Here is a 56,091-nt window from a genome sequence, read left to right as displayed (position 1 = left end):
ATGCCCGGGCTTGACCTTTTTCGCTGTAAACTCATCATCATGAGGGAAAAGGGTGGAAAAAATGTTCTTTTGGAATTGGGAAGAGATAGAGAGGGAAAGCGAAGAGAGGGAGGGGGGAGGGTAGGGCCAAGGGTGGAAAGATTACCTTTTGTTGACTTCTACTAGAAGGATTATGGGCTCCATAATAAGGAACAAAAAATATTACGAAGTAAGAAAAAGATACTTTCAGTGGTGGCTGCAAGTAAGGAATCGCACTTGCGATAGTGGCTGTCATACTATTTAAAAGATGTAGTGGTCAGTCTTTATCATTAGCACTCAATTAATCACACTCCACCTCCCATATCAAATAACATTTGGGTCCTTCAATTTTAGACCCCAAACTTAAGCCTACAATTCCTTCAAAATCAAAACTCAAATAATGCAGTTTACTGCATCACTTTGTTGGGGTTAGAAAACAACCTTCTCTTTTGATAAATCGGTATTTGTAAGATAAAAAAGAACAAAAAGAAAAGAAAAGGAAAAAAAAAACAGTCCCAGAAAAGATAAGGAATTCAAGTGGTTCACTAATACCGTTTACATCCACGGAGTGATTCGATATTCCACTAATAACAAGTGAAGAAAACAGTACATCTTCCCTTTTCTCACTTAGTCTCTCTCTCTCTCTCTCTTCTCTACACTTTATATTCTAAGATTCACTTTATCTCTCCTTAGAGAAAACCTACACACTTCTTCTAAAGTGTCTCTGAGAAGACTCCACCTTACTTAATGTTTTCAACCACCAGTCACTTCTATTTACTTGAAAGACCCGACTTTGTTGATGACTTCATTTTTTCATTTAAAGATTCTTCACCTCTCATTCAAATAGACAATCCAAATTAGACCATTGAACCAACCCATTAACCGGTCTTTATAAAAACCACCAAATCCAATGCACTCTAACCTGCCATGATCTACTATATTAATTAGGGTCAAAAAACACAACTTGGTCGCAACACACACACCACCGCTGCACCCTGACATATCTCCCCACAATGCTTATTGGAAGAATGAGATGGATGACATGATACCTAGGGGTGTAAATGAATAGCCGAAATCCGTTTCCGTATTCATGTCCGTATCCGTTTAGCACTATCCGAATCCGTCCAAAAGCTAAACGGATGCCGATACGGATAGACTATAGCTATCCGAAAAGCTATATTTACATGTAAACGGATAAAATATCCAATCGATCCGTTTAGCACTATCCGAATCCGTCGATAGCTAATGGATGCGGATGCGGATATAGCACTATCCTAGCCGAATCCGATCCGTTTACAGCCCTAATGATACCCAACGGGCCAATATATCTGTTCACTAGAACACACTTTACCACTGATCAAAGCATTTACAGCAAGATTGCTTGTAATGATACCCACATAAACCTGATTATATCTAAAAAACCAAACATCTCAAAAGAGTAACTTGGTTGCAGTTTCATCAAACCATGCCGGGTTTTCGGGTTGACCACAAGTTTGGGAGTCTGTTTGACTGATCTCCCCTAGTTTGAGACCTAGAGCTCTAGCCTCTGTGTGGGTTTTAATAAGAAATGTAGCCCATAGGAAATCATACAGACAAACCAAACTAGATTTGATTATTAGTAGTTTATAAGGATTAGAGAGTTTAAAAAAAGGTAAAAAAAAGAACACACCTTTTATTTGCTTTTCTTAGGTTCCTCAAAGCCCAAGAGAGTAATGAATGTAGACTATGGAGTAATTCATTCATTCACTCCATTTCTACCTTCACTCTCACGCATTCAACTACAGAAAGTCATTTATGCACTAAGCCCCAATAAAGACTAACGCAGAACCCACCAGCATCACATATATACTCATTTATTAATACAATGTTAATATATTATTAACCAGCACAGGGAGATGTGATGTGTAGCACAAGCAGTTACCTTTTAACAAGGAGAATGTTTTCTGGAGATTTAGAATTGAACCAACCAGTGAATCATTGGGTCTCCGACACTTCATGAACTTACTAGTCTTTAAGGTTAGAATCCATAACAGTTAAGTAAAAACTCTTCCTGAATTCATGGTGGAACACCAAGCACAAGGCTTCATTCTCTGCTTCATAATCTAAGCTGTCCCTCTTCTGTTTACTTGTATTTATACAACTAGAAGCTGATGAAAACATAGTAACAGAGGTGACAAAGCAAGTAAATATTGTACTGTTTCTGACTCTTGTCAATTCTACATTTGATTTTCCTGATCCAGCCTTTTTCTGTAGAAGAAGAGAAGTACAGAGAGAGAATGGAGAATGGTCGATATTTGAGTTGGATGAACACTTCAATGGGACTTCATGGGTTAGAGAATGTAAAGGAGGATGAAGAGCTGGACATAAATGTATCTTTATCGTCGATCCCTCCACCCCAGACACCCAAAGAGCCCATGGAGTTCTTGTCAAGATCATGGAGCCTCTCTGCTTCAGAAATCTCCAAAGCACTGGCTCACAAACAGGACTGTTTTCTTCCCGACAAGAATCCATATACAGTCTCAATCCCGGAGACCATTATGGAGCCGCATTACGTAAGATCCCCGAACTTTCTCTTCCTACTTGAGTAACATCAGCAACATGAAAAAGGCATTTAGCTTCTAAGTGTCCAAAATTTTCCTATAGAACTCGAATTAAGAGAACTAGCAGCTTAGTGAAGAAAAGCTTACCATCTCTCATTATCCCAGAGCAGGATAGCCTTAGTTAATTTGTTATAGTCCTGGATGATGGATCATTGCTGAATTGCATCCATCAGCACAGACCAACTGAAGTTTCATCTGATCATATATTGATTTGAATGAAGGGAGCACCAATTGGATTATTGGAGTAATGGGCAAGAAGAAGCATCTCTCTATTACTTTTCTCTAGCTATCACCTTCATATTCTTGTTTCCAAGATCTGTTGCATCAGCATCACTTGCAATAAAAGATGGATTTTAAAAATCCAACTGATCCCTTACTGTAATACTTATTTTCCTTTTCAACTAATTAACCATCACTCTTTGCAGATGTGGGGAATAGTTAATTCAGTTAATGCTTGGAGAATACCGCTGGTTGGAAAATGGTTCCATAGCATGGAGTCCAACAATAACAAGAAGAAAGAGAAAGCCCGTATAGAAAATGCTTGTGTCCATGCTGCCCTTTCTGTGGCAGGAGTTGCTGCAGCCTTAGCTGCTGTGGCTGCAACAGAAAACTCCAATGGCAAAAGATCAAACGTGAATGCAGCTCTGGCATCAGCTACAGAGCTTTTGGCATCACACTGCATCGAGATTGCTGAATTGACAGGAGCTGATCATGATCGAGTGGCGTCCGTTATCAGATCAGCAGTGGATGTTAGAACTCCGGGTGATCTGATGACCCTCACAGCTGCGGCTGCCACAGGTATCTACTATATTGTTTGGATTTTGACATTGATTATGCCGAAATTATGATAAATTTGGTCACCAAACTAAGCTGATGAAGGATCCATATAGTCTATCAGCCATTCTTCATTCCTTAAAGTACTTTGTTTTCTCTTGACTAAGCCTTGCGCGGAGCTGCTGCCTTGAAAGCAAGGGTTTCCAAGGAAGTGAAGAACCATGCAGCAATAACTCCTCATGACAGAGGTGCTAGTCCAACCTCTTCTTCTACTGCTTGTCAGAATGTAATGGAGATCCAGAATTCTCCCTGCAAAGGTGAACTCCTTCAACAAACAAGAAAAGGTAACCAATCTATCAAATTTGTGTAATGGATAAGATTTTTCTGCTTACTTTACAACTACTGTGAAAACTAAAATAGGAATTCAATGCAAATCCATCTAATTTTCTCTGCTGTTTTTGAATGTGAAGATCTGGTGCTTTGCCAAACTGAAAATTTTCCTCCCTGACAATTATTCAAGAAGAGAACCTACACCTTATGAACTTGCTGCCGGACTTTGCAGGTGTGTTGCGCTGGATGCAAGTCACCATCTACCTCAACAAGAATTCGCAGGTAAGAAAAAGCTCATTAAAAAAAGAAAAACTCAATTCTGATAATTGAATACCATCTTAAGAAATGTAACTAACATCCCTAATTCATTTCTTTATCAAATTCACAGGTCATGGTTAAACTCAAAAGCAAACATGTTGGAGGAGCCTTTTGTAAGAGGGATAAATGTAAGCTTTCAGTTCCAACTGTGAATAAAACCAAAATATATTCCATTAGAATTTGTGCTAGAATGCTTAATATTGAGAAGTTTGTGTGCTTTTTGGCTCCTAATCTTCCAGTAATGGAATTCGTCTAATAATGAGCCACACACCTGGAGAAAACTATGATCATTAAGGATCGGATTGTATGATGATTCATGCTGAATAAACATCCTTTTTAGATCATGTCACAATGTAGCTTGTACACCAATTGACCTTATCAATGAGTCAGGCCAAAGTTGAGGCCTACAGCCATTTCAGTAATACCTAGATGAACAAATTAACTGTTCAGAAAAAGAAAAGTTTGATGCCATTTTCAGGTTATGGCCATCCAAAATAACAATCACAGAGGATTATCTGTGGTGCTACAAAAGTGGTGATTAATGGGGAATGTCACATGTTCCTAACATTCTGCTGCATGCTTCGTGGTACCAGGTACTGTTTACAGTGTTTGTGATGAGATTTCAGCACGGCCTACAATGAAAGAAAAGGAGGGTGTGGAAGGAGACTGCTTTGGATTGAGAACTGCACAAGGTCTTCTAGAGTTCAGGTGCCAGAGCAAGGTCCACAAACAGAAATGGGTTGATGGCATTAAAAGTCTGCTACGCCAAGCTGGCTGCATTAAAGAAACAGAGAACTCCATGGAATTCTTAAATATTAACTGAAAATTTTCTTATGAGTTTCATAAAAGAGGAAATATATATATGTGAGAAAGTTGTGGGCTATGGATACTATCACTAAATAGCAAAATTTAAAGAAATTTTGCTACCATTTTCTGTTACCAGACCATAGATCTACTAAGAGTTAGTCCCAAGTCTCCCCACCATGCTATTCATTTGAACGCAATCCTGAGATTTTTTTTGGGGAGTGTTAAGGAACTTACAGCCCATCTTTCAGGTGGAGAACGCAAAGCTGGCCCCAATTATGACCCTGCAACATACATGGATGAGGAAAGACCAAGGCCCATTAGAACCATAGAATTTTGTGCAAGTGGCTTCAAGAAGTGAAGAAGACTCTTGGGAATTTCTTCACTGACATTGCTAATATACGATTTTGGCACAAGCGTCTCTCGTGTACACAATGAATGGTCATCAAAATTGCTGTCTATCCCATCATTAGGGGCCGAGAGCTATCTTGTAACTCTGTGAATCTATGATCATGTTTTAAAAACCTTGACTGGGCCATGGGCAGGTGGACCAGTTGTGCAATGATGGGGATCATAAACCGTAAATGGTTGGTTTGATACTCTGATCTACGGTGGGCATGGGTCCTGGTGCAGTCCACCTTTTGCCTGTGGTCTAACCTTGTTGAACTTTAGAAATACATAAGCATGAATATCAGGCCCAAGTCCACGCGCAGAACCAGTATGGGAATATGACCTTTGTACCCCAAGCAGGGCCCTGCCTGCGGCAACTGTGGTTCGAAGAATCGGAATCAGTTATTCCGTACGAATCAGATCAGAACCTGCTGGATCCAATTCGAATCGACCGATTTGTACTGAATTTCTAGGGTTCAGTCGGATTCCAATTACTTGAACCTCGGCTGCAACAGACCCTCAGACTGGATTTACCAGCTGAGCTGGCTGGTTCAAGCTGACGAATTGGCTAATCAATCTGTTGAACTACTTGACAGTTGCTAGAACTGGAATATACATATTTTCTAGGTTTCATGACACCATCAATTTAACCTAGTCATTGCGTTAAGCTTAACAGGTACAATTGATTGAACCCCCTTTAACTGGGTTGAGCTGTTTTCAAATTTTACAGGCTGCTCTGGATAGATTCTCTTCGAGATAGCTCAACTTTAGACTGCACCTTCATTTTGATAATAACTCTGAGTTAATTATAATACTTTCTAAGTCGCTCCTTTTCTTTATTTTTTCTTTTTCTTTTTCTATTGAATCTATGCTGAAAATCAAGCACTAATCCCCAAGTAGAAGCTTATCCCATTGCCTGAGCAAGTTGACTTGGCTGAGTCAACTGAACCAGACTGTGTTAAGACCAAATACCCTAATAATTCTCAATAGGTAAGTCAGATTCAAAGTATGCTTAATCAATGCTGATTCTTCTGAGCATTTTGATAGAAAGGAAGAAAAACTGATTACCAACATAGAAATTTTATTATTATATTCAGTCAGACTATCCAAGTTCTCAGTCCCTTTCTTTGAGATTCTTAATGATGATCTGTACAAAAAATTCAACTGAATCTTACAACCAATGGCAGACCAGAGAATTAGTAAATGGAAACTGAATATAAATGCTAATATTGGTGAGACAACAGAAACGAGATTTTATATAATAATTGGCAACAGATACATTGTACAATTCTTTCAACATTACATTTTGTCCATTCCATTTTCCCTTCAAAATACAACAGTCTTGTTTTCGTCATAGGGTAGCACTCGGAGCTCACAATATGATTTTATCGCCTTCTCCAAGCATTGTTTCTCCAGGTTCTCTGATTTCTGAACAAAACTCCGAAGGTTATCTCGGTGGGAGACTCTCTCTACCTATAAACACAACATTTATCATAGTGTTTTTTAAGGTTGCACCGACCTTGTAAACATTTCTGATAATCATACAGTCAGGATTAATTAAAACCCAAGAACATATCAAGCTGTACTGTTTCATGTGTAAGATGCTAGTAAAACATTAGATAATCCAAAATAACAATCACAAAGGATCAAAGTCAAAGAATAACAAAGAAGAATACACATATCTAATGTGCTATCATTTAGTAAAGTGGGGAGGTGGACTTACTGAACTTCAGAATTTGCACCGCATAGGGGAGGGGGGGGAGGGGGAGGCACAAAATCATATCATCAAAAAACTCAGTCAAATTATAGATCTCTTACCGCACTAGGATTACAAAAAAAGGGATAATTTCATTTGCTTGGCCCACTATTTTTAGCCACGTGGCAGGATGATGTGGTGACTCTGACCGTTGGATAGACAGGTCTAGGTATGGATTAGCTACTTTTCAGATTTCAGAACCCAATTCAATATAATACCCTCCCCTGTATTGGCATGCATCCAAGTATTTTTTTTCAGCCATCCGTCATCCGTGTATCCTCAGACACCCTCATGTAGTCCATAGATATATTTTGCCACTTGCTGAAGGCTGAAACTTGACAAGTAGGCAGGAGACCTTTGAATTCTACCATTCCACAAAATTTTACTTTTGCCCTTACAAAATAGCCAAAAGTTGCACACAATTCGGCTGGATTTAGTTTACAAAAATTCCTTCAATGGAAACAATCCTTCTCATTTTGAGGAGCACTTCTGCAAATATACAAAGACAGTAAATATGTGGAAACTGAGAATTTGAAGAAACCAACATCTGGATGAAATTGGACACCTCTTGCTTCTAAGCTAGGAGGAAGCAAATAAAATTTTGATAAGAAGCTGATGTAGACACTTCTCTATTCTCAAATAGTGTTTCCAGGAACTCAAACTTTTAGATTTCAAAACAAATCAAATACCAAACCAACCAAGTATCAACAGGTACTCTCCCCTGCTTCAAGCAAAGGGCATAGGTGACATAAAGAACCAACAGTACTCAACAGTATTCCTCCCCATACTTTAATGCCTCTGGAATTTATAAAAAAAGAATCATCTCAACAGTCTGTAGTAGAGATCAAAGTTCACAGGCCACCCTTCATGCCATTGACCTACAGTTGCAATGATGAATAGACAGAATAACCTTTACTTTTCTGATTTACTTGAGGAAATGCATCAAATGGAGTGAATCATATGAACCCCACAACTGATTTCAATGAACCACAAAATACTAATACTGGAAGAAAAAAAAAGCCTGATTTTATGCAATTTAACTGCTAGTCTTTTAAAGTTATTCATGCTACCTGAAATTTTTTAATTTTGAAATCCTCAGGCTGTCAGGCACTCTATGACTTTCCCTCACCAAACATTCAAAGTAGTGCAATCTGAAAATCCAGATTATGGATCTCAGATGCAAGTAGACCCAATGATAAAATCTGTGATCAGATCTACGATAAAGGAAGCAATTGCTCAGTGAAGAAATCAGATCGATGAAGTGGAGGGAAAAGAGATGCAATCGAACTGCTTGGGAGAAAGAAGAGAGACAATGTATGGAAGAAGAGAGGAAAGAACAAAGAGAAGAAATCAAGTTTGGGATACCACCAACTCTTAAAAATAACTCATATTCTTTACTCAAATCATCCCCAATTGATGGGGGTGTAGTACATATATAAAAACCTTCTAAAATTTCTAAATTGACTCATAAAAGGACTCCTAATCACTCTAACAAACCCAATAAAATAAAGAAACTCAAAACAAAACTCTAACTATTAAGTAAACCCAAATACTTAACTACAAATCCCGTGTACTAACTTTATCCTCACTGTATGGTATTATAAATTAGACCCTTACAATGAAACCCAGGGAAAAAAACAGGCCCAACCCATAGGATAACTACCCAAAGGTCAAATTCAGCCCATTTGATGTAGATCCCATGACTGGCCAAGCATTACCAAAGGAAGAAGAACCAAGCACCTGGCCCATCGAACCAGGTTCTAATGGGCCAGGACTGGACCAGCTCGAGCCAGCCTAGCAGGACCAGATCGAGTCAGTCAAGAAGGCCTTCTAGAAGACCCAAGATTGTGCCCCACGATTTGACAAGGCTGGTCTTTGACCAGTCAAATTCTAGTTGCTTAGTTTCTAATTTATTAGTTACTAATTTGATTATTTTTGCATGTTTAGAAGGCTGGATTATGAAGCCTTTAGTAGTTTCTAATATCCAGCTAGTTTCTGTTTTCAGTCAGTTCCTATTGTCATTAGTTGCTAAGTTCTAGTAGTTGCTAATTTTTACTTTCTATTTTTGTAAGCTAGCCTAAGTCATTAAATAGGCAGCCTTTGTAAGAACTTGACAATGAATTAATGAAAGAATTTTGGAGGCATTCCTTGCACTCGATTATGGGAGGGAAATCCCTGTTCAACAGCTGAGATAGCAGTGGGTGAGAGACCCTGGGCTGAGAAAGCCCAACCCCGACCCACCTCTATCTCAAGCTCTCTTCCTTCTCTGTTTTTTTGTTCTCTGCTGCTGCTGCTTGAAGAGCATTAGTCTATCAAGTTTGTCTGCCGCTAGTCCCTGTTGCTGTGCAAGAAGACTCCATATATGTGCTTCTGAAGATCTGCTCTCAAGCCTGATTGGACCATTCAAATCATTGGGCTGCCACCAGCACCTTATGGGCCTCCCAAGTTTGCTTATAGGCCTTCATATGGGATTAATGTCTGCATCACAAAGTGTGTATATGCATCATCTCTAAGGGCAAATTTAAGTAATCCTGTCCCATGCTGGATAGCATTGTTAACAGCACAGAACTAACAAACCAACAACCTCAGTCTCAAATGGGATCTATCAACTTTTCAAATGTACACAGTTCCCTCTTTTGCATCTAAAAATTGAAAGCTTACTGATTGCAATAGATTGTCGTAGAAAGTAGTTCATGCTCACCTTGAACCCCATTCAACAGAAGTCAGCCAGATCCTAAAATGTTCTGTGAAGAAAAGAATGGACTAGGCTTTTAAAAATAGTCAATGGTTTAGAGTTTGTTGCACTTTGTAGCCGGTGATGACACACTTATTGTCAAAGTATTAAACTAGTGCTAGGCAAAAAGCTCAGACTTATCCCAACTAAGTGGTGTCGGCTACATGGATCCTTGGCCTCCAATCAGCTCCATTCGTGGTCATACTTGATAAGCCTAAGCTATGCATGTCCTTCCTCACTACTTCTCCTACGGTAATTTTAGGTCTGCCTCTGCCTCTTTTAGTTCCTTTAATCTGAATCAACTCCTCCATACTGGGGCATCCAAAGGCCTCCGTTGAACATGGTGATGCCACATCAAACGACTTTCTCGTAGCTTATCATTTATCGGAGCTACTCCCAAATCAGCTCTAATATGATCATTCCTTACTTTATCCATCATCTCAACATCCTCATCTCCGCTACACTAAGTTTATCTATATGAAACTTCTTAACTGCCAACATTTCGCACCATATATCATAGCCGGTCATATGATTGTCCTATAAAATTTTTCTTTAAGTTTTAAAAGAATACACTGACCATACAACATTCCAGACACACCTCTCCACTTCATCCATCTTATTTTAATTCTCTGTGAAACATCATCCTCTACATCACTTTCTTTATTTATGATTGAGCCCAGATACCTAGAATAACCACTTTGCGGAATCTCCCTCTCATCAATTTTCACCACCTCATTATCCATCCTAGTGTAACCAAAGTTACACACCATAGAAACTAGCATTTCTGTATTCTCTTAAAAACTCTGGTTCCCCTTTTACAGGAGCAGATCACCTCCATGGCTTTAGCATTGGGCTTAATGTGATTTGCCTCTGGGCTGTATATCATTCTCCAATGTCTATTTTAAATATATAACTCGTCTTTGACACCAGGATAGGTTACTGCCAATGATTTTAGAAGCTCCCATTTGATTCCTTGATACACAAGACTCTGTATTTTATGTTCAAAGGTAAAAACATACACCCTTCATTATCATTTTCCAAAAACAAGAAGCACAACATGTTCTTCACTCAATATATGATGGCAATGTGCCATAGTTCTTTCCTACTAAAAGATAACTTCATCAAAAAGGGGAATGTGACTATGTCAATTTTACTGATATGTTGAATGTTCAGACTAACATTTAGCAGTGTGCAGAAGACCTAGCACAAAGCTTAACTATTGGAAATCCTGCTCTGGTTATCTAATTGTATATTGTTTGAATATTCGTAAGATGAATTTAAAATTTAAAATATCATAATATTTTCACGTTTTATTAGCATTCTTTTAATTGACTTTTCAAAAGTAAATGGCTAAGTAGTTCAAAGAAAAAGTAATTAGGTACAAAAATCACCATCTGCTCAATAATTGGCCCTGCATCCAATTCTTCAGTTACAAAGTGACTTGTTGCACCAATCAACTTTACACCAGAATCAAAGGCCTGTCAAAACTGTGATGCAAATTAAACAACTACGAAGACAAGAGAACACAGTATGATAAAATACACAAAGAAGAGTATAAGACTGAACCTGTTTAGCAGGATATCCACCCTTGAAGGATGGCAAAAGGCCATGGTGAATGTTAATTACATCCTTCCCATAAGTCTCCAAAAAATTTCCAGATAAAATCTGCAGATAGATACCGATGTCATGTGCCCACACGTAACAAAAGAAAATTAGATCAAATCAACACCTGCAAAAAAAGAATGGCAGCAAGAAAAGGAAAACAAAGATGAAGACACCAAGTTAAATGATTTATAATTGACTGGAACAGAAGGAAGACTGCCCTCCCTGCCGGTGTAATACCCAAAAATATATACAGGGGGCTTGAATGACCATCCAGAAGGTCTTTTGCACCAAAAAGATATTCTGTTATAGTGTCAAAGCCTTCCTAGGTGGACCATTCTCCCTTAAACCACCCAATCTGTACAAGGGAGAAGCACCTTTGTCTTAAGTGATATATCACACTATCGCAGTATCCTGCTTGGTTGAATAATGGACCAGCAAGTCTGACAGATCTGAATGATGCAAAGACTTGAGGATCAAAGTTACCTGCATATATCTAGCTAGCACTAGAAAATCCGTGTCATGAACCAAATCCAAAATTTCACTTTCTCTTTTATTCTTTGGAGTTGTGCGCAAACAATGGTATGGAATTTCATGCCTTTCAAGAAAGCGAATAACATGGGTATTTGGACCTCTGTCATGGTTACTGTAGGAAGGTATTGAGATCTGTAAGTCAATAATTTAGAAGCCAAAGATTCTATCAAGAAAGTGAATTTTCTGATATAACCTTATAACACAAGTTATATCAACAGGAAGTCTCCCATCCTGCCATGCATGTAACAAATCAACCAGACAGTGGTCCTGCAACAGAATAAGAATAGTTCCAATAAAATGATATTGCAAACACCCAATAAAGAAGACAGAGATTAGCATGAACGATAACTGTTGCTCAGCACTTCCCTCCCCCCCCCCCTCTTTTGTTTGGGGTGATGGAGGATAAAATTTACCTGTTTTGAAGCGAGAACTGCTATTTTATATTTGGGGTCAAACTTGGGAACCCGTACAACAGATTTCATTGCGTTAAACATCTGTGACAGCTTGAGGAAGTCCTCATTCATTTCAGCCCGTGGCCATCTGATGGGGTCGAAGACAAATTCGCTGCCAAGTTGTATTGGAATTCAGTACCTTTTATGATCTGCTCAATTCAAGCATCAAATTTACAATAATTTCAATCAAACTCGAACTGATAACTCTAAAGAACAAAGATGGGACCCCACAGTCTGCACCATGAACAGCGTCCTTGCTTGTGTGTGTGTGGGTGTGTTTCTGTTCTATGAAGGGGGAAGATCCCTGCCCTGAAGTACATGATACTGTAACTTCTGTCTCAAATGATACCAAACTCCATATTAAGTCCTTACACAAGCAATAGTAACAAAAGGTCACACACACACTACATGCAATAATGTAGAAAAATAAGCATTTTACTCATTCTGCACATGTTTGACACATTTTTGGACAAATTGGAAATTCCATGCAATTGCCTCCCAAACTATGAATTAAGAAATTCGGGACCTGAAAATGGTAATTTCTGAAGAATTATTATAACCGATGGGTCTCACTGAGCACGACTAAGAGCAAAATGGAGTGGAATTCAAACGAGCTAAGCATACGAATGGGTATTGTCACGAACATATACAAAACAGAAATAGTCATCAGTGTGGAAAAAGTCGACCTTCTAGAATAGAAAACCTGTTTGTTTTCGGGAACAAAGACGTCGACGTTGAAAATGCTTCCCCCTCTCACAGCAATGCACTCCGATAGCTTGGCGACAATCCCAACATCATCCTATAATACAGTAATACACAAACAAATTCAAATCCCATTACAGAATCCGAAATCAAACTCCCACCATCCAACCGATCTTAAGACTTAGGATTATTGATTGGGGAAAGGAAGTTGCAAGACATCTAACAATAAGCAGAGAGCAGTGATTTCCCGTCTTCTTTCTTTTCAAAGCACGACAAAATCTGAAATAAAGAGATAAGCTTGGAAGCAAAGATGATTGGAAATTGGGATGCAGAGAGACAGAGAGAGAACGTACAGGGCAGTGAAAGACGTGGACTCCGAGATTGGGAGTGGGCGTGGAAGGGTCTCTGGATAAACGCCATGAACTGAAAGCCCTTCTTGTGAATCCGACAACTTGTGGGAAACTGGAGGAGACCCTTCGAAGAAGAAGTTGGGTCATGGCTTCCCTCGCTCTCCTTGGACAGAGAGAGAGAGAGAGAGATATCTTCTCTCTGCAGTGCTGTCCACCCGCGCAGCCACGCAAACACCCAACCAACCTTACCAAAAACAGATAACTTTTACATTACAGGCCCATGACATGCCGTTAGGATCTTTCAGCTATATTTGAAAATTCACACGTGCTATGCGTGACACACCAATATCCCATCTCCTCCGTCTGTTTCAATAATAAAATCAGGCCATTGGATTTGTGGCCCCCACCACCTTGGTCTTTACGGGTCCCACTCCCACGGCAAACGTCAGCAAAAACTACCGAGTCAGAGTGCCAACTCCTGAGTCCCGGCCGGTTTCTTCCGCCACTGAGTAGTACTGAACCACTGCACTTATCACTAAATTGCCATTCGAGAAAGAGAAATCAGAAAACCCACTCTTCCTCTTCCTCTTTGAAGACCTCTGCCGGCATCTCTGATTCTCTTCTCTTCTACCGCAGGCGTTAATGATGCCTGTAATCTCTCTCTCTCTCTCTCTCTCTCTCTCTCTCTCTCTCTCTCTCTCTCTGTGATTTTGTTTCTATTAGTTCTTCTCGTTCCAGAAGAAATGAAGAAAATCTGAAGTGGTTATGGTGTTTATAGAGTCAAATTCAGTTAAGAATTAAAATGAGTTTTTGTTGATTTGTTTTGCAGCTGAGGAGGGTATTGGAGATAGAATCGCCAAGCCCACTTAGGTACTTAATGGGAGCGATGGTGATGATGATCGGAGTCGTTTTACCGGTTGGCTACATGATGTTCCGAAACAAACGTGTACCTTCGTCTTCCTCCTATTCTAAGCAGACGTAGGTGTGCCTTTCTTTTTGTAATTATGATTTCCGCGATTACCGGAATTTGGACTCTGTTTTTTTATCCCTTTAAGGAGTTTGGATCTTCCCAAGTGTAGTTCAGATCATGATTCGGAATTGCAGATTTTAAGATTTTTTTCGTTCCCTTTCTCTGCCATTAATCCTCCTCCTGATCTGATTTACACTTGAGATGTTTTTGGAATTGGGTCGATTTGTCTGAATTTTTAAAATTGGATTTGCAGGAGCAAAGGCTTGATCTAAAGACATCGGGGCAAGTTCTGAACTTCAGAATTGTTTTTATCTCGTGTTGATGGAAGTGCTATTGGGGCTACTTTAGAGATGAAGCATATGAAAGATAAAAGTACCTTCACTAATCTGTGCACTACTGATACAACTTTGTTGAACTGCAATTGTGATAAATGGGTTGTGAGGAATTTGAATGCAATGACTATCTTATAAGGAAAATACTTATGCTTTGATTCTATTCCTTTCTTCTCTTTTCCACATCGGAGAGTACCATTGCCATTTACCACGAATTTCCCACTTCCTGTTGTTCCTATTGTTTGAATAAAAATTTGACTATCTGCTTTATTCTGCTTTACTGTTGGTTCTCTGTGACGTCAGTTTGTGTATGATACCTTCAGAATATTTATCCGTCGGTTCCTAGGAGGCAATGATTAAGTTTGTGTTTGTTTGTATCGAAATTTCTTAAGTTCTTCCCCACTCCTCTGTTCAAAAAATTTTGTACTATAGTCAGCTTCTGGATCCCAATTAAACAGTCCTAGGACATGAGAGTTGTGCTGAAGGTTACAGAGATGAGATCACACTCCGTGCTTGATAGGTCAGAGAGTGGTCAAAAGGTTACTCATGGTTTGTATACATGAAGACATGAAAAATCTTATGACGGGAGACGCAGAGTAATTTTAACACATTATTATGGGTAAGGATGTGCTTTGCTGCAAAGTTTTGGATGTGTTTAGCTTCCTCATTTTATGATCAAATTTCAAGTTGGTTCTTCTGGGTTGTCATTGTCTATTGGATTTTGCCAGCCAAGTAGTATTAGTCAGAGTCAACAAAATTTAACATTACACTAGTAGCTCCTAAGACAACTTGAAGGTGAGAAAAGAAGCAATGGAAGCTTCAAAAGAGAGCCTGAGGAGGGTAGAAGCAAACCAACACCACCTCTTCAACAAACCCCACACTCCCCCCACACACACCCAAGCACGCCAAGTGACTTTAAAGTTGAAAATGTGACTCTAAACTCTAACAGTGCCACTTCTCTTGTGGGTATTCAAATGCAATAACTGACACTACTAGATATCTTATAAGCATGGACTTTATAGCATTTCAGATACCTCATCCCTTGCAAATCTATAATCATTGCCTTCTTTTCTTGTAATTGTTCTAACAGATAGTGGATCCTACTTGTCTTCTTCTTAGGCTGGATATGGAAATGCTTGTTATTGTGAGGATTGGAGTGGCTTTTGCTTTTTCTGTCATGATTACTTTTGAAGATGCATGACTGGAATGGATGGGGAACCAAACGGAAGATGTGGATTTTACTTTTTCTTCTGTTTTTATTCTGGGAATATAACCATGGCTCTTCTTGAAAGGGCAGTGATTGAGTAAAAACATCAAGGGACACAGCCGATTTAATTCATGAGCTTCTGGGATTTATAGCTGGGTCACATTCTATAAGGCTTGTTAACCTCTGGATCGAATTAGGAAATAACTGAGTGATGATTAGGAGTAGAGAGAACCCTGAACCCTAGAGGCTCCGACAGCGGGCATTTACTGTTTCTATTAGCTATGTTTCCTTTATTCACGAAGGTGTCTACTCATATTTTCGAGTGGAATATTGCTTGCTTGATGGATGATTCAAACTATGAGGCTATTGATCAGTGAACCTTACATTGATTTAAAGGGTTTGTTGAAAGCTTGAAGTGGTCGATAGAGTTTTAAGAAAGCAGATATACATGTTGTTACTTGTTTACAAGGGATCTGTCTCTGGACTGGCACATTAGAAACTAGAAAGTATGACTATGACTATGCTCTTTGCAGTCATCTAAATTCTGAAATGCTGTGTGGATGAAATGATTTCATTTCTATTTGATTTTTTACACTGCCAAAATGCAAGGAATGGTTGTTTGAGAATCAAGAGTGGCAAATAGGTTTCCGGATGACTTAAGCAGTGGCATGACCCCACCTTGTGTTCTTTCATCATCTGGTGCAACCTATCTGAAATCTTAAGTGGAAAAATTCATTTTGTTAGTTCAATTGAAACGCTCGAAATTGAGTTGTTTCAGTTCATTGGATTGTTCTGGTTTCAAGCTTTAGTTGTGTTGTTTATAATTTTTTGGGGAAAAAAAAGGTAAAACTGGAGTGGATTGACATTCCATTATGCCAAAATGTTCAGTTTTGAAACAGACAAAATGGAGCATCAAATGAATTTTATAACAGAAGTCTATAACAAAAGAATTCTAATAATCCTGCCGGCTTCTTCTGAGGCATGGTCTTCAAAGTTTTGGTGCGTACAAACAGATGGGGCCGATTGGCCATCACCTTTAAAGTGAAGATGTATTCTGCGGATGGTTCAGGCGTGTTCTTGAGGTTTTTTCCTTTGTTTTCTATTTGCCCAATTTATTCCTGAGTTGTTTTCTATTTGGTCCAATTTATTTTTTCTTTGTTCTCTATTTGCCCAATTTATTAACAAGCCTTAAGTTTTCTATTTGGTCCAAGTTATTAAACAGGTATGGCGTCTCCAATTCCTTTCAGGTAGGAAGGATCAAGGTTACTAACTTGGAATTGAGATCTCAGGCCCAGCTGATTCCGATTCAACCGGAATCAGCCTGAACCCTAGAAACACAGCATGGATCGTCTGATTCTTATCGGAATCATCTAATCCAATTCAGTCGCTCTTACCTGTTCTGACCTGTTACGTTATGATTATATCCCTAAGAGAGTGTCTTGGATTTGGAATAGCATAGTAAAAAAGTAAAAAAGTAAAGTGTGATGGAAAATAGGTAATGGGAGATCCACGGATGCCTGGAAAGACCCTTGGGTTCCACAACACCACAAGTCTTGTTGTATTTGTGTTTAGATTTCCCCATCCAAAATCGGCTTTTAAATCATGTCTTTGATCTTATTGTAGGGAGATTTTGGAACTATATACATTGATAAGTTCTTCATTTCCACCTTCAGTGGCTTCATGTATTACTAGAATTCCTCTAGTGAATGTGGAGCTTGACAATTTTCTTTACTGTCGAAAGAATGGTACTTTGATAACTACGGCACCTGCAAAATTTTTAACAATGCATCTTGAATTGGTTTGGTTCCTCCAATCTTGCTGGACAGGGGTCAAACAGAGGAGTTTGGACTCCCCTATTGAAATCCAAACTCCATCCAGAGTTCAAGATGTTCTTGTGGAAATTTTTGAATAATGGTCCTGCTACTGTTCACAGAATGTAATTTTTCTAAATATAAATGATAAATGAACATTTTGTAATGATGAAAAGGAGACTGTTTGGCATCTTTTTCTGTCTTGTGCTGTTTCTAAGATAATATAGGGACCAACATGTTTGGGGCCAAGGACTAGGTACCTTCAAAGCCAATTCCTTAGTCAGTTCGTATGTGATGTGGTTCATTTTCCATCTTCATCAAAAGAAGAAACACGTTCATTTTCTCAGTGTTCACTATGACCTTTTTTCTTTTCTTTTTTTTTTTTTTTAGAATTCTAGAAATCATTGTTGATTAGCTAATTAAGAGTACACCAAATCAGATGAGACGTTTTGTTCCATTTTTTTTTTTTAAATGAGAGTTTCTTACCGGTTCTCTTAATGAAATATTTTGTTATCTCCTAATAAGAGTAGGAGACTCAATCTTTATCTCATCAACAGTTGCTTTGATAAAAAAAAATGCAGCAGCAATTTCTATCCTTACCCAAATCAAGAAACTTTTCGAGATATGTACGAAAATAAAAACAAAATTATAAAACTAAAGAATAAGCATAAATAACACATGAGGGGTCACATACATCCTAAGGGGGAAAAAAGGATAATCTTGTTAACTATACAAATTCCACCAATGGAACGGAACTTAACTGAAGCCAGCCAAAATGTACCAAAATCAACTGACATATATTCTTTAGAGGATTGCTGCCATTTTTTCTACCATGGCAAGCAAAATGTTAGTCATAAACCAGGGTTTCAATGTTTACTTCTTCATATATCTAGGAAGGAGCCACAAAATTTTCATCTAGTGAGTCATTTCAAAATTTATCGACAGCAACATAAATTAATTGCTGTTTATGACTAAATCTATTATATGAATACAAAATGTTTTGCCTCAACATGTCTTCTTTTCTCTCTTTTTATTTCTTTTTGTTTTTGTTTTTGTTTTTTTTTTTCCGGGGGGAGGTGCAAACTCACTGAATTTTATAGTATACAAACTCAAAACGCACAAAAAATATAGAAGCATAAGCTTTTCTTGATAAAGGCTGGCTACTCTGCTCCCCTGCTGGCTTTGTAAGTGTTCACCAGCTGCATTTGTACGTCCTGAGAAACAGGTGAATGCTCTTTGTATTCCATTGTGAATTCACCTTTTCCCTGCACAACCAAGGATCCCAATTCATTGACACGTCATTAACACAAACACATCCTTATACAGGCATAATGCATACTTAGACAGTCATAGGGCATGGAACTGCATAGTTATCTGTTCTATAAGCGATGATTGATCAATAAGCAGTTATAGGCTTATTACAAAACCATCCATCAACAAGCACATAGGAATACATCTTTGGACTAGTGAATAAGTTAACATTCACGTCAAACATCTACGTGGAAAGGCAGTTCTATGTGAACAGTTACATGCAACTCTGCTGACATATATGCTTGTACAGAGTATATAGATCATGATTCTATAAAATTCAACTTGCTTCACCTGTGTCATTGATCGAAGGGACGTGGAATATCCAAACATATTGTTCAGGGGTACCTGAAAAACAAATAATGATCCATTAGAAATACATCATGACTGATACAGAAATTCCTCAACATGTGGTAACAACCAATTACAGTTTAACAAAAACAACATTCCAAGTTCAAGACATAAAGATCTGAAAAGATCAATCAAGAATATCTGCAGCATGTTTCAATAATTATACATTACTTTGTGGAGAAGAGAAGTGTTCAATTAACAGGAAATTTTAACCACCAAAAAAAATGTTATACGCACATTTGCAGTGATTACACAGTCATCCCCCTCCTGATCATTTCCAACGATCACACCTTTCCTCCTATAATATGACAAATATGAAGAAATTATTAGTTCCAAATGGGCAAGAAAACCCCAGTGAAGCAATTGCTGAAAAGTATGTGGGAGTACGTACTTGTTAATATCACCAGTAACAGTACCCTGGAATTCTGTTGGAGCTTTCAATTCAACCAACATCACTGGTTCCAATATCACAGGCTTTGCTGCAGCATAGCACTGTCATCATGTAATCAGATACAGTGTTAAAGTCCATGAATCCACTAGACTCCAACAAATACAAAGGTTGACAAGTTCCAAATGCCATCTAAGAAGGCACAGAGTATATTTTCCACAATAAAAATTTCAACCTGAAATTTAGAAGCAACAAATCACCTGTCTAAGTGCATATATTGATGCCAGTTTAAATGCTAGTTCACTGGAATCCACTGCATGGGATGCACCATCTGTCAAAACTACCCGCATATTTTCAATTGGATGCCCTATCAATGAACCCCTGTATAGGCAAATCCAAAATAAGATTCATCAGTAACTCAAGAAGTATTATTTAACACTGATGATTATATAAACAATAGCATTAATGAACATCATACATTTGCAATAAAACAACTAGAGAGAATTGCAAAACCAAGTGAGGAACTATACTACTCACGAGTTAGCTGCTTCTTTAAAACCCTTCTCAATTGCTGGAATAAAGTTTGATGGGATGGCTTGTCCTATAATCATGTTCTCAAACTCAAACTTGGTTGGTGAACCAGCTGGAAGTGGCTCAATGTACCTACTCCACAAGAATGTAAACAATAAATACTCGAAGAAAGAGTAGAGTTACAATCAAGTTACATAAATTTGGGTAATCCCACAAAACAATTACTATCGCTACGGACAGCACTGATAGAAAATGGTCAAGCATAAAGCAACCACATTCAGTAAGGAGTGAAAACGCTCCACCAGCCACGATAAATTCACAAACCCCATTTTGGTTTCAGCCCATTATTCACAATTACAGTCAAACACAAACCTAGAGATCAATAAGTCTGCTAAATCCACAAACCCCACTTTGGATTCAGTTCACTACCCACTTTTACAATCAAACACAAGCCTAGAGATTCATAAAGTCTGCCACCACCATAAAATTCTTTAACACCTTGAAAACAGTCCGAAAGCTACTTTGAAGAGGCTCCATACAGCATACCAAACCAAACCCCAGCTGATTAATCTTAAGCTTAATTTTTCTCTTTCTTCTTCTTCTTTTTTTTTATTTTTTATTTTTTATTTTTGTATTTAGTTTTAATTTTTTATTAACCCAAATATTTTCCAACACAACCCGAATATTCATAATTTGCACGACTCATGGTTCTGTCTTTTGTCTCAAGCCTTAATACCTCAAGAATTACTTTGGTTATGAGCAAAATATGGCTCGGTGGGGGTCCACATTCTACACAGGCATCTTAAATCACATTCCAGTTCCAGTATATTCACCATGATCCCCCACTAAACAAAGAATAAGGACTCCTAACAAAAAATATTCCAAAAGACAACACCAACCAAGAGAGTTCTATTAAATTTAAGCACTTAAGTGACCATATTATCGTTTGTCATGGGCTGCTATAGGGCCTATTTACGGGTTTGCAGTTCTATTACTCTTTCAGATTCAAGAGAATCACTGTCAACCAAAAAAGAAAGATAACACGTTGAAAAAACACCAGATGTTGGGAGTTCTATTAATTTCCGTCAAATGGCCATGGAAGAAATGGATGAGACATCTTAGTGTATTCTGAGAGCTCCAGGTTGACTTGTGAAAACCTATTGCATCTTTCTATTGTCTCTTTTTCTTATAACATCAATCAAATCCTGCCATGAACTGTCTTTGGGCCCTAATGGACATCAAATTCCCGTTAACCCACGAATCTCTAATTTCCTTGATTGATCCGGTTTTGATCACCAAATGGTTGTCCGGTTTTAAAAAGGTATCTATATACAATTTTCAATTTCAGGCATTTTAGTCAATAAAACAATAACAATAAACACATGTTACAGGAAAGAATTTCATCCCTGCATACCCGCATACTCTTCCATATTGACCCTGTCCTCCAGTTTGCTTCTTATGCAAATAATCAAATTCAGCACGCTGAGTAACAGTCTCTCTGAAGTTAACACGAGGCTTTCCAACAGTTGCATCAACCTTCATATCGGTAGAAGCAAGAAAATAAATGGGAAGAAATTCAATAAGCGGGCACCAAGTTTCATCAGAAAGAACAACATGAAGTTAGTGTACCATACAGAGCTAAGATTGGCACCTTATATTCCCTCCTCATGCGCTCAACGTAAATGTCCAAATGTAGCTCTCCCATTCCCGAAATTATTGTCTGTTAGTGATACATTTATGATGTTATTAAGGCACATTAAAAGTTTTCTGAAGGAATACGAAAACCAAAATCACACCTGCCCACTCTCAGCATCCAAACCAACACGAAAAGTTGGATCCTCTCTCTGAAAGCGATTCAGTGCCTTTGAAAACTGTCACAAATAAAATCAAATGAATACCATTTAATTTAAAATAAAAGGAAAAAGAATGAATACTACATCAGCAAAAAAAGTATATCATGGAGCTTACTTGTCCACCAGAATCTTTGGATACAGGTGAAACAGCCAATGACATTACTGGCTCAGGGACACTCATAGAAGTCATAGTGTATTTAACTGATCCATCAGTAAAGGTGTCTCCTGATGACAAAAGAACCAGAAGGAAGTTTGAGAAGGGCAGTGTAGGAAGAAAGCACGAAAAACAAAATTTGAAGGGGGCATACCTGATGCACAATCCACACCAAATACAGCAACTATTTGCCCAGCATGTGCCTCTTGAATGTCCTGCAATATTAAAAACCAAGAAATAGAAATAATATTATTGAGTAAGAACTGAGTGAGAAAACAAAAGGAAAAATGCAACTTAAATATTGACAAGTGAATAGACATCACAGTCGCAACTTGCAATATGATTAATTTAATAGTACAAATCTCATGGATACTTGAGTCCAGTAGAAATCATTTAATTCACCCCATGTTGAGATACAAAGCAATTTCAGTAGAGAAATGGTAAAAAAATGGGGAAAAAAAATTAAAAGAGATGAACAAACGGAGAAACTAACCTCCATCTCGTCAGAATGCATCCGAACCAAACGAGGAACCTGCAACCAAAAGATAAACGAAATTAAGTACATGTAGACAAATGCCCAGAACACACTAGTGATCTCAAAAGACAATGAGCTACTATTTACAGCATGAAGAAAGAGATACATGTAGACAAAAACTGTAGGTTGTCCCCCTCTTTCTCAAGTCAGAAGAAACGTATGATTAAGGTTTAAAGTATCGGTATCGAGTATCGTATCGGAAGGGTGATTTTAAGAGATGTATCATATTGGAGATATTAACGATACACATGGAAATACACTTTTGAAGCAAAAAACAACATATAACATGTATCATGCATAAACACTAAAATGGAGAACAACGTATAATGAGACAAGAGACTTTCATGGATTTGAGTCCAAATCCTTGGAAATGATCAAGTTTGATGAATCAACTAACTTAGTTTTACCTAATCTATCGATTTACAGCAAAAAATACGATTAAAAACCATGATTTAAACACAAAAATCAAATTTGTCTGAAACCTACCTTTTTCTGTGAAATCTCCTTCAATCTATGATCTCAGCTTGTTGAATGATGCAAACTAGTAGTACCTCTTGAATCGAATTTTAGTGTATATTAGAACCACCAACTCCAATTTTTTGAAAACACTTGGTTAAAGGCAAGTTTTGAGAGTCTCGGTTGGGAGTTCCTTCCCTTTTTCCACCAAATGACTCTCTGTATCGAGTTTGAGTCACATGAGCCTTTCATGTCCATATCGACGTGTAGGTTGGTATCGACTGTATCGTTCTGTATCAAGTCGTATCGGCCGATATGTATCGATACTCTCACAGAACTCTTTAACGTAGGTATCGTAAGTATCGGTACACATCATATCATATCGGACTATACAATATGATACCAATCGAGACATACTATTTAAAAAAAAAAAATATGCATCGGTTGTATCATATCAGTACCGACCGATACTGATACATATTGACCGATACTTTTACGCCATGCACACATATAATAGGATGGGAAAAGCACGCATTTTCTTGTCCAATGGGCCATATAGGGACCCCTTGACCAAAAATAGTTATTTCAGATAGATTCCCAGGAGATCAGACTAAATTTTTACACAATGGTTATTACTTGTGCCCTTTCAAAAACAAACAAGGAATGGGAAGAATTGATGATACTGAATTTTGGTTGAAAATCTTTGGAAAAGGTGCATTGATTGTATGGGACAAATTCATAAAAGAAAAATTCCTTTGCAATGACCCAAATATCAAGAGCATAATAGTATCTGGTAATTCCATATGTTGAAATTTCATCCCAAGTTTGTCCCTAGCATGGTCAAGAGTACGACTTCCCAGAAAGAAAAAAAATCGAATAAAATATTTATTCAATTATGAAATGTGAAAATACATTCACATGAGGGAAAGTACTAGCTCGCTCATCTACTAAGGCATTTACATTGGAATGAGACGATCCTAGCTTAAATAACGGATCTAATCTATCTAATCAGATGTGTAAGTATCAATTTCCACAAGGTGTTTAACTTTTTATTATATATATTATGAATGAAAGCCTCTCTTTGTTTACACCCATTCTCCTTTTTCTTGCTGGTACAACAAAAACTACAGTGGATTACTTCTAGATGACTTCAAGATTTATGTCAGAAGGTTGGGCAAAGGTTTTTTAAATGCCAGCTGACCTGAATCACCAAACTCCTTTACCCAGGCTTGTGACTCGCCCTGGATAGAGTTGAATGGTAAAACAGGATTAATGCAGCATCATTTGGTAGGGATATGGCTCAGTTTAATAGTTGAATGGTATGATTACTTGTTCATTTTATTATCAATTTATTTATTTTATCTCGATAGGCAACAACAATTACTCTTCAATAATTACACATTTGAAAAACGCAACATTACCTCAAAACTTGTATCTGTAATCATTTTAACAAAAAAAATCTAAAACCATAACATACTTTTTCTCATTCATCAAAACAACATACCTTAATTTTCTTGCCAGTGTTTACGTTGATTATAAAGTCACCCTTTCGGATTACACCTTCATAGATCCTACCATGAGAAAATTTCATTTAATAAAGTAAGACATTTATGCCTGGGCTCATCGCAACTCGCAAGACAACTCAAAAGAGAATATAGGTTAAGAAAAGGTTCTAAAAGAAAGAACATTCAAATGAAATGGAGATAAACATTAAGCATACCTTAAATAAGTCAACTGACCAAAACGCCCTTCTTCCAACTTGAAAGCTAATGCAACAAGAGGTCCAACTGGAGTTCCAGATAATATAACCTAACAGCAAGAAAATACTTCATCCTTCGACTCACATTCCAAATCTGAATAAAAGAATATGATAATCCAAATAGAACCTTCTCATCAAAGAAATCAATAATTCTCATACCTTCTCTTCGTTCTTGGTTTGGTCAAGAGCATAGTTACTAACTTCAATTGGACATGGCAAATAACTAATCACCCCATCAAGCAGAGGTTGTACTCCCTGTATTTAGAAGTGTGAGTAGATGCCACATAAGATCAATAGATATCTCACAGTTGCATAGAGAATACTACATAGATGATAAGATTTTATGTACGAGGATGGAAACACAATATGGACCGGGCAACAATAATATAGACTCAACATCAAGAATGAAAACTCCATCCAGTCCTGAGATATGGAGTAGCAAAGAAAATATCCAGGCCATAAACAACCCCGATGAAATTGCCCTTGATTCATGAAGATATCAGACGAAAGTTGAAATCTTTCTCCTGCAAAGATTTTTTCCTTTGCAAGAAGCCCAGAACTATACGACCACAAATAACTTAAATAAACATTTAACATGAATCATCATTATCTCTCCAACTCATTATACATCGACCCTGGGATATCAAAAAAACAAATAGACTCATGAGAATCAATTCACAAATTGAAGAAGCAATAGACACAGGACAATTCGGAATAAGCATTTGGCAACACTGGATACGATTTCAAACTCCACCTGCTAATGAGATATTTTAGGCAACAAACCAACAGAGTAAGAAACATATTAACATGATATATTTCCTTCTACAAAATGACCTAACACCCTCTAACATCAACTCTGCTATTTGTTTTTCAGTTTGTTGAATATTATTTGATAATCATTTATAATTATCAAAGCATTGCCAACCTTGACTACAAAGCAAAGTTTCCTGAATAACATGATAGCAACAGAACTACCATCCAAAAGAGAAGGGAACATGGGTAACAAATATGTCTGCATTACCTTGTTTTTGAATGCGCTACCCATGAATACTGGTACAAATTTCCGTGCTATTGTAGCCCTGCGGATTGCCATCTACACAATAGAAGTTTTCTATTAAATATCCATACACGGAAAATCATAAATGAATAAATTCCTAAACTAAGCAAGACACAGCACTATAAAACCAGAAATTTCACAAAAGAACCATCAATTGACAAGAGTAAACAGAGGATTTTCTTTGAGAGGGAGAAAAAGTAAAAAACAAATGCACAATGCAACTGAGGTTAAGGAGAAGTTCAGAGAAGATACAGTGGCAATATGCAAGTGCCACAACAATTACCCTGAAGAACAAACCCATAAGTCAAATCTAAAAATGAACTGCTATTCTAAACCCTAACAACCGAATTTAAGGTCATATTGGATAATGTAAGATGGAATCAAAATGGTAAAAGGAGATGGATGCAGGTCAGCAGCAAGATACGTACTTTAAAAAGTACCAATGGAGGAACAAAGCAGTTTCTCCTCACTGAGACCTTTTCTTAGTTGGTTTTCTTTTAATTTTATAAAATCCAGTCCTTTTCTTAGTTGGTTATCTTTTAATTTTGGGTTTTTGTCAAATGCCCCCCCTGAAAATGCCCATTTGTCCAAATGCCCCCCTACAACTTTTCGAATTGTAAACTCCCCCTTACTTTCAAAACTTTGTAGCATTTTGGTCCAATCCGTTAGTTTGGAACATTATGTGCAAACGGCTCAACTTTTTTGACCATTCTTAGACCATTCTACCCTTGAAAGGGTAGAATGACCAAACTAGCCCTCACTAACCACATATGACCATTAGAGTAAAATGACCAAATTACCCCCATCTTCCCCAAATCGTTTAGGTTTGAAACTGAAAATGGAAAAACCCTAAACCATTTCCAAACCTCTCTGAAATCCAATCTTCTTCAACGATTTCCCCAAATCGTTTAGTGTTCTCTCATTTATGTGATTTCTTGTAGAACTAATTAATCTTCCCCAAATGATTTAGGGTTTGAAACTGAAAATCAAACCCTAAACCATTTGGGGAAGATGAACTCTAAAATCTGGAGTATTTAAATGCGGGATATGAGTGTAGATTTCAGACTTAAAGAACTTTTAATTCATCAATTACAGTTCTAATGATCTAATTTAATCAAACCTAAAACCTAATCGAAAGCACTGCACTCGAGATGAGATACTCAAAATTTTCGTGAGGTTTTGAAGTTGTGTGTCGGTGTTGTTGGGGTTATTTTGTTGGTATCTTTTTGATTAATTAGGTTCTTGGAGGCGAACGCAGAAGGGGAAGTGCCGTTTTACTCTTTCACCATTTGGGGTTGCAGGGGATCGAAAATTTTCCCCTGTTTTGTCAAGTTTTTTAAGAGCAAAGATCCCAGTGATGGCACTGAATAGGAATTGCTGAACGCTCTGACTGACTTGGAGGAGCATCTCAAAGCCGATGTACATGTTCAAGTTATAATCTTTCATTAAGTAGAATAATCTTTCTCAAACGATTCATTCACTGCAAAATTGGATTAAGAAAAGAGAATGTGAAGGAATTAATTCATCATGAGATTCTTTGTGGTCTCTCTTCTTCCCACCATTGAGAATGACTGAAGCATATCATTGATGTATTTGTTTTCAGATTTGAAGTTCAAATTCGTTTCTCATGTAATTCTTTTCCCATTTATTACCCTTACCAAAGTGCGTGTAATTGGTTCATACGGTTTTGATTTGGGTGGGTTGTTTGTTGTTACTGTGCGAAGCTCAGCCTCTGATTTTAGTTTATGGAGGAAATATGCAGCTACATACTTCAACGTTCTACTGCACAAGAAGTGGCCTCAGAAAATGCTAATTATTCCATCAGAAACACATATTCTAGGACAACTCCTTCAATAAATAAAGTCCAGAAAGAGTTTCCAGAAATATCACCATCAAATGCATCTCTTAATGTTTCTAGATTTGCATCAGTTCTTCAAAAATCTTCATGGCAGAGGTGGGCAACCCAAGTAGCACATTTATGCTTCTCCTCTCTTTCCCATGAATATGAAATCTGATCTCTTGCTACTCTGAGAGGTGATTGTTGCTGCTGCAATCTTGAACTATAGGTAAGCAAGAAATCTGATCTCTTGCTTTCCAGATGGGTTCAAACCCTAACCAATTTGGCAAAAAATTTTCAGTTTCAACCCTAATCGATTTGGGGAAGATGAGGGCAATTTGGTCATTTTTTTCTTTAATTTTGATGTGTTTTTATCAAAAGGGCATTTTGGTCATTAGATTCCCTGAAACTAACGTCTAATGTCCCAACTTAACGGATTGGACCAAACTGCTACAAAGTTTTGAAAGTAAGGGGGAGTTTACAATTAGAAAAGTTGTAGGGGGCATTTGGACAAATGGGCATTTTCAGGGGGGCATTTGACAAAAACCCTTTAATTTTACAATTCCTAGTGTTGGTAGTCCTCCTCCTTCCAAACGACCAGAAGAGGGCCTCCTAGTTCTTTGAGCTGTTTCTTTTATTTTGGTCTTCCTATTGGCTGGCTATTGTCCTAAGGCCAATATGATTCAACCTTTATTGATTCTATAAAGCATTGTAAGCGTTAGACCCTCCCCACGATTTTATGAGTAAAATTTGGCTTTTGCTACTTTTATTCTGTGAGATTCAGACAGCTGTGAGATGCAGTGCTTGTGGTGGGATCCCTTTAATGGCTGGGTGGGACTCCAGTTGAGGCTAGGTGAGATGCTTAGTCCTCTTTGCTTCTTCTTCTTTCCTTTCCTGCAGTAAGTTTTCTGTTTTCAGTCTTATACTGTTACAGTCTTTCAATATATGTCTTTCAATTTATAAGAACTCTTCAGTTCTTGATTGATGCACCTGAGATTTCCATTCCACTTTAAGATCCATCAACTGCAAGTTAACCTCTACCATCCTACGGTTTTAAATTTTTGAATCTGAGATTGTTTGATTAGAGTCCCATTAGACCAGAACACTTCTATCATTGGCTTCATTAGCTAATAACCTGATGTTGTTTTCTGTAGGATTTATCAACTCAATACTAAGAACTCCTCAGAGGGAGTTTCTTTTTTTTGACTGAGTTATTTTCTGTTCCCATAAGTGTGGCAGCACCCTTGTTTTGGGTGCTTTCCTGCTGCATCTAGGAGTACTCACCTGGAGACATCCAACCCTTGGATTGGGCTGATTCTTGGGGGGTTTGTTCCTCACACTATAAGGAACATACAGTCCAAGTTTAGTTCAGATCTAACTACCGGATTGGAAATTACTTTAGTCCCTAAATTTCTGGTGTTTTAACTTGCTATTTCTGAAACTTAATCTGTTGAGCCTAATCTAACCATCAGATTTATAGCATACTTTGGGGATTCATTTAACCTCATTTGGCCCTCCTTCGACCAGAATTTGAAGGTGATCAGACCATTGGCTTGTAATTATTTATTTTCTCCAATTCTGGTTTTTGGATAGCTATTGTGATTTTGTCCATTGAGTTGCAGCCTAACACCTATCGGTAGGGTTATTAACTCCATCAATTGGTTTCAGAGCCATGCCTACTTTAGCCTCTAATCCCTCTGAGTCAGGAGAAGAGGAAGTATCCATGAGGCAACTTGCTGATATGATCAGAAGCTTATCTGATCATATGGTTTCTTTGGAGCAATGTGTGGATACTATATCACAACATCAACATACTCCAGAAGATCATATGGCCGAGCATTATACGACATCAGCCATTTCACAGATTACACAACAGTTCCATGGTAGAATGCCACAGAGAGCACCCACACCATAGGCACCACCGGTATTATTTAAGGATCATGTGAGGTCCTATTTTAACAACGCTGCTAGTTTTCCTCCTAGGCGCAATGATGATTCACAGAAGGTAAAACTGGATTTGAAGGAGTATGGTGGAAAGCTTGATCCACAAATATTCCTTGATTGGTTAAATGCTATTGATGACTACTTTGACTGGTACAACATGATTGAAGCACGGAAAATGAAACTAGTCAAGACAAAATTAGTTGGGCTAGTAAGAGAATAATGGAGACTACAAGAACGAAGGATGCAAAATCAAGGCACTCCTCGCCCCCCCCCCCCCTACTACTTGGCATGAGATGAAAGATGAGTTAAAGGGCAAGAATCTTCCAATCTTTTGTGACTCACCTCCCTGATCAGCTGAATACACTATGACAAGGCACTTTATCCTTGGCTGAATACAGAGAGAGGTTTGATGCATTATTAGCAAGGACAGGAGTCGAAGAAAGTGACATACAATTGGCGTCACGATATAAGCTTGGACTAAGGCCAAAAGTTAGAAGAGCTATGGGTATGACTAACGTATATGACATTCAAGATTGCAATCTGTGGGTAGGGACTCTTTAATGTCTCGGTTATGTTCACTCCCAAGGGTTTCTTCTTCTTCTTCTTTTATTATTTACACGGTATCAGAGCAAGATGTCTAGGGTCTGCTACAACCTTCCTAGTATCTTGTCTCCTCCTTTTCAAGGTTTCAATCATCATTGATTGATTCATTTCAGTTCACAGTTTTGAGATGTTCTTCATTTTTTGTTTGAAAGGGGTGCAGCACCCTATGCTGTACTTTCAGACTGTTTAGAGACTAGTTCCTCATTGGAGATTGAGAACTAGGTCTTCTTTGTTGGTAGAGATTGATCTATGGAGTGAAGAATGCATTCAAGACCATAGAATTCAAGTTTTATTGAAGTTTTTGAGTCAACTTTTGGGGCAGAAGTGAAGATTGATTTCTGTCAGGGCTTTGTCAGGGTTTTAGATCGACTTCTGCAGGAAGGGTTTGAAATCGATTTTTTGTTGCATATTTGTGATTGATTTCTTCACCAAAGTGATTGGAGATTGATTCTTGTTGTGTTTGAAGTTGGAGATCAACCTCACTTTGAGGTTTGAAGATTGGACTTCCCTTTTCAGGGTTTTGGGAGCTGAGATCGACTTTTTCAGGGTTTTGAGAGCTGAGATTAATTTTCTCAGGTTCTTTTACTACTTCTCTGAATCCTTTGATAAGTGTTGCAATTTACATGCGTTTTGTGTTTGTTGAAATGCCTGAGTATCGAAGAATGTTATCAGTGAAGTTGTGTCTTCTTCATCTAACCATATTACTGAGAAGAAGTTAGAAGGAATCAGCAACTTGATTATTAGATTGGTGTTGATTGGTAGGGATCAGCAGGATCATTTGACCAAGACCAAACCTAAAGATGATCATCTTGATGTGCAACAGATGCAGAATTAGCGAGAGCAGCTTGCAGTTATGGGATTTCTAGATGGTCTTGGGAAGGAGTTTGACTCTGTTCCATAGTTGTCAAGATGTTGCCTAGTCGTCCAGCCGCCTTGCTCTTACCTTGAATTCTGATGTCACCTCGGTCGCCTAAACGACGCCTTGTCGCCTTAGTTTTTAACCCCTTCCATCACCTTGATTCGCCTAGGCGCCTTAACAACTATGGTCTGTTCGCTCCCAGATACTTGGTGGTGATAAGGTAGCCACACTTTCTGACACTTTTTTCACGAGTTCTACGAGTATCTCGTGAGACTTCTCATGATTCTACTCATAGTTATCAAGGCAGCAAGGCGACCACGGCGTTAAAGAGGGCCCAAAATCAAGTCGACACCAACAAGGCGGACCAAGGCGTGCAAGGCACCAGCCTAGGTCACCAAGGAGCCTGGACGCCTAGGCGACGCCTTGATAACTATGATTCTACTGTTGTGGATAGTTCAGCCTTGGCCTCTTTCCCACCTAGCCATGGTCCTAGTAGTGGAAAGGACTGGTGCTAGCCGTGGTCGTGGGGGTGGTTCTAGCAAAGCCCCTATATCTGGGAAAGCACCTACTTCTGGCTCAGATCCTTTAGGCATGGTGAAGACCTGTCACCATTGTGGTCGTACCAAACATATCCAACGCTTTTGTTGGAAACTTCATGGAGTACGAATCCCAAAGATGATTCTTCTCCAAGCTCTGAAACCATGATGGAATATTTGGAGAATTGAACTTATGTCAATGAGACACAAGCCCACTCTAATTGATAATAATGATATAGAAGTACAAGTTACAATAATACCCTTAGGGCAACACAAGATAAACCCTACAGGACCATTATACCCTTGTACCCAAAATACAACACTATCTTACTGAGACAACAGAGACATCTCTAAGTAATCAAAAGTTTAAAGGTGTCTACTTCTGGAGCCAGTTTGAAACATTCTAAGAAGAAATGAGAGAGATTGCAGCACCCTTTGTCCACATGACAGTAACTTGGCATGATCTATTTTGGAGATACTTAAATACATGTCAACTAGAACTAGTCAAAAGAAAAGAGCAATTAAATTCTCATAGCTGTATCCTCACTTTAAGATTTTGGAGTCTCTCCATGTCCAACACTTTGTGCCCATCTCTACATAAGACAGGCATTACTGTGTGATTGGATGCATCATAAAGCTTCATTAAGCTGATAAGGGAAAAAGAAAAATAATACTAGCAATGTCTGACATTGATTAAGGAATTCCTTTAAGACAAATACAAACACGGAAACAGAAATCTTAAACCAAAAGGGAGTCCAAAGAAATGAAAACAAAAAAAACAGCCAAACTACAGTGGAAGAGATGGTATGCAGACAACAGTGCACATAAAGTCTGACATCCCTTGCTTGTGAGGTCTTCAGCTGTGCAGTCAGCCAACTAATGCATCTTAAACAGAGCTGAAGCTGGAAGCCAAGGTCCACACAACTATGGAAGGGGAAGACAAATTCATTTTTTGCATTAATAGTTTGTGAATCCCAAGCCTCATTACAACAAGGTTAACTCGCAAAGGCAGGGCATTGAATGTTTGTTACTGGTAATAAGAAGAGACAGGACAACAGCAGTAAGATTCCATACACCCAGCCCAAAAGAGTAACAAAAAAACATTGAACTTCACACAGGGATGCTTTTGCAACACACCTCAAGATCACTGGACGATACAGGTTCATCATTAAGAAAAGCTTCAGCAAGTTGATCATCAACCTCAGACACCACTTCTATTAGTTCACGCCGCTTTTCTGCAACTAAAGCCTCCATATTGGTAGGAATGTCTGAGATGACAATATTTTCACTGTTAAGAAAGGAGGAGAAAAAAAAAGGTAAGAAACAAGAAGGTAATAGAACATGTTGAAGATGTAGAACTAACATCCGAATTAAGTACAACCAAGAGCATAATGACATACCCACTGGAACCATGAAAGTAATAAGCTTTTAACTGGACAAGGTCCACAAGACCCTGAAATTCCTCTTCCAATCCAATAGGAACTTGCACTGCTGCACTATGATGTCGGAGTTTAGACCTTGCCTGCAAAATAAAGTCCCCACTTTAAGCATAACATTGATATCTCAAAATTCTATACGAATACACAATCACTTAATACAAATGTGAACAAATTTCCAATCCAGCTCAATCTCGTGAACACACATCTTATTTCAAAAGAACATCAAATGTATGTGTTAAGATATGTGTCATGATCGCATATCTTAACAGTATGTAAATCTAGTAAAGGCGTCTCAAGAAGAATGATGTGCTTTATCGATAACCTCTTTATAGCACAACCTCACAACAGAAGAGGACTAGTCTCAAGTAATGACTGCATACAAATTTGTCAGAGATTTAGTGAATGAAAACCCTGCAAAGTCATTAATAACATAAGACCAATAACATATGCACTTTAGGACTGAGAAGATTATCAACTGATAGGGTTCTGTCCTCCAATAGCCTCTATTCCTCTATGTTCAGAGATATCATGAAATATTGACTGAAGTGATTTCTCTCTGATGCGGATCTAGGGTTCCGAAACCCAACTCGGATCGCTTATGGCCCCACCCAATCAACAAATAGCTCAACTCTAATAACCAGTGGCAATCTCATAATATATCAGAATTTTCAAGGGGTTGTTACTTAGGTATGTAAAGAAGAAGGGACACAAAGGGGATTACTATTTATTGAATAGGGACAAACTTGGAAGCAATATAAGGTATGGGACAAAACAAAATTAATAGAAGAGAGGGATAATAATGGTAAAACAAGCACAAGGGAGGAAGGGGAAGAAGGTCGCACACACAGTCACAGGCTTTCACAACTCAGCTTTTCAATTCTATTCAATCTAAATATTTCAGTTACAACCAAGTATTTAAAGAAAATAATAAAGACTCCTAATCGATTCTAAAGCCAAAACACAACTTGACTCTAACATGGACTTTAAAGCTGAAATAAAATCCTAAATCAAACTCTGCCACTAATTAGCCTATTAAAACTAAAATAGGAAATTACAGAAAAATCCAAATATTAACTCTAATTAAATAACTAATCTAAACTCTAAAGTACCCTACTGAACCCAAAAACCCAATTGGACCCAGTTCATCTCCAACTGGATTCCAAAACGGGTTCGGGCCGGTCTATGGAAGTGCTCCTGCATCACTCTCTCTTCCAGAAAGAGGAAGAATTCCACCATTAAATATGTCAATTAGCTTCCTAGGATATAACCAAGAATCCCCAAACAGTGCCAGAAATGGACAAAACCACCCTTGCAAATGCATAGTGCATGGGAATACGATCCAATGACACCTCCAACTCCATGCATAAAAAACTCATGTTCCAAATTACTATCCCTCTATGCACCAAGTAACCTGCCCAGGGTAATGCAAGACTCGACCTCAAACCAGGGAAACCAGCGGGAGATTGATTGCAGCAGGATCAATACAAAAGAACAAAATTAAATAACTAAAACTCTTTTATTGCTATTTTTTGTTTACATATGAAGAACATCAAAGGGTAGGAAAAGAAGAAGAAAGGGACATAGAAGGGTGGATAGGCTCAGCTATCTCAGCCCATCATCCTCTCACCCAGGGCTTCTCACCCACAGTATCTCACCATCGTCACATCTCACAACTTCATCAATAGCTCTTTTCTCGTCAATCTCTGTCCCGTTTCTGTTCAGCCGTATATTTATTTATAATAACCCAATTACAAAAGCAACCCATCCTAATCTAAGTAGGAAACCAAAGAATCCTAGGAAAGGAAACTACTAATTTAATAAGACCCAAAAATAGAAACTAAATTTTAGTTAATAAAATCTCAATTAGAAGGCTGATATATTCCTCCTTCCGCTAGCTGTCCATGGGCCCCACAGTATTCCACAATTTATTTCCTCCATGCGAGATGGCCATTGGGCCCATAGTATTCCACGATTTATTTCCTCCATGCGAGATGGCCATGGGGCCCACACAATCTGATCTTTATCCCCCCAAATCTGGGAATTAACTCCCCTACAAATCAGCAGGTCGATAGCTATATTCTCCCCCAAATAAGGCTGGCTCAATGGATTTAATTAAACCCAGAATATGGGCTGAAAAACATAACCGATCTGCATTACAAGGTTGCAGATGGAAGGGCAGGGCAGGCTGCTCCCTCGATCGCATCCCTTGACTGCGCCTTCTTTAGTTGCTATTCCTGGTATGGCAGAACTTCCTTCCCCTCTACCCCCTTCTCCCCTTACCTCCTTACAACCCCAGGGTAGGGCCTTGACCCTTCGCGCTCTGCCCTTCGTCAATCGATAAGCCCATACCATAATATGGGCCCAAGCCTCCAACTAATACAACCCACCACCAGGCCTTACGTTCTCCAGCCATCCGGCCTTCTAAGGCCCACCCTTCTCCCCACCTTATAGCCCATCTGGCTTCTAATATTCAACTCCCCATCTGGGCTGGACCCTAGTGCCCTGGCCCCTCCACTTCCCCACCCAAAACCACTTCTTTTGTTCGTGGGTTCGGTGCACCAGACAATCCACCCCCAACCCACCTCCCATCCAACCCTTCATCTCAGCTCGAACACCCCATGTCCTCTATTTCGTCCCATCAACCAAATTCCCCTTCCCCACGGCTTCAACCCCAGCCGCCCCCTCCCCCGGTCCACCTTGGTGCTGCTCCCCATCAGCTCCCCGCCATCATCCGCCCTCCAGCTTCTTCTCCCACCCCTCTCTAGGCATATCACCGTCGACACTGCAGCACCCCTTCAATGTTCCACCCTTCTCTTGCTAGTTCCTCCTCCATGGAGCATGTGCAGCACCCTTCCCCACCATCCAATGAACCATGGATTTTTTGGGAATACCAGAGGCTTAACAAACCCTCCAAATATGCCGAGATTTGTTCCTTATCAAGTTGCATCGTTCGTCATTCTGTTGCCTTATTGAATCTAGAGTTAAGGAGGTTAATGCTCCCCATATTGCCTCCTTAATTGCCCCCTCTTGGTCCCTTCTTACAAATTACTCCCACCGAACTCCTCCAAAAATCACATTTTGTTGCTCTCCTCTTCCTCTCAGTTCCTTCACCTCAAAATTTCCGATTTGTATTGGGAACTCCAGCTTCTTCTTCACCGCTATCTATGCCTTTTAACTACTCCTCTGAGAAAGTATCCTTTTGGGGAGACCTTCATCATATTTCCTTGCAGGTTGGGTCCCTTCCATGGGGATTGGGTGGTGATTTCAATGTTATTTGTTATAGTCATGAGAAGCAAGGTGGTGATCGATTAGATGAGTCTTCTGCTGATGCTTTCAATGAGTGCATTGAAGACAGCTGTGAATGACTTGAGGTGGTCCGGCCTTAAATTCGCTTGGCACAATAGAAGAAGCGGCGACTCTAAGTATCGGTTGCATATAAGCTTGACAGGATCCTGGTCAATGAAGCCTGGCTCTCCATCTTCCCCTCCTCCCATGCTTCCTTTGACCCCCTGGTATTTCTAACCATAGCCCCATCCTTTTTCTTGTCCAGCCCTACATTTCCTTTGGTCCCAAACCCTTCAAATTCTTTGACATGTGGTCCTCTCACCCAAATTTTCTCTCCATTGTTAAAGAGGCCTGGTATCAACCAGTTCAAGCCTTTCTACCCCTATTGCCTTTGTCAGGAAGCTTCGGAATGTTAAAAAGCCCTCAAAGTTTGGAAGTCCACCAACTTTGGGAACATCTCTTTGATGGTTTCAGATTGTAGGAGCAAGCTTTGTGATATTCAGTTGAGGCTCCAATCTGACATCCATAATTCCTCTCTAGAAGATGAAGAAAGAGTGGTCTCCTTGGAGCTTCTCTCCTTGCTTGCCCAAAAGGAGAGTTTCTTAAGGAAACATTCGAGGATAAAATGGTTGGAGCTTGGTGATTCTAATACTGCTTACTTTCATAAATTCATGAAATCCAGATTAAATATCAACTCCATTCCCATGTTGCTGACTAGTGATGGATCCCCTCTCCTCTTTGTTGAAGATATTAAACCAGAGGCAGTTGGCTACTTCAAGGAGATTCCCAGGCCATCGTCTCTAGCATCCACTAGGCCCATCCTTGAGAATCTGCTCAATAAGTTCATTCCTAGTCATCTCATGAGCACTCTCCAGGCCATCCCCTTAGAAGAAGAAATCTTAGCAATGGTTCTCTCCCACAAGGCTAACAGAGACACCGGCCCCGATGGTTTTAGCATGGGATTCTTCTTCTCTTCCTGGGACATTATAAAAGATGACCTTATCAAACCCCTTAAGAGTTTCTTCTTCAATCCCAGTCAGATCAAGGGAATCAATCACACTATCCTTTGCCTCATCCCCAAAAAGGAAGGTGCATCTATAATGTCAGACTTCAGGCCCATTTCTTTTTGCAACCTCCTATACAAGTTCATTGCCAAAGATCTTGCCAATAGGTTAAAGTTAGTACTTGACTCTCTTGTCAGTAACAACCAATCAGCTTTCATCGCCAATAGGAGCATTTCGAACAATATCCTCCTTTGCAACGAGATAGTCAGAGGGTTTGATAGGAAATCACACTCCCCAGCTACTCTCACGAAGATTGAAACCCAAAAAAGCCTTTAACTCTTTACGGTAGGACTATATTTCTAAGGTTTTGACAAGATGCCTTTCCCCCAGTGTTTGTTAATTGGATCCATCATTGTATCTCTTCTCCCTGCTTCTCAGTGTTGATCAATGGCAGTCTAGCTGGTTACTTTGCCTCCACCGTGGGTATCGTCAAAGCTGCCCCCTCTCTCTGCTCATCTTCACCCTTGCCCTTGAAGCTCTCCATAGAAGCATTCAATGTTGTACATATCAGTTGCTTATCTCTCCCACCCCAAAGTGCAAGGCTCTTAAGCTCACTCACAAGGGCTTCGTGGATGATTTCATGATCTTCTCAAAAGCAAACATTTTTTTATCTTGAGCATTATGTCTTGTCTGCAAGATTTTGAGGGGTTGTCGGGCCTTCATATAAATCCGTCCAAATCTCTCCATTGGTCATCTTCCGATCAAGTATCTAGGCTTGCAATTGATTCCGGCCAGGTTGACAACCCATCACTGCACTCCTATGTTGGACCTTATGCATAAGAAACTTCCAACTCTGGAAATGCAAGCTTCTCTCCTATGCAGGTCACCTGGAGTTGATCAGATCAGTCCTTCAGTCATGTTATATACTGGTCCGGTATCTTTGGGTTACCTCAGTCTACCATCAAGAGGTAAATTCAGCTGGAATTCTCAAACTCATATGGAAGATTGTAGCTAAGAAGAAAAGGCATCTAGGTTGACTGGATCTTCTCTGGTCCTCTTCGCAATGATTCTAGTTGACAGCTCCTTCCAATTCTGATGTTTCCTGAGTCTAGCGCAAAATTCCAAAGCTTAGGCCTTCGCTCTTGGGGTTGTTACTTGCCATATTGATGATGGGGCCTCCACCTCCCTCTGGCTAAATCATTGGCACCCTATGGGGGTTCTTCATACAGGAGGTGTTCAAACCATTTACAGTGCAAGACTTGCCAAGCATTCCATGGTTGCAGATCATTAGCCATAATGATTGGGAGCCCCCGCCGTCCTCTTCTCCCCTGTTAGATACCGTCTAGAATGCCTCATCTTCCATTCCTAGAGGGCCTCATAGTAGGGGAGATAATGTTGTTTGGTCTTCATCAGATCTTGTGGGTCCATATCTCCTTGGCACAAGTTAGTATGGTTCAAAGGCCCTATCACTTGCCACAGCTTCACCATTTGGCAAGCCCTCTCAAACTGCCTCCCAATATAGTCCTTTCTCATTCACTGTCAGATTCCAGTCTCTCCTTCTTGTTGCCTCTGTTGGAATGCTTAGGAAGATGTGGATCATTTATTCTTTGCTTGCCCTTTTCCTCTTCCATTTGGAAAGGGCTCTTGGCAAAATGTTGGCCTAGAAACCAAAGGATTCTTCCACTTGTGAGGGAATGGATCTGGGTGGATGTCCTTTGCTGGTAAATCTCCCCATGATGTTGTAGGCAAGCTAGTATTTGGTGCCGCTATAAACCACATATGGATAGAGCGCAATCTCAGAAAATGGTCCGCCAACTCCAGATTCTTTCAGCAAATTTGGGACTCCATCTCCTTTGATATCAAGAGCCAGCTTGCTATGGTTTCCTCTAGTTGTGTAGATTCCCCAAGGAACAGACATATTGTTGTGTCTTGGGGTCTGTCCCTCTCCCTTCTGCAGCCCTCTTCCTCCTCTCCTTGAGGAATGGGATTAGTTTGTACGTAATTTTTTCTTCCTTTTCTCTTTTCTTCCCCTTCCTGGGGCCCCTTGTATCCAATGTTCTAAATCTTGGTTTTCAAGGCTGGTTTCAACCAGCCAAGAAACAAAGATTTCCCAGGTGCTATTTTTTGGGCAAAACTCGACATGTCAGGGGCTGGTCAAACCTGGTCGAGACTACCGAAACTGGGCTGGTTGAAATTGGGTAACATTGGTCGAAACTTGGTATTTTTTTTTTTTGTCGAAACTGGTCTAAATTATCGATATTTCTGAAATATTGTCGAAATCTGATTGATACAGTATTACATATGGGTTTCATCTCGGAAACTTGGAGAAACGGAGATCTTGAACCATGCTTGTATCTCCTTTCTCCCTTTTGGTAATGAATTTTTTATTCATAAAAAAATAAAAAAAGCATGTTTCTCCCCCAATGCTACCATACACATGAAGACGCAAATCTTTTAAGGAACAACAGAATGCCACATTATTTTTGCAGGGAATGAAGTATCTTTATCACTATGAGATACCAAAGAAAAACATATCCACAAAAAAAGCTTTTCTGGGCTTACATTTGAAAGCCGCCTCCTTAGTCTCATTCAGCTGCAGATGTACAAACTCAGACTAATGAGATGTACAAAATACGGAAGCAACGGTTTCTTGTTTTAAGAAATCCTGATAACTGTGGCAAATACATTTTTAATGAACTAGTCCTAATAACCTCCCAAACCAGCACCTCCTCCCATGATACCAGTAGCATAAAGCCATCCTTGAATATATTATATTGATCTCCGGAAACATAACAGGGAAGCACACGCCCCTGTACAGGGATGTACAGGTGTTAGAAGGAAAAGCTCCCCCCCCCCACCCCAAAAAAATATATATATATATTTCACAAAGAGACTCGTAAACTGGGTACGCCATTTTTTTTTTTTGTCGGATTCATTCCAATTCCATGAGGATGGGAAAGGATTTGAGATTAATCATAGCCTATCTATGGCTGTAACTAGAGCGTTGGTAGGCAAAATGATTCAGGAGCACTTCCATGGCCCGTTTGGAGGTCCATATCAAGATGAACCGGGTACAACTATGGTTGGTTGTTCAGTAGGTTATTTAGGAGGTTTTATTTTACTAGGAGAAGTATTATGTAATATTGTAATCTTTTATTTTGGGTAGGATACGTAGGAAGAGTTTAGCAAGTTTAGGAGTTATTTTTGGTTAGGAATATTGGTATAGTTGTTTCCTTATTGGAGTCTTTTCCTTCTATTTATATGCTTGTCATTGGACCGATTCAAAAAATGGGTTGATTTGATTTTGTTTGAGTGCCTCGGTGTCCTTGCATGTGCGAACTCCCCCCCCTTCTTTCCATGCGATCCCTCTCTCTCATCTCTTCTTCTTATTCTTTGTTTCTCTCCCATCTCCCATATTTTCCTCAGTTTATAACTGTCGCAGGTACCGAACTGATGAACCAGCAAGCTCTGCTCCGTTTTACAAATGCCAACTCAACAGCCCCATCTATAGCAGCTTTGATCTCTCTCAGTTATTGCCTATTCAGCCTCAAGTCTTGGGGTTTTAATCGAATCCTTTGAGTAATCCAACCTGCAGGTTTTCAGCCCGGTATCTTGCAGGATTAGGAATTGCAAACTAAAACCAGCGACTGTTTCTCCTTCTACCACCAGGGCCTGTTGCAGAATAGTCTAATCCTCTTCTCCATGATTTACTGGGTTTATTCGTACCTGTGTTTTAGAGGTTCCAACATTGCGATTCAGGTCCAGAATTCCCAGCTCGATCAATTCCATCTTGAAGAAGATCTCCTCCTCAAAGCGAAACCCCTTCCCGTTGCTGGCTCCTACCACAAGGTAGGAGATGATTCTTACCCTTCCCCCCTTCCACATTATTCTCTTCTAAGGGTGACTTCCCTTTTTGCGCCTTCTTTTATCTCTAATGCTGTCATGTCCCTTAGTTTTTACTTCCAAGTTTATCCCTAGTTAATAATTATAAAACCCCTTGTGTCCTTTGGTCTTTGTTCTTTCAAGTTACCCTTTCCTTTTTAATTAATTACAGTCTTGTCACTCCCCTTTAACTTGAGATATTTACAATTCTGCCACTCTGTAGTCCATTCATATTGAACTATTTGGTGATTGAGTGGGCCCATAAGCAAATCCAATAGGATTTGTGACCCAGGTTTCCGCATCGATTGGTATTAGAACAAACCTAGCCATGGATTCCTTTGTGTTCAAGTTTAGAGTTTGCTTGCCCAACAGAAGCTTGCTATTTTGTTTATTAATGAAGGGCAAAGCAACAATTCGTTTCGCAAGCTATGGTGGATATGTTATCAAAGACCGGTGAGATCATCATTGAATCTAAGGATGATGTCTTCGTCGAATTCTCCATTTCTCAGTACTGTGATGGTGCTTACTATGAAGTGTTTGATTCTCCTCAGCGCAATATTAAATTGGGTCGAGAGTGGTTGGAAGAACAAAGAAGTGTCGTTGATTGCAACAGAAATTTGTGCACCCTACAGCCTTTGCATATGTGCCAGACATCCATTCTTCAAGGATTGGTCTATGAAATATCCTCGGAATCAAAGAAGGTGATATTGACAATGCGTCCACAGGACGAACCGACGAACTGAATGGGTCAACATAAGAGGAAGACCGCTCGGATGTGGGACAAGAAGCAATGGTCAAGGGAGATGAGACAGTTATTGTGGTTGAAGCAACAACAGACTCTACTACACTGAACATTCTACACATTGAGTTTGTTATTCCCCACATATTTCAAGACATGGATGCAAATTATGCAACCCTAAAGCTTCATATCTTGGATTTTGTTCGGGTTGCATACAAGAAGCAGATAGCCCCCGTTGGTGTGCTTTTCTTTCTATCGTTCTACCAAACTAGTGGTCGAGATTTTCTCAACACCAGGAGAATTGATGTAGGAACACTTCCATGACACTATATGAATTCGTTTGGAGGACCAATCGAGATGAACTGGGTCCAACTTGTTGGCCCTAAAAGTAGCGCCTCCCCACGACTCAGGTTCTAATCGCCTAACCTGCCTAAGGCAATAAGGTTGCACCCTCACTACAACATATTGGTTTTAGCATAGTGGTAGCGCCTGAGCCGCAAAAGGACCAACACAACTATGGCTGGTTGTTCAGTAGGTTATTTAGGAAGTTTTATTTTATTAGAAAAAATTATTATGTATTCTTTTATTTTGGATAGGATATATAGGATGAGTTTAGCAAGTTTAGGAGTTGTTTTTCGTTAGGAATCCTAGTATAGTTGTTTCCCTATTGGAGTCTTTTCTTTTTGTTATTTATATGCTTGTAACCAACGCATTGGACAGACTGAAAGAATGGATTGATTTGATTTTGTTTGAGTGCCTCGGTGGCCTTAAGTGTGCAAACTCCCCCCCCCCTCCTTCAGTGTGATCCCTCTCTCTAATCTCTTCTTCTTCTTCTCTGTTTCTCTCCCATCTCCCATATTTTCCTCAGTTTATAATTGTTGCGGGTACTGAACTGATGAACCAGCAAGCTCTGCTCCGTTTTGCCAACTCAACAGCCCCATTATAGCAGATTTGATCTCTCTTAGTTATTGCCTATTCAGCCTCAAATCTTGGGGTTTTAATCGAACCCTTTGAGTAATCCAACCTGCAGGTTTTCAGCCCTGGTATCTTGCTGGATTAGGATTTGCAAACTAAAACCAGCGACTGTTTCTCCTTCTACCACCAGGGTCTGTTGCAGAATAGTCTAATCCTCTTCTCCATGATTTACTGGGTTTATTAGTACCTGTGTTTTAGAGGTTACAACATTGCGATTCAGGTCCAGAATTCCCAGCTCGATCAATTCCATCTTGAAGAAGATCTCCTCCTCAAAGCGAACCCCCTTCCCGTTGCTGGTCTCCTACTACAAGGTAGGAGATGATTCTTACCCTTCCCCCGTTCCATGTTATTCTCTTCTAAGGGTGACTTCCCTTTTTTGCCCCTTCCATTATCTCTAATGGCATACTGTCCTTTAGTTTTTACTTCCAAGTTTATCAACAACAACAACAAACTATGCCTTATCCCATCTAAATGGGGTTGGTTACATGGATCCTTGCACATCAAAGTAAGAGAAAAGAAGAGATGAAGACACAAGAGATGAGAAGTGCGAAACAAGAAATGAAAGAGAAATGAAAGAGAAATGAAAGCAAAGGAAAGTAAGAAGAAATAGGCCTAGCCCAGGAAGTCAAGGAAATCTCAGCTATATGGGGTCGGCAACATGGATCTTTGCCGTCCAAAAGGCTCTATACGAGGTCATACTTGGTACAAGACCCAGACTACGCATGTCATTCCTCACAACCTCTCCTATGGTCATTTTCAGCCTGCCCCTAGCTCGTTTAGCTCCTTCAATCAGAATCAGATCACTCTTCATACTTCCAAGTTTATCCCTAGCTAATAATTATAAACCCCATTGTGTCCTTTGGTCTTTGTTCTATCAAGTGACCCTTTCCTACTTAATTAATTACAGCCTTGCCACTCCCCTTTAACTTTATATATTTACAATTCTGCCACTCCATTCGAATTGAACTATCTGGTGATTGTGTGGGCCCATAAGCGAACCCAATAGGATTTTGTGACCGGGATTTCCACATCACAAAAGCAGTGCATTATCATTCCCCTGCACTACATGTTTCTCTTTTTTTTTTTTAAATTGGGGGGGGGGGGGGTTAAGCTTCTGCTTCTTCAACTATAATGCACATTAGGAAATGTGGGGATTGAAACCAGATGAGATAGCCAATCATTAACTACAAAAGTTATAGGGAGGTGTCAATTGATTTTCTACACAAGCAAAGTCTCTAGGACAAAAGCTCTAGAGTACTCTGTGGCTATTCAGAATAAACTAAAACCAATCTAAGAATAAGCAACCAGGACAATTTCTCACTTCCATCAAGGTTCCACGTATTGATCAAGTCCGGTGCAGTACGGATGATTTGCTTCAGTGTTAGGGAATTTGGAGAACAGGAATTTAATGCTGGGAAAGAAAATTTAACAAAAAAAAAAGGCCAAAGATGTGGAGCAAGTAAGAGCAGCAGTTAGGAAGCATGAATCCTCCAGATGGTTCTGAAGGTAGGCTTTATTCTGATAATTTAAGTTTCCAAACAGCCCTAAACAGTCGTTTTGCAGCCACACCAAGTTGAAGGACTTAGCCAACTTAGCCAACTGCAGTGAGCAAGCACTGACTTATATTAGCAGTGTTGCACAAGCCTGCATGATCCAACCTGGCCTTCAATCAACAACTTACATGAAGGGCCACAGACAAGGATGATGCTTAAGCAAATTGCATTGAGTTTATAGAATGTGCATCACAGTTAAAATGATGAATCAGGAAACCATCCTAATAGGTTTCTTCCAGAGGTTTTCACAACTCTAGATATTCTTTTCATTTCATTCATATAAACCATTAATTAGCTTCTTCATTCATCAAAATATAACTCTAGAGAAACCTTTGAGCAATTAGAGATGAATACCCATATGCAATCATTGAAGTTTGAAAAGGCTTATAAACACCATCTGATCAGAAACTCTTATTCTCCAAAATCAGAGCTATTACCAATAAATATTAAATAAACTTCATAGAACTGTGGTAAATTTCAAAAAGTAGAAAGCTACAGCATTATATACCATTAGAAGTAAACCAGCACCGGAAAAAAAAAAACATGACTGGGGAAGAAGAAACATGAATATAAGATCCACAGAACATATGCCCCAATCACTCTTAAACAGTGTAAAGCATCAATTAGCACAACAATAAGTACAGTAGGTGGAATATTCACCTGGTTGAGGACCTTCCATGGGTCTGCTCCCATACGATCAAGTTTGTTAATAAATGCAACCCTAGGAACTTCATATCTTCTCATTTGCCGATCAACAGTAATAGACTGACTTTGTACACCACCAACACTACAAAGGACAAGTATGGCACCATCAAGAACACGTAAAGCCCTTTCTACTTCAATGGTGAAATCGACATGGCCTGGAGTGTCAATTATATTAACCTGGAACAAAAAAATAGAGAGGTTATTATAAATACAATGGGGAGACCCCATAAACCAAAATGAATTAACATGTCCATAGTAAAGATAACAGACTAATATGTTACGTGTATCTCATAGACGCTTAAGAGCTTGAATGTGTTAATGACACTATCCAAGATTATGACAACGAAGGAATGAGAAGCAAAGAAGAACAATGTCAATACTGTATCATATTCTCCATCATAAGGGCTACTTCTTTTCTTTTCTTTTCTTTTCTTTTCTTTTCTTTTCTTTTTTTTTTTTTTTTTTTTTTTTTTTTTTTTTTGGGGGGGGGCGGAGGGGGGGAAGAGAGAGAGAAAGAACGTAAAACTCAACACATGTTTTCAGAGTGAAGAATAAATAAAGCAAAACCAAAAGTCTTCATTAAATTGCCGACTCCAGAGTTCTTAATCCCAATACCAAAATACTAAATTAATAAAGCAAAACTGAAAGTCTTCAACAAAATGCCAACTTTAATAATAATCCCAATACCAACATACTAAATCAAGAAACATGGGAAGGAAGGATAATATCAAACTGTCAGAAAACCGATAAATCTGAGTAAAATCCTGATTTACCTAATGAATCATACACCATCCGGGGGCTATCAAAATGATATATTACTTGTCAATACATCCCATCTAGTGCTACATCATAAACAAATTGTATACTTACAATATGATCCAATTTGTAGGCATATATTCACAAAGAAAACTCAACATTATTTTCTTTTTAAAAAAAAAAACAACCAAAGACAACTAAAGTAGAAATAGAGCTAATTGATAAGGTTACAGGGATCATCATAGATAAATTGGCATCCACAGAATCCTTGTGGATACTGGAAAGCTAAAATAATTCACTGTTTAACTAATTTGACCTAACAATATATTAGATCATCATCCAGACAGGACCCATGCAAATCCAATTTCCGGGGACTTAAAATTCGAATATGTAAATAAAGAAAACCTTTAACAATTTCGGAGCCTGCAGGAGAGAATTTTGAAACGTAAATGTAATCAAACTCAACATAAATCGATTTGTTTTTGAGCTGAATCAAATTAGTACCAGAAAAAAACTAAGAAAGGTTAAAACCAAATTACCTATGACGAAAGGAAGACGTATATCAAAAGAGGCATAGAAAGAGGACAAGACGCACCTGATAATCTTTCCAGGTACAGTAAGTGGCAGCAGATTGGATCGTTATACCCTTCTCTCTCTCTAAATCCATGGAATCCATCTTCGCACCAACACCATCTCTTCCTCTGACCTCATGAATCTCGTGAATTCTTCCAGTGTAAAACAGAACCCGTTCAGTAAGTGTCGTCTTACCCGAATCAATATGTGCAGAAATACCAATGTTCCGAAGCTTCTCCATGGCTTCCTTCCACCAAGCTTCCTTTTCTTCCTTGGCTCTAGCCAAATTCCCCGCAGAGAATGTCCGTCTTTGGCCATTTTCGAATACGAAAACCGCAAAAGGCGATGACGAAAATGAGATAGAAGAGGAAAGAGTGTTCTCTGAGCATAGAGCATAAAGAAGACGAGTTGAAGATCTTACCGATCTGGCCATAATTGTCTGGGTTTGGAGTTAATCCGTTAATCTTCTAAAGCCGTAAGCAAAATGCTAAACCTTCCTCTTTTGGACTCCACTCCAGTCTGCAGGAGTGTGAGATAGAGAGGAAGACGAGATTTTCTCCAGGGTTTAGAGTCTTCAGTGATGAGCTCGGGTCGAGCCTCAACAATCAGGGATCTTTCCCAGAGCCAAAAGTCGTGAATGTCAAAAGTCAATACTGCCCTCAAGACTGTAATTCTGTAATAAAAACCCATTACGGTTCCAAATCCGTGTAACTGCGTAGATATCGACCGGCAAAAGTTTTTTTTTTTTTTTTTTTTGAAAAATTTCATGTACCTCCCTGAGGTTTGCCTTAAATACACTTTTATCCGTAAGATTTTAAAATTTTCATGTACCTTCGCTTCTTTTCAAACTAATTAACAAAAACACCCAATTCGTTAACTGTACACGTTAAAACGTTAAAATTGTGTTTTAATTGACCAAAATACCCTCATCTTCCCCAAACTGTGTAGGGTTTGAAAAAAAAAATTCCCTTCTTGAAAACTTATCGATTTGGGGAAGATGAGTTCCAGGTTTTTTCAAACCCTTCACCATAAAATGCCTCTGTACTTTCTTCACCCTCTCCTGCATCCTCAAATATCGATCCTCATGAATACCCAGTAATATCTTCTTAAGATTAGGGATTTCACTCACTGAAACCTCGATAGAGAACGAATTCCAGTTAAGAACATTGCTGAATGGTTACACGTAATTCTGTGAAATCAACATCGGCACACACTCTGCATAGATGTCCTCCACGAGCCTTGCGCTCACAACTTCATGTTCACTTGGGTAGATACAAAGTCCACTACCCACACCATTCCAAAAACCCTCCACTAAGCTTTGCAAATCTTCTCCTAAACTTATCCAGAACCTTATATTAATGTTTGAGCAAAAAACACTAATGGTTTTCTAGGGTTTCATTTTTTGCTAAAAAATCTATAAAACCTTCAGTTCACTACATTAAGTCATTCCTTTTTTTTCTTTTTTAAATTTTCCTCTCTGCTTTTTATTTGGGTTTTCACCTGTTTCACTGCTTTGGACTGGAAATGCAGAAACCCTACGTTTCTCCCTCAAAGGAGACCGCTTTCAACGTTTTGGGTCTGCGTTGTTTTTGTGTGTTGTTGTGGTATGTCTGAACTCGAGTGGGTTTGTTGCAGTTTTTACTGTGAAAGTAGCGGAGTGGTTAGAAATGCATTTGGGATGAGAACGGAAAGAGTAGGAGGAAGAGATGAACAATGCGTCGGTGATGGCGGCAGCGGCTACCGGAAGCCGGGGCTATGGGAACACATCTCCTCTGGTGGTCATTAGGTCACGATTTGGGAAGAAGAGTTGCAGTTATCGCAGGTTTTTTCTTGAAACTTATTGATTCGGGGAAGATGAGTTGCAGGTTTTTTTAAACCCTAAACAATTTGGGAAAGATGAGGGTATTTTGGTCAATTAAAACACAATTGTAACGTTTAACGTGTACAGTTAGGGCTGTAAATGAATCGGATTCGGCTCGGATAGTGCTATATCCTCATCCACATCCGATTAGCTATTGGACAGATCCAGATAGTGCTAAACGGATATGGACACGGATACGGATCGGATATTTTATCCATTTACATGTAAATATAGCTTTTCGGATAGCTATAGCCTATCCGTATCCGCATTCGTTTAGCTTTCGGACGGATTCAGATAGTGCTAAACGGATACGGACATGGATACGGAAATGGATTTCGGCTATTCATTAACATCCCTATGTACAGTTAATGGACTGGGTGTTTTTGTTAATTTGTTTGGAAAGCAAGGGAGGTACATGAAATTTTCCAAACCTCACGAATGAAAGGAAGAAGTTCGTGAAATACCCCTTTCTCCCTCGACATAGTTCTAACCTATGAGGGTATTTATGAACCCTAAGCGGAAGTGAATTATTCCATTTCTTTGGCTGCAAGCCCAGGTAGTAGGAACATTCTTGCAACCTGAGTAGCATCAAAAAATTTTCCCGACACCATTTCTCTATTTGCTTTAAGTTTGGTGATGCTTACCCATTCATTCTTCATTTTAATTGTTCGTTCAATCCTCTCAATCTCTCCGTATTTCTCCATCAATTCCTTTTGTCGGTTACTCAAAGATAGATATGAATCACTTTAAAATCTTAGATGGTTATAATCCTAAGGTCTAGACCTCTCAACCCTGAATTGCATTGCACTCGGCGATCAAGGAATGGAGAGGATTTTAATTAGACAGGTCGATGGGGTAAATTGATAGCTTGGTAAAAGAGAGACATTTGGCAATTCTAGTTGCCCCGACTCACCAAATTACTCCTGTAATTCTTACAAAATGGAATGAAACCCCTCTCTTCTCTATGTAAACACTCCCTCCTCCACGTCTCTCTCTCTCTCTCTCTCAATTTTTGCTACTCCGAATGAAGATATGATTAATCTTGTCTAGTAATTCCTATTGCTGCAGTTGGATCACTTGTATCTAGTGGTGGTGCTTATTGGAATTGGGAATCATCATGCATCTTCTGCAATCTGAAGACATCCTGAAAATTAAGATGCCTAAGAAGAGTGATCAGGAGGGTGGACCTTGGTGCAATGGTAAGGTTGCTCCATTGTGACCAAGTGGTCACGGGTTCGAGTGTTACACCAGTGCCCAAAAACCCGGGCTAATTTGAACTTTGGTTGTAAGTCCGAAAAACGGAACCCTAACCCGAATCCGATTATAGATCCTGACCCCGAGGTTGTAGCACCGTGTACGTTGTGGGATGTTGGTTGGGTGTTCGAGCGAGTGGACGAAGAAGATGGAACCCTTGTGTCAATACGTCACCTACCGATAAAACGTCGGGTACTTCCCTCGTGTAGTTGCAAGACCCATCGACAGATGTACGGATCATGGTAAGTTCCACTAACTGACAAGCATAATCCGTGTTTGATATTTTAAACTTAAATATTTTTGACGAGAGTGTGTTAGAGAAAGTAGGAAAGATCCCCAATGAAGAGCCCTAGGATTTCATGAGCAAAAAGCCATAAATAAGGCATCGAAGACAAGAAATGATGCAAACAGAGTCTTGGATTCGGCCTTGAGTCTAGTGTGGGCTGAACAACAGGGTACATCGGATTCATGCACGGATTCACACCCAGGCTTGGATCCGGCCTTGTATCCGCTGCGGGTTGGATATAAAATTTTAAGAATTCTGTGCAATACATTGTTATATGTTATTTAAATGGATTATATTATAATAATGTTACTATAAATTAAGATGTATTATAATATTATTTTAATATAAGTTATATACAATATAATAATATGGTGTTTATGTTTATATCTATATATATGTATATATATGATTTATATAGCATATGGGTTATATTGTATTACTTAAATAAACAGTGAAGTAGGAGTTGGCTAGGGAAGAAAGTGGTGACTTGGTGTATAGTGAAATAGGAGGTGGTTAAGGAAAAATGTGGTGGCTTGTTGGACAAATAGTACGTGAAGTAGGAGGTGGTTAAGGAAGGAAGTAGTGGCTTGGTAGACAAAGCCACCTTGCCCATGCAAGGTGGAGGTGTCCTTTAATGAAATTTAGCCATAGTTTCCTAACTAAACTAGAGACTCAAACAGTTGAATCAATTTTGCATTATTGAAAGGAAAAGAAGAAGAAGAAGAGGAGGAGGAAGAACTTGGGAGCTCATTTTCGATTTTGTACGTAGGAACCTCACTCTCTCTTCCATTTTTCTATAAGGACTATGGCTGATTTATCAAACCTATTCTCTTACCCAATTGCCTGAGGATCAAGCTAGAAATCAGTCCTCCCTATTCCTAAGTTCCTTAATAAAATCTAACTAAGCAAAGTCTCACTAAAACTTAAGATTTAACTGTTTTTCAAATTCAGAATTTATAGTAGCTATTACCCAATATTAATCCTTGATAGTTCCTTTAGAAATCTATGGATATTGAGCTAAATCACCTCTATGGGGAGCTTGATGCTCACCTCTAAGACCACTCTTGACCTTCTATTTAACCCCTCACTTGAATCTAGGAATTTTAATGGCAAATCCTAGATTTGAGTCATTTTAGATGATTTATTCATTGAACCCAATAAATCCCTTGATAAGAGTAGGGTATTATGACCATAAGTGACTTAGTGACTTTTGCTCCAAGTCCTTATGGCTTAAAACCCAAGTGAAATAGAGTTGGGAAGCTCAAACCTTAAGGACGCGTTTGGTTGAAGGTGTCAGAGGAGTTGGATTCTTACATTGGATCAGGTTCTTAAGAATCTGGTTCATGTGGATTTGGATTCTGATAAAAAACCTATTTGGTTACCTTGGGTCTGTCAAGTGGAATCCAGCTGAAAAACGGTTTGGTTGCCCTGGATCTGTTAGGTGGAATCCTTCTGAATCTATATGTAAGATTGTTTGGTTACCTTGAGTCTGTCAGTTGGATTCTACTTGAATTTTGTCTGAAAAAATATTTTAACCTTGTTTTGTTATACAACATATACATATATTTAATATGACTTTATAAAAAATAAGATAATCAAAAAATTGGATTAACATTATCAAAAGAAAGTCTTTCTCAATTTTTCATGTGTCCATAAAAATTACAAAATTAGCACTAAGTGGTGTTATGTTACTTTAACAAAGCAAAATTCATAGTATGGGCATTTTCAAACAACAGAGATCTCTACATATGGTAAAAAAATCCATATCTATTTAATTTAAGTATATATATATAAATTTTTTTTCAAATTTCAAAAATGCCATTAAATTTGGGTTCTTGTGTGGATTAGTGTCATAATTAACTATGCTATGAAACAGTTGAATAAAAAGGGCCTTGGTGGATTTGAACCACCATCCCTGGAACATGCACATGTTCCAAGTGCTCTACCAATTTGAGCTAAAGACCCATCAAGTGGAGCTTGGAATTTACAAATAATCATGAGATATTGCCACAAAACCTTGACATTCATGAAGTTGGAAAGAGAATAACTAATATAAATACTAAGCTAAGAATCAATTACCAGCACAAAGGATAACTCAAATGGTGGTCTCTTATCAGGGTCATGCAACAGTTATAAAAATCTTGTGTGTAAGAACATTTTCACTATGCATTTGCAGTCCCAACTAGAGGAGAATTACAGTTTTAGTTCTGTGCACATAACCAAGCTCACTGCTATCAGAGACATCCAAATCTGGACCATTGAAAAATTCCTATAAAATAATGGGTTTCATTCAAAAATGGCAAGCACAAACAAACCCTACGGTTCCATAAGCATCGGGCAATGAGATGTAGAGAATTAACCAAATGGGTGCCCTAAAAGCAGGGCCACTCAATAGCTCAGGGCCAAAATATAAATTAACAAGGACAAATAGAGTTTCATAACTCCCATTTTCGCTCAAGAGCTGCAATGGTACAGAACATGTGTGTACAACACCTGTTGTTGTACTTCAATCCAACTACAATGCACTTTTGGAATATAACCATAGAGCTACACGGCCAACAAACTTGATCATCAAAATTAAACTCAAGAATCTCATAGTGCAAATGAGAAGCTCTTCCATATGGAAAGACTCTTGTTTTAAAGAGAAGCAACATCAAGATTCTTCAATGTATTAAAAGCAACCACAACCTTTCCCACCAAAAAAATTTAATCAACAACAAATAGAACTACTAACTAACTATCTCTTGAGGACAAGGTTACAATGAAACTTGGCAAAGCATCAACAAGGATCCCAGATAGCAATCACGTGGGAATCATGAAGATTAGGAAATTGTTGTATATGTCTCTATGTTACATGGCAGCTCAATCCTGTTGAGAACTTCTCTCAGTGGAAGGTACCAAAAGAACACAGTAATTAGCAGGAAGTAGTATTCCAGAAAATTCCCAAAACAGAGAACCTCTAGCCCTTTATTAATCAACAGGAATATTCAGATGCAATAACTACATGTGCTCAACAGTTTTTACAACAAATAGTCTTCTAATAAGCAACAAAACAAGGTCTAGAAAGCACCACAGTAACAGGTAGCAGTGTAGCAAAAGTATGAAAATTTCAAAATCAGAAAAGGTAACAGTTTCTTATACTGTTCCACTACTATAATAACAGCAGTAAGAGAAGATAGAGCTCAAGCGTAGACATTTATAAGCAATTGGGCTGGGAAGCATGCTCCTTACACAAATAGTATGCACTTTTCAACACCAACCCTTTTGTATTCTCTGGCTCGGAACATTTTTCAGCCACAAAGAATAAATTCCAAGTGGAAGAACACTATCCTCTTGTATGCTCTTCATTACTTGCCATAACAATACCATCTCTACCCCTATTGCAATGCATCCAACCGTTACAGAAATAGTCCAAATCAAATTTTATTGGTTGTTTGATGTATAATGACTGATAAAAGGAACATGAAACTAAGTTATGAATGAGTTTCGAGCATAAATACCCTATAGTAGCATCAATTTTACCTACTTAACCTATGTATTTTAAAAAAACCATAACTATAATGCAGCTGTCTCAGAGAAGGGAGAGGGTGAAGAAATGTGCCATACCTGCGTTAACCCAAGATGTTCCTTCCATTGGAGATTTTCAAAATGACCCTATTGAACTTCCTAGAACCTGAAATGGAGAGAAAAATTGGTTAACAATCAATTAATTCCAATTTTTTTTTTAAAAAAAAACCCAAACTACAATCGAACGAGAATGATAAAGGGAGAGACAGGGAGATACATAGACATAGAGAGAGAGAGAGAGAGAGATAATGTGAGAGAGACAGAGACAACGATAGAGATAGAGAGCGAGAGACAGAGAAACAAAGAGAGAGAGATAAAGAGAGTAGTGAAGAACCTTGTAGACGAAAACGAGATGGCTGAATCCTGGAGTTGCGGATTCGTCTTCTGTTCCTTGGAGAAGAAGACGAGATGGCTGAAGACCAGAGAGAGAAAGAGAGTCGTGAAGACGAGATGGCTGAATCCTGGAGTTGCAGAGACTATCTTCGTTTTCGGTTCCTTGGAGAAGAAACGAGAAGGTTGCAGAGAGAAACCCTAGCAATCGACTTCCTTCGTTTCAATCCCGATTTTTGGAGTCCATAAGATTCCATCCTATATAAATGAGGGCTTGGAATCCTGGACTCGATTTGGAATTCACCCCAAGGGGAGAATTCTTGTGGATTCCCAAATTTACATAGAAAAATGGATTTTCATGGATTCTTGGAATCCAACACGGAACCGGGTTCCGAGAAACCAAACACCCAAAAAATTACAAAATCCGGATTTCGTCGAATCCGACTCCTCAGAATCCTTCAATTAAACACCTCCTAAGAAATTCAGATTCAGCAAAGAGGTGGACCCAGTGGTGGACTCAGGCCAAAATCCGCAATAAGAGTCCACACCTATTCTATTTTCAGGTGGACCCAGAGATGGACTCAGGCCAGAATCCGCAATAAGAGTCCACACCTATTCTGTTTTCAGGTGGACTCAAACCAGAATCCACCCAAGAGTCCGATTTAGGTTTTTGGTGCATTTTACCCTGGTTGGACCCAAGCATTGTGCCTCCACATAAATGGGCTGAAATTCCACTTCAAGTTGGGTAGCATGTTCTGTCTTCTATTCTGGGAGATTGATCCCTGTTTAGTAAAATGGTATAACTCCACCATCCGAACTTCATTTGCTCTGATTCTAATTTTGTTAGATACTATATTCATAGGGCTTCTTTTTGTTAGAATAAACCATTGCCCAATTTTGCTCCTGTGTGATCCAAAATTTCCATACAAAATCCCTCATTTTTCCTTTAAATTCTTGCAACTACTGTTAAACCTAAATGTGATTCTAAACCTATTCTAACCTAACCCTAAGGCTACCCTAGGATCCCACCAACACTTAAGCATATCCTAATACTTGTGTATGACTTAATAATTATAGGGAATAATCATTTGGTCATCGAAACCTACTGTCAACCGACTTGAAGAATAACCCGACTTCACAACTGCAATCATAACAAGGTATGTGGGGGTAGGCTTTGATTTCTTTTAGGAATGTTTAATTAATTCTTAGTACTATTTGTTAAGAATCATATGCATATTTAAATTCTTGTTTTGTTTATGATATTTATTGATTTCATTATTTATAACTTATGAACGTGAACGATGCGATGTGGAATGATATGCAATATAAATCTTTGTGCTAGAATAGATGTCGTAGTCGGTTTGAAAACGAGAGGTATGGTGTGCCATAATATGGGATGTGGGAGCACTGTACACCTCGTACTATGCCATTTAGATTGCATATGGCTAGGGATGTCATTTCTTGATGCTACAACCCTTACTAGCAGGGGTTCAGGTGTTGGGTGATCATAACCTCTTGTTCCGAGGAGTACATACCGGGATGGGGTCCAGGCTATGATTATCGGGGTCTACCCACGGGGAGGTATATAATACCAACGACCGGTGTGGGCTCTATACAACAATTGAGGTTACATATCGGGGAGGTGCAGAAGGAACCGAGATTGTTTCCCGAGTTGTTGGCGTGACATTAACTTAGTGACTTAGGCATTTGTTTCTTAGGTGTAATTAGGGTTAAAACTGAATCCATGCATTTAGGATTTTTGCTTGTGTGTGTGTGGTCTATCCTTTACTTGCTGGGCTCAGTGGAGCTCACCCATGTGGAATTCCCCCTTTTTAGATGAACCTGCAGGTGGACGTCATGGTGGCGAGGAGGATAACTTCGAGGCAAAAGATTACGATAATGGTTTGGACGAAGGGGGTTGTGACCCCAATCATGCGGACTATTAAGGTGTCCTTGAAGAACAATGACTGATGATGTTGTGTTATCTTTATGTTTTCTTTTACTAAACACCATCCTTTTTGGTGGAA

At 39.0% G+C, this 56,091-nt stretch overlaps 4 protein-coding genes and 1 long non-coding RNA gene across 6 annotated transcripts; 2 read left to right on the top strand and 3 right to left on the bottom strand.

Moving 5' to 3' along the window:
- Nucleotides 1–2,232: 2,232 nt before the first annotated feature.
- LOC122659343 (VAN3-binding protein-like) lies at nt 2,233–4,891 on the top strand. The gene is made up of 6 exons (XM_043854467.1): nt 2,233–2,570; nt 3,044–3,416; nt 3,560–3,736; nt 3,955–4,004; nt 4,111–4,168; nt 4,634–4,891. Exons 1-6 carry the CDS (start codon nt 2,295–2,297, stop codon nt 4,861–4,863), a joined length of 1,164 nt encoding a protein of 387 aa, XP_043710402.1. The 5' UTR covers nt 2,233–2,294; the 3' UTR covers nt 4,864–4,891.
- A 1,572-nt stretch (nt 4,892–6,463) lies between these two features.
- On the bottom strand, nt 6,464–13,585 carry LOC122648929 (formyltetrahydrofolate deformylase 1, mitochondrial-like). The gene is made up of 8 exons (XM_043842246.1): nt 13,368–13,585; nt 12,999–13,111; nt 12,274–12,424; nt 12,054–12,127; nt 11,813–11,972; nt 11,291–11,389; nt 11,116–11,202; nt 6,464–6,707 (listed from the first exon to the last, which is right to left on the bottom strand). Exons 1-8 carry the CDS (start codon nt 13,509–13,511, stop codon nt 6,561–6,563), a joined length of 975 nt encoding a protein of 324 aa, XP_043698181.1. The 5' UTR covers nt 13,512–13,585; the 3' UTR covers nt 6,464–6,560.
- Nucleotides 13,586–13,839: 254 nt separating this feature from the next.
- Nucleotides 13,840–14,827, top strand: LOC122660563. 2 transcript variants are annotated; one of them, XM_043855930.1, is made up of 5 exons: nt 13,840–13,870; nt 13,906–13,917; nt 13,991–14,015; nt 14,194–14,342; nt 14,588–14,827. In XM_043855930.1, exons 3-5 carry the CDS (start codon nt 14,007–14,009, stop codon nt 14,604–14,606), a joined length of 177 nt encoding a protein of 58 aa, XP_043711865.1. In that variant the 5' UTR covers nt 13,840–13,870; nt 13,906–13,917; nt 13,991–14,006; the 3' UTR covers nt 14,607–14,827. The 2 variants fall into 2 exon arrangements, with proteins under 2 accessions (XP_043711865.1, XP_043711873.1); XM_043855938.1 differs by having other exon boundaries at nt 14,194–14,346.
- Nucleotides 14,489–14,992, bottom strand: LOC122660577. Its single transcript, XR_006332716.1, has 2 exons — nt 14,863–14,992; nt 14,489–14,818 (listed from the first exon to the last, which is right to left on the bottom strand). It is a non-coding gene; the product is annotated as an uncharacterized LOC122660577 (long non-coding RNA).
- Nucleotides 14,993–18,754: 3,762 nt separating this feature from the next.
- LOC122669817 (elongation factor G-1, mitochondrial-like) lies at nt 18,755–47,309 on the bottom strand. The gene is made up of 20 exons (XM_043866679.1): nt 46,789–47,309; nt 45,393–45,614; nt 33,256–33,377; nt 32,993–33,143; nt 26,041–26,112; nt 25,179–25,274; nt 24,981–25,069; nt 24,765–24,831; nt 22,763–22,801; nt 22,424–22,484; nt 22,231–22,340; nt 22,059–22,133; nt 21,914–21,982; nt 21,677–21,798; nt 20,269–20,394; nt 19,992–20,112; nt 19,735–19,835; nt 19,581–19,641; nt 19,287–19,340; nt 18,755–18,949 (listed from the first exon to the last, which is right to left on the bottom strand). The coding sequence occupies exons 1-20, from the start codon at nt 47,197–47,199 to the stop codon at nt 18,845–18,847; spliced, it is 2,274 nt and encodes a 757-aa protein (XP_043722614.1). The 5' UTR covers nt 47,200–47,309; the 3' UTR covers nt 18,755–18,844.
- Between the last annotated feature and the right edge of the window lie 8,782 nt (nt 47,310–56,091).

This window comes from Telopea speciosissima, chromosome 1 (assembly GCF_018873765.1).
Source record: "Telopea speciosissima isolate NSW1024214 ecotype Mountain lineage chromosome 1, Tspe_v1, whole genome shotgun sequence".
NCBI lineage: Eukaryota > Viridiplantae > Streptophyta > Magnoliopsida > Proteales > Proteaceae > Telopea > Telopea speciosissima.
Note: the sequence above shows the minus strand (reverse complement) of the source record. Positions and strands in the feature narration are given on the sequence as shown.

Coding starts and splice junctions, on each gene's coding strand:
- LOC122669817 (XM_043866679.1), bottom strand. CDS start 47,199: ATGGCCAGATCGGTAAGATCTTCAACTCGTCTTCTTTATGCTCTATGC. Junction 25,275..26,040: donor GTAGCGCATTCAAAAACAAG/GTAATGCAGACA, acceptor TTCTAAATACAG/GGAGTACAACCTCTGCTTGA. Junction 22,802..24,764: donor ACACTGGCAAGAAAATTAAG/GTATGTTGTTTT, acceptor TTTTGGTTGCAG/GTTCCTCGTTTGGTTCGGAT.
- LOC122659343 (XM_043854467.1), top strand. CDS start 2,295: ATGGAGAATGGTCGATATTTGAGTTGGATGAACACTTCAATGGGACTT. Junction 2,571..3,043: donor CCATTATGGAGCCGCATTAC/GTAAGATCCCCG, acceptor CACTCTTTGCAG/ATGTGGGGAATAGTTAATTC. Junction 4,005..4,110: donor ACCTCAACAAGAATTCGCAG/GTAAGAAAAAGC, acceptor TCAAATTCACAG/GTCATGGTTAAACTCAAAAG.
- LOC122648929 (XM_043842246.1), bottom strand. CDS start 13,511: ATGACCCAACTTCTTCTTCGAAGGGTCTCCTCCAGTTTCCCACAAGTT. Junction 11,973..12,053: donor GATATAACTTGTGTTATAAG/GTTATATCAGAA, acceptor ACCTTCCTACAG/TAACCATGACAGAGGTCCAA. Junction 11,390..11,812: donor TGCTAGCTAGATATATGCAG/GTAACTTTGATC, acceptor ATCTATCTGCAG/ATTTTATCTGGAAATTTTTT.